This window comes from Podarcis erhardii (assembly GCF_964252035.2).
Source record: "Podarcis erhardii genome assembly, chromosome: 3".
NCBI lineage: Eukaryota > Metazoa > Chordata > Lepidosauria > Squamata > Lacertidae > Podarcis > Podarcis erhardii.
The window spans coordinates 104,758,516-104,812,107 of NC_138507.1; the positions used below are offsets into that span (position 1 = coordinate 104,758,516).

General features: G+C 42.3%; 1 protein-coding gene and 1 long non-coding RNA gene across 3 annotated transcripts; one reads left to right on the top strand and one right to left on the bottom strand.

Annotated features, from left to right (window-relative positions):
* Positions 1-22,257: 22,257 nt before the first annotated feature.
* On the top strand, positions 22,258-29,744 carry SOCS5 (suppressor of cytokine signaling 5; the record flags this gene model as incomplete). The annotated part of the gene is made up of 2 exons (XM_081854790.1): positions 22,258-24,857; positions 25,080-29,744. One exon carries the CDS (start codon positions 22,258-22,260, stop codon positions 23,854-23,856), a length of 1,599 nt encoding a protein of 532 aa, XP_081710916.1. The 3' UTR covers positions 23,857-24,857; positions 25,080-29,744.
* Positions 29,745-34,622: 4,878 nt separating this feature from the next.
* Positions 34,623-46,073, bottom strand: LOC309338103. Of its 2 annotated transcripts, XR_014154709.1 has the most exons (5): positions 45,905-46,073; positions 44,865-44,948; positions 40,004-40,086; positions 38,419-38,599; positions 34,623-34,677 (listed from the first exon to the last, which is right to left on the bottom strand). It is a non-coding gene; the product is annotated as an uncharacterized lncRNA (long non-coding RNA). The 2 variants fall into 2 exon arrangements; XR_014154708.1 differs by lacking the exon at positions 44,865-44,948.
* Positions 46,074-53,592: the final 7,519 nt, after the last annotated feature.

Here is a 53,592-nt window from a genome sequence, read left to right on the forward strand (position 1 = left end):
TGCAGGTCATTATTACCCTCCAATCGGTTTATTTCTAATGCATATTTTAATAATGCAGCAATACTTTTTTATTCACCCACCGAGGCTGCGCTTCGTCCGCTGCCAGAAAGGGCCTTCGAGGACCGGTCCTCTTTTGCCAGCAGAACCCGCGATGGCCACCAATTTGGATGGCTTTAAAAGAGGATTAGTCTAATTCATGGAGGAGAGAGGGATGCTAGACGGCCATTGGAAGCACTTCTTACGTAGCCGTGGGGGAGAGGGCGCTTGTTCTTTCAGGGATCCCTCATTAAAAGTGCTTAGCTTCCTCACTGTGTCCTTGTTACAATTTTTGTGTTTCCAGGAGCACGGATTGATACCGCCGCTTTCTTACTACATGTTAATAAACTTATAGCTGTCAACGTTTCCTTTTTTTAAAGGGAAATTCCCTTATTCCGAATAGGATTCCTAGCAAGAAAAGGGAAAAGTTGACAGCTATGCTTATATTTCATGTTAGAACAAGGCATGGCCCACTCTCTGGCTTCCAAAAACTGGGGAAGTCCTAGAAAGGAATGTTCTCCATCCCATTTGTCAACTACCCCAGTAGATTTTTGCAGGTGTCTCCTAAGAATGAGGGTCGCTTGTGCAGCGTTTCCCGAGCTTGGCTAGCCAGAATTTTTTTGGACTACAATTCCCATCATCCCTGAGCACTGGTCCTGCTAGCGAGGGATGATGAGAGTTGTAGTCCGAAAACTGCTGGAGACCCAAGTTTGGGGCACACTGCATTATGGCAGTTTCCCCACGGTAACTGCTCGTTTACCACGTAGCCGCGCCCTTAATAAAGCAAGACCCCGTTCCCACAAAGCGCGGTCTTCCCGCTGGCAAGAACGCAAAAAACTAGCGCCGGAATAGTTTCATTTCACTTTCCCCGTCGCAGAGCATCATGGGATATGCAAACGATTACTGTGCAAGACTTTCCGGGCCCCTCCGAGAGGGCAGTATTTCGCATAAAGGTTTACATTTACGAGGCTTACTCCTTCGTAACTATGGATAGGGAGCCGTTTCTTCTTTAAAAAAAATATCCCCCCCAAAAATCGCCGTACTTCCTGTCAGCCGTGCCCCATTCCAAAATGGGCGCGGAAGCGACACCTTCCTACTGCCCTGGCAATCTGCCCTCAGCCAAGATGGTCGCCGGGGGGCGGAGAAGAGCGCGATTAAGAGAGAGAAAAGGGGAGGGAGGGGTGGGCGTGGTTTGCATATTACTTATCCCCACAATCGGGGATTGGCTGCCCCGCTTCTAATCAGGGGGACGTCGAAGAAGGCCGCGTTGCTACGTTTCTCTCCAGGCCTGCTCTCCGCCTCAGCCGAGCTTAACGGTTGGCCGGAGGACGCGAGGCTGCCCTTTCGTCGCGATTGGCTTCGGCGCCGTCACTCCACCCTTTCGCCCGCCCCCTGTCTCCCCGCCCCATCCTCCTCCTCCTCTACAGCGTCTCTCGGCTCGCTCGCTGGCTGGGCCTGAGGCAAGAGCCGTTTCGCAGGCCGCGTGAGGGGAGGGGGCTCCGCGCTGCTGCTGCTGCCGCCGCCGCCGCCGCCTCTGCGACAGGCCGGGGTGATGCTGGGACCGAGGAGGGAGCCGGCGCGGCGCTGAGGAGGAGGCAGAGAGATGCGCCGGCCTTCCAGCACCGCCAGCCTCCGCGGCCGCCTCCAAGGGCCCTGAGCCGCCGCTTAGTAGGTGAGCTCGGCTGGGCGGACTAGACCGAGGGGGGGTCGCCGTGAGGGGAAAAGCGGGAGCGGGGAGGCCTGGCCGGCCTGCCCAACAACCCACCCTTCCCCCCAGGAAGGCCCCGTCGTGGGAAGGGCGACCTGCCTGGGCTGCCACTTCCCGCCCCCGCGCAGGGAAATGTTAACGGGACGGGAGGGAGGGAGGGAGGGAGGCGGGCAACGCCGCCCCCCCTCCAAAAAATAAAATAAAAAATGCAAAGGCTTTGCAGCTTTAAGGGGCATAATGCTCCTGACTGTACCGGGGCCATGGAAGATAAACTTTATACTGCAGAACGCCGCCTCTCATTCATTCATTTTGCAAGTTGGAAAGGTGAGGAGGGGGCTTAATGTGCAATTGCCGCCTTGCTGCCTCTGGTCTTGAGCACGAAGGGGCTGGAGGAAGACGTAAGCTGAAATAATGTCAGCGGGGTGGGCGGAACTGCACAAATACCCTTTCCTCCGTTTTGCTGACGGGGAGTCCGTTTTTGTATTATATTTATTGGTGGTAAGTGGGGGGGGGCGTTATTTTTGTGGCCCCTGAAGCCTTGATCTGACATCTGAAGGCAGCCCTGTTTAGGGAAGTTTTTAATATTTAATGCTGTATTATTTTTAACACTTGATGGGGAGACTCAGCAGATGGGCGGGGTATAAATAAATAAATAAATAAATAATTGATCGATCTGCGCGGTCGGTGTGGGAGTGAGTTGCAATCAGATGCATGTCAAGATTTTAGTAGGACTCGTTAGTAGGGTTTTCTTAGGGTTCTCCTATAAATGTCCAGGTTTTCTTTGCTTTGAAATTCAATATCGGCAGGTGTACTCCAGCCAGTTTCTTCAGAGCTGGTAGCATGCTTTCCCCAGAGGTGGTTATGGTTATTCCAGGGGTGGGTCCAGCAGTGGATAGGTGCCCATTCCATCCTTAATAGTAGCCTGCTCTTTCCTTAAAATCACCCCAAGCCTTATTGACCTGTTCAGATACTGCATTTGATGAGTTAACAATCATTGCAACTGATAACTCAATATGTAGTATTGTTACCAAGTAGGGTATGTAAGAAATGGTTGCAATGAGTAGATAGTACAAAGGAATGAAAAATCCATCCGAATGTAAGAAGCTGCTTTATGCTGGTTAAAGCTATTACCCTGTCAAGCCCAGATTTCTTATTCAGTCTAGCAGCAGCTTAGAGAATTTGTCCCTTTCCCAGGTTTGCTGAGATTATTTAGCCAGCACTTTAGTACTATACACACAAAGCATGGGCTTTGGCACCGAGATCTAGTTTCCCCCTATTGTGGTTCTGTGCTTGACAGGATTGTATTCTTCTCAGCCATGGATAAACTGAAGGTGACTTCAAATGTGATGGATTTTGTGCCCCTAAGCCCTGCGCTGTAGGGAGAAATGTGCATATAGCATGCATATTTTTTAATACAGTGATTAGATATAACAAACTGGATGTGTATGAACTTGAATCGGGAGGCTGCAGCCATTTTCAATGGCACGGGTCTGTGATTGTTGCACACCACTACATGCAGTTTGTATTATAGTACTGCCTGTACAAAATTTGTCCTGCTAGAAGCAGTCTTGGATAAGTCACTTTGTTCAGTCTGTCCCATTATCTGTAAGACTGATATCACACCATATCTCAGAGTAGGGTAGTATCATGAGAATGACAGAGTTGTTGTGTTCAAGTTCTCTGTACATGGTGCTGTATTAAAGACTGCTATATTAATGCTTATGGGACGCGGGTGGCGCTGTGGGTAAAAGCCTCATTGCCTAGGGCTTGCCAATCGAAAGGTCGGCGGTTCGAATCCCCGCGGCGGGGTGCGCTCCCGCTGCTCGGTCCCAGCGCCTGCCAACCTAGCAGTTCGAAAGCACCCCCGGGTGCAAGTAGATAAATAGGAACCGCTTACTGGCGGGAAGGTAAACGGCGTTTCCGTGTGCTGCGCTGGCTCGCCAGATGCAGCTTTGTCACGCTGGCCATGTGACCCGGAAGTGTCTCCGGACAGCGCTGGCCCCCGGCCTCTTGAGTGAGATGGGCGCACCAACCCCAGAGTCTGTCAAGACTGGCCCATATATTAATGCTTAATGCAACTTTTTTTGTACTATGCCCTTTTAAAATGTGTTTTTTTTTTTTGTAGGGGGATTACTGGGCTGTTGCTGTTTTTATTATGTATTTCGTGGTTTTCTATTTTGATTTTATTCTGTAAACTGCCTGGGACCTCCGTGTATAGGGTGGTATAGAAATTAAAACATAAATAAATAATCCTACCCAGTATAATGTGAACTTTTAAAGTGAGTTAGCACATAATTTCACTTTAACATGAGCCTTAAAGTGTGATGAAATACAAATTTATAACCAGTTTACTAACTATGTGATAGGAGAATCTAATTCTTCTGTTTAATTATGACTTCTAAAAGCCACAGTACTTGCAGCATAAATAAATGTTTAATCTGAAGTACTGCTATATTCTCTTGGTCATGCTGCCAGGTATGTGTATTGGATAGCAGTCTTATTTTTTAATAAAAATAAACCTTCTGAAGTAGGTGTGTTCTCTCTCCCCCCATTTAATCAGTCAGTTAATTTTTTTATTTATAGGCCTTCTTCCAAGGTATTTCAGAATGCATTAAAATGACAAAATATTGCAAACATAAAATAATGATGTAAAACACAACACAACTGAAAATAGAATTGCAGCCTTGGGTTTGGAAACCATATGATTATGCCTGATGTCTAGATCCAATTGCTCAGAGCCTTACAAGCCAATATATTTAATCAGAAGCAGGTTCATTGATTTCATTGTGACACACTTGCATATGAACACGTGAACCTGCCTTAAACTATCAGAGCATTGGTCCACCTCACTGACTATTGTCTGCTGCTGACTAGCAGTGACTTTCTAGGGTTTAAGTGTACATTGGCCTTAGAAAGAAATAAGTAAAAATGTTGTGTCAGGAAATATGTTCCATTATAAAACTTTTGCCTTAAGACACAGTGCTTAGTCAAGCAAAATAGCTTTCCTAGTTCAATTTTATCTTTGTAGTGCATATGCATACAATACTGACTTGGTTTTGGGTCTCTTTCACACAAGATGGCTTCACAGGCATAACCAGGAGGGAACATGATGCATGATATTTCTGGGATAAAAATATCCAGGAAATGCTTTAACCCCAAGACAACCTGAACTCTTAATGAGGAGCATGATGATTGCTTTTCTTGCAGATTACCATGCAAAATAAATTGTTCATTCTGGGTCACCTGTAGGACAGTGAAATAGAGCAATGTGGAAGTGCCCGGAGGAAATACCCGTTTGTGCGAAAACACATCCGGCTTTTTAGTCACTAAGACTTCAGCCAGGAAATTCTTCATGTGAGTGCTGGAATGTTTTACAAAATTGCAAAAATTGCAAACGAAAGTTGTTCATAGACAGTAATATCTGTAGATTTGTGGAACACTTCTAAATATCCTTAAATTTTTATATACACAAGTGTGTCACAATAAATTTAGGACATTAAATATTCTTGAATGAAGACCCCCTGAAGAAGAGGAGGAATCTTTCACTGTGGATCTGTCATAGTGAAATATGTTGTAGATCACCTTCCTGTGAATATATTTCAGTTTGTGAGAGTATAGTATTGACATAGTTTTTCATTAAAGCTGCCAAAGGGGAACAGAGCAGGGCATTCTCTAAATTAACTAGGTTGCTGGGAGCCTTATGAATACTTAACACAGTAGAAATTGCATTGTTTCCCTTTGTTCTCTCTGTTTACCGCATGTATGTAGTTGGAGACTAGTACTGAATTAGTCCTAGAAATATTGTAGAGAATTCAGTGCAGCCATGAGCTAAGATTACTGACTTGTATTATATAACATTGTACAAGTTGTATGCAAAGTGTTTCAGATTATTTTCCTTTCAGAATTAAAAAGAGTATTTCCTAGAAGGCCGGGTAATTCTGAGGAAGAGATGTGTTCAGTGGCTTGGCACTTGATATACTATATTTAAATTTATTGAGGTCAGGCAAGTAAGTCTACACTGCTGTCCTTTTATGGTCATGTAACAGATTTTCACTCCAAATACTAAAACTATTGTGTTAATACTTAGTTTTTGGTAGAGACCCTAACTATGCTAGCTGGATAGAAACTTAAAGGACATGGGTTGTTAGTGTTTGGCTGTTCTCATCAAAACATTCTGACTGAAAGTTTCAGGCTTAGTTCAGCTGTAACATTGAAACTTGGCTATTAAATCCTTTCTATAGCCCACATAATATTTTAAGCCTAGTCAGCCTTGTAACAACATTTTATCAGTATGTGGCAAGCTAAGTTCATGTCTCTTCATGGCTGAGAAGGGATTTGAACCCAAAGCCAACACACTAGCCACTGATTGGGCACAAAATGTGATCCTGAGAGTAGTTATAGACTTTGATAATAGTGCTTAAAGCCAGTGTGGGATTTACATTTACCTGGTAATATTGGTCAGCAGTTTGTCATTAGCAGACGTTTGGCTTTCAGAAGTTGCACCGACAGCTGACTTGGGTGTACTTGCTACATTTCTACTTTGCTCATTCCTAAGTCCTTCACTGCTGAATTGTCATATTTCATGATCCTTAGTTTGTCAGAAGTAGACTGTGTATTTTAAAAGAAGCAGAATCAATGCTGATTCTCTAAATCACCCTTCTCCAATGCGGTGTCTTCCAAATGTTCCAGGCTCAATTCCAGCCAGTGTGGCCAATGGCCAGAGATGATGGAAACTGTAGTTCAGAATATCTGAATGGCACTGTGTTGAGAAAGGCTTCTCTAAACTATTTACTCTGCATTGTTACTTTAAATTCTGTGTGAGTTTGTGGCTTCTAACCATGCTTCTTCCTAGAAAGTTAGGCTGCAATGCTAACCCCATTTATCTGGGAGTTAGTCCTGTGGATTTCAGTAGGACTTACTTCTGAGTAGATATGACTAGAACTATTCTGTTAAAGTCCTATTAAAGACAGATGTTTAGAAAACAATTTCATATTAGGTTCTAAAACATTTGTACTCATTGAGCAGGACATATACCACACATTATCCTCTTGAGCTGCAGCATAAATTTCCAAACCAAGATGTTAATTTTGAAGTCCTAAGGCCAGTATTTCTGTTCATGCTCATTCTGACTTTGCATTTGGATCAAGCTGTAAGGCCTTCTAAAAAGTAAAGTGCTGATAGTTTACAGTCACAAATCCAGTGTACACTTTGAAGCAAATTCCATTGAGTAAAGCATTTCCCTCTAAAACAGGTATGTGGATTTTGTGTTAATTTACCTAAAATGCCTGTTTTACAGGGCCAGATAACATGACACCATATATGCTCATATTTTTGTCACTTGCCATGAAGCAAAGGTTCAAACCACTGCTTGTTGTCTTTTTTCATTTCTATTCTGGATTCTTTCCTCCATTTCCTTTTTTGTCTTTGGAAATGGCCCTGCAACTTTCTCTCTTCCTACCTTTTTAAAACAAACTTTCACTATTACTTGTCCTACTTGTTTAGTTGGCCTCTGTTGGCAATTCAAATAGTGTTTTATACTTTTTGGTTTGACTTACGCTACTGTGTAACCAGAAGTTTGGATTATCGAAAATTCTGCATAAAGGCAGGAACACCCAGTCATGCTTGGTTAGTGGCATTGAAATTGATATGCCTAAATAGGTGCAACATGGCAAACCTGCATATTTAAATTGTATTTTCCTTATTTAAAAAAAGATGCTTGAAACTAATAAACATTTAGACTGCCTTGGTAATACATTTAACTAAATGAAGCAGGCAGCTTTTCCAGTGACTGTTGGACAACCCAAGTAGATGGATTCATTAGGACTAGTTGTTACAGTTCTTTCTTCCAGGTTATTCCACACCAAATCACCTGGTGCCATGTGCTCTCACAACTCAGATTTTCCTCAAATTTTTAAATGTGTAGATACCTATAAGATAAGCTCAAAATAATATTTTAAGATTTTTTTTGTCCATATTAAATATCTTTTGGATGATAGGTCTAATGATATTACACTGGCCGTGGCAAAGTTTCTTTCGGAAGTTATAAGAATCAAAGATCATCATGTTTGAGACAAAACAAAATGACCGCCTCGGTTTCTCTCTCTTGTGTGGTTGGCTTTCTCAATTGTATTTTGTTCTGAAATTGTTCTACGGGTCTTTGGACGGCAATAAAGATTTATATATATAGAATATGCAGAAATGGCGAAACTCATGGGAAGACTCAGAGACATTGATAATGAAGACTTTAAAAAAGACTGGGAACCGTTTATGATGTATCTATAGAAATATTGTAAAGAAATGGACTCACTAGCAGGGTTTGATTAAACACTTAAAAGTTAGAAAATAAGTTTAAAGGTCAAGAAATAATAATATGGAATGTAATTCAGTGCAAGATATAATTATGAAAGAAAATTTGGTATAAAAATGATAAGAATTTAAGTATATTGAGAGGTATAAGGTCGTAAAAATAAGACAAAAATTAAGCAGAAGTAATAAATATTTAAAGAACCAGAAGGGGAAGTTGAGGGAAGTCATGGTTTTTATTTCTTTTTTGTTTATATGACAAATGTTACATTGTGTTATTTGGTTGAATATTAAATTATAAAATCCAATATATATCCATCCAGCATCATTGACCATATTACATGTATGGGAAACAAAATAGCTTTGATCATATCATTGCAGGAGTGTTTTACACAATAAAATGAATAAGGGCTCTGAGACGTATTTTGTTTTTATTAAATAATCAATAAAACTTACTTTTTAAAATATATTAGATGACATTGTAACATAAGAGGGTACAATTTTAACTATTCTCATGAATGTGTGAGTTATTTCAGGCTCAGAGAGACATTAAACCTGTACAAAAATAAATAAAAATTGTAAAAAATTATAACTGCAAAAAACACCCTCCTTATTTTTAAAACATAACAAGTACATGGTTAGCCCATTCTACAACAAAGGTATGAAACATATGTTAGTTGTGGTTTGCGTGCTATGGCTTATTGAACCTACCGGGAATAAAATGACAAAAATTCACTTTGAATGGTTGGTGACCCTTTTCTGTGGCACTTAAGATCATTTTTATACCTTATTTTGAAAGAGACCACAATTAGCTTTATTTTAATACCAAAATAAGCCAAATTGGTTGAAAAATAAGTGAAACAGGAGGTTTTTTCTACACTGACACAGAAATTCCATTAGCCTAAATCGCACGAAAATTGAAATTTTTTTAAAAAAAATCCTGCGCCCAATTTTGGACCAAAAAAATCTTAAAATATTATTTTGAGTTTATCTCATAGGTATCTACATTTTTTTAAACAATGGAGAAAATCTGAGTCGTGAGAGCACAGTTGACTATTAAAATCAGGTGATTTGGCATGGAATGACCCTTCCAATAAAAATGGAAGAGCTGGTCCAGTATTGTTGACATCTATGGGATAGTTCTTCAGTTTATTTACCCGAGTCTCTCTTTCTTTGTTGGTAACTGTTATGTCATCCATAGCAGCCAAGTAACACCAATTAATATTTTATGTACAGGCTTCGTTTTGGTAGTAATGGTTATTAACTATTAAATTATGCCACTTATAGAAAATGTAAGTTCTTTAAAAAGTGATTTATTTTGAATTGAATACATATTAATTTTAGTAATGCAGTGACTGCAGCAGTAGTCTGGAGGGTAGTATTCAACTTAAGTTTTGCTCAGAATAGACCATTGAAATTAATGAACATTACTAAGTTAGGTCCATTAGGTTTACTCTGATTAAAACTCAGGGTGACAAATGCTGTATTTTGGGTCAACCTGGAATTCTGGTGTGCCAAGCCCACTGCAGTTTTTAATATATATATTATGTGCCGATGCCAAAAAGAGGCTGTGCCACTCTATAACCTTTGGGCAATTTAGAAATTTTTGGCTCCGGCATGACCGAGAAATCTGCTCAAGCAGCAAATGTGAAAAGCTGAAAAGAAAGAAAAGGGGTGGGGAAAAAGAAGTAAAGGGACTGAGGGGATGAGAACATAGAAGGGGAACTGAGGGAATGGAAAAATGAAACTTAAACATCCAGCTTTAATATAAGGTTTTCATTTAAGTTGCTCAGCACTTTCAAATATATTGAAATTAACTAACAATAGTGTGTACTATTACTGGTCCCAGTGTTCAAGTAAACTAGACCATTTCTAGCTACATAAGAAAACTACTCTACTTAATTGAACATCAGCTTCAGTATTTGAATGAAACCATATAAAACTCCATCTTTCCAGGTCATCTGTTCAACTCTTTGCAATAAGAATGGAGGTTTAAGCCATACTTTAACAGATTAAAACCCAATATGCTCTTAGAAACCTCCAGAGAAAGGGCGTCTATAACTTCTCAAGGCAAATTGCTCTGGTTTGCTTGGTTTTAAATTTCCATAATGCTCCTTAGCAAAGCTTTATTATCTGCATTCTGGGCATAGATTTTTATTTTCATGTGATTATTTTTGTTACAAGCTGCCCAGAAAGTTTTGTTATAGGGAACCATATAAACAATAAATCAGTAACAAAAATATGTATGTCTGAGCTTTAAAAAAGAAACTTTAGGTAAATAACTCTAGTTTGATTATATTAAGAAGTCCAGCATCTCTTTCTATACACTGAGTATGAGAGAATCAGTAGCAAGTTCTAATGTAATCTTAGCTGGTTTAATCAAGTAAACTACTGTATACGGGTATTCTCCCAGCAGGTGAGTTCTTCCAGCAATCTTGTCTCCATGTAGATGCTGTTGATTCACTACAGTGCCAGAATATATTCTTAAGAAGAAAATTTATCTCCTGTCAAAGTAAAATAATACAGTTTTTGATGAGGATCCCCTCCTCGAAAACTATGATTTTTTTCATGATAGGGTAGTGGGTTTTTTAAAAATGAAAGTGGTTGACTGATTTGGAAGTAGCTGTTTGAAAGCTTTTCACATTTATGTGTTTGAAAAATACTTATAAGCACCAGCCTGGGAGTGGGATCCTGTCAGATTTCTCTGTAAACTTGTGTAGGATGGGGGTGCAAGGCTTAAACTATAAATTAGGCTTCTAAATAGGCAGTAGTCTGGCCATCATGCTGTGATAAGTAAGAATTAAGCTTTATAAAAACATAATATTTTTGCTTTCAGCCCACAAATGACTAATACAGGTAAACCGTGGGCAGGCAGGCTAGTAAAAATAGTGGGCTAATATTTTTTTCCACAAGTCTACAGTTTGTTTCAATCCACAAAAGCTGCTAGTCTAAAAATTGTAGGCTAATTTTTCACAAGTCTTCCATATGATCACAAAAGCTGCTGGATCACCAAGTTTTACTAGCAAGCCTGTCTTTGAATACCCATACTCATTTTTTGCATATCTAGCATCATGAAAGAGAAAATCAACTTTACAAAACCTTTCTGATTGGGTAGAAATTTTCTGTTTACTGGTGGTTATTTATATGACTTACAGCATACAATATACAATATGTAAAACATATATTAAAACATCAGTAAATAGAAACATTGGGACACGGGTGGTGCTGTGGGTTAAACCACAGAGCCTAGGGCTTGCCGATCAGAAGGTCGGCAGTTCGAATCCCCGCGACGGGGTGCGCTCCCATTGCTTGGTCCCTGCTCCTGCCAAAGGAAAGCACGTCAAAAGTGCAAGTAGATAAATAGGTACCGCTTCGGCGGGGATGGTAAACGGTGTTTCCGTGCTTTGCTCTGGTTCGCCAGAAGCAGCATAGTCATGCTGGCCACATATACGCCAGCTCCCTTGGCCAATAAAGCAAGATGAGTGCCGCAACCCCAGAGTCGGTCACGAAGGTCAGCCATTCGAATTTGTGTGACAATGGTGAGCTCCCGATGCTCTGTCCCAGCTTCTGCCAACCCAGCAGTTCGAAAGCATGCCAGTGCAAGTAGATAAATAGGTACCACTGCAGCGGGAAGGTAAAGAGCGTTTCCGTGCTCTCTGGTACTCGCCATGGACCCGGAGAGCTGTCTGTGGACAAACGCCGGCTCCCTTGGTCTACAAAGTGAGCCTTTGACTGGACTTAACCGTCCAGGGTTCCTTTACCTTTACCTATTGGATAGAGGAACCCTTTTTAGAGAGAGAGAGAGAAGCAGAATGTTGAAAGTTGAAGGTGATAAGACTGTTTAATACTTTCCATTGCAAGTGTTTTTCTTCTCAGAATTAGCTCCATAGCCCCTGTTCTCCCTGTGAGCAAAAATATTAGGGGTGTCTGTATTCACTCCTCCTTGAAAGTGAGGCAGAAGCCAGAAGGGTAGTAATTTCTTAAAACAGCAAGTAAAAAAGAACTTCACAGCTCCTCCCCATCCGTACTCTGCTCCTAATTCCAACCTCCTCTTGCTGCTTTTTGCTTATAAAATAAATAAGTCATGAAGATGGATGTGGGGCTGCTCATCACTTGTAGTCTCAGGGCCATTTTTCAGATTGGTTGGAAAGTTATCTTAGATGGTATCTTTCCAGCTATACTCTGTCATGAAGCCACTGTGTTTTAAGTAGTTGACCTTTTCAGTAGTTAATTGATAGCTCCTTGATTTCTCCCCTGCCAGGCACTAGGAGACAATGTGAGTCTGCTGCCTAAGGCAATTGGAGCAAATTTCATGCTGTTGTTTTGCCTTGATTATAAGCGTTCCCATTTTCTACTGATGTGGATGTGACCATTTTATTTGTTTGTTTTTAAACTACAGTAGTTGGTGAATTGTATGTTATGAAGCTAGCGGACGCACTATAGGTATTTGGGAGGCTTTTTTTTTTTTTTTTTAACAAAGAACTCGGATTCTTGCGGTGCAATCCTATACTTGTTTCTCAGCAGTTCAGCTACTCTCAGTGGGGCTTGCTCCCAGTTAAGCATGCATAGGATTGCAGCCTGATTGCACTTTATTGTCAAGTAGTAGGTGAGTGAACTAGAACATACTTGCTCTCAAATTATTGCTCTCAATAAAGAGGTCATCAAGAGTTCTGCTATGCTTTGCTTGTAGGCTGAATGACCTTCTTGGCTCTGCCCACCTGTTTTTTATTTTAACCATAGCAGATTACAAGCTAGGAAACTTAAATATAGCAGTACAAAAAACATTATTTCAGTGACTCATGCACAGCTTTCTCGTCCAGAGCAGAATATAACTTGAGGTGTATGCACTTCCATGGAAGCAGAAAACCTTCAAGTGGGGGAGGGGGCAGACTGAATATAGTTGTGTTTCTTTCAGCTGCTTTTTGAATTCTTGGACTAACAGTCTGGCTTTAAATCTTATAGATAGATAGATAGATAGATAGATAGATAGATAGATAGATAGATAGATTCATTTGTCCTGATAGCTTTTGGGAAGAGGTCACATAGGCACTAAAAAACTATTCACAGTTGTCAGGTTTCTATCTTGGTTGATAGAATTCAAGCCCTTGCATAGAATTCTGAAACATTGCTTTGAATGCACATAGCATTTATTGAGTTCTCATTCTTATAGATCGAAACAAGAGCTGTAGCTATTTCTCACTTCTGTGACATCATTGCAGCTCATCCAGTAGATACAGGCTGATAATCACTTTTATTTAGTAGTGGAATTCAAGGAAAACTTTCCTTATATAAATAAAAACATCACTTTTTGGAAAAGGTCCTAGAAATAATCATTTTATTATTTTCTGAAATTACATCACAGGTGAGGAACTTCGTTGAAAGATGGTATCTGGCAAAGAATTAGAACATTGTCATATTGGTGCTTACAGCTCTGATCACAGTAGACTGTGTGTGGAAAATACTGTTTTCAAAAAAAAAGTTATGCTAAATTGAAGTAAGAATATTATTGTCTGAGAGAGTTCCTCACCTCATCCTGTGCTGGTTGCCCTTTCCTTCCCTGCTTATTCTTCATATAATAGTTGTTATGTCTCTGCAATGGTGTAATCTCAGTTATCACACATCTAGAACATTGATCATTTTAGAAAAATGGCCACCTGTTGACTGACAGTAAACAAAGTGCTAAACTTTCAGTGGCCAAATTCTTGCCTCTTTTTTTTTTTTTTAAAGCCAATATTTGGTCTAAATTTCTTTTCTGATGAACATGCAGTGTCAATACTTTGTGGGACAGCAGAAGCCAGGTTGCATCTGTTCCCAGAACTGTCATTGCTGGGGACAATTGATGCCTATGCATCAGGCTGATAAGATGCATATCCTTATTTACACTGCTATAGCCAATTTTATCAGGTAAGGATAGCATGTTGTAGGGTTTATATGTGCTCGCCATGATCCCTGTCTCCGTGTAGGAGACAGCTATAGGGCACTTATTGGAGGGAGGTGATGAGCAGTTCTTCCCTTACCTTGTGTGGGTGTGAGTGTGTGCTTATATAAATGTGTGCATATGAGGGTGTACTTGCAGGAGAGTGGCAAAAGAAAATAACTTTTCCCACTCTCTGCCCCTGTGCCTCCTTCAAATTCAGCAAGCACATTCTGTGCCAACTTTTAAAAGTCTGCTGAAAACTTTTATATTCTGTTATGCCCGTGCAGGCAGTTAAGAGTACACCTCCTCCCATACACAATGGCCCATTTATGTTTGTTTTCAATTTCTTTTTGCTTTTCACTTGTTTTTAATTTTTAATGATTTTATTATTTGGCTTTGTGTTTTTATATTGTTGCAAACTACTGTGATATATTATTATGATACAACGGTATATAAACTTTTTTTATAAATAAATGTGGGGCCCTGTGTGTGTGTGTGTGTGTGTATATATGTAATCTAAACACAGACAATTGGGAAACACTGGACAGCGAGTGCTCCAATTGGAGAACAGCCTTTACCAAAGGTGTCATGGATTTTGAAGACGCTCAAACTCAGGACAAAAGGGAGAAATGTGCTAAGAGGAAGGTACGTTTGGCAAACCCTCACCATGATCAACTCCCGCCCCGGAACCAATGCCCTCACTGTGGAAGGATGTGTGGATTCAGAATTGGCCTCCACAGTCACTTATGGACTCACTGTTCATGGAATTGTTCACGGTCTTGTGTTCATGGAAGACAATCTTACTCGACTATGAGTGATCACCAAAGAAGAAGATATATAATAGCGAATTCATTCTTTTGAGTGTGAATCCTTGTGTAGCAGCATCCACATACAAGGAAGTTATCAGCAGATTTGGGAGGGACCTGTGTTTTTTCAGAAGTAAAAAATACCGTATTTTTCGCCCCATAGGACGCACCTAGTTTTTTGGGGGGTAAATGGGGGGTGCTCTGCGCTAATCCCGAAGCTTGGGGCGTGCGGAGCTCAGTGCGCCCCAAGCTTCTGACTGCCGGCAAGGTCTCCGCTAGCCGTCGGAGAGCCGTGCGGCTCTCCCACGGCTAGCAGAGCGCTGCACTAATCCCGAAGCTTGGGGCGTGCGGAGCTCAGCGCGCCCCAAGCTTCTGGGTGCAGGCAAGCTCTCCGCTAGCCCTGGGAGAGCTGGGTCTCCCACGGCTATCGGATAGCTTCCTGAAGCCTGGAGAGCGAGAGGGGTCAGTGTGCACCGACCCCCCTCACTCTCCAGGCTTCAGCGAAAGCCTGCATTCGCCCCATAGGACGCACACACATTTCCCCTTCATTTTTGGAGGGGAAAAAGTGCGTCCTATAGGGCGAAAAATACGGTAAACTATAGGGGGGAAAGACATGGAGGAGAATCCAGTGAAGACTTGAGTATGTTCATTTGCAACACAATACTGAGTGTCTGGGGAGGAAGGGAAAATGGAAAATCTGTGTGGGTGGGGATTCAATGGAGTATTCTGGAAAATGACATGACTGATTAAAATCCTGCAAAGGTACCTTCCGCACTGCAACATTAATTGAAGGTCCCACATGCACAGTTATGTTAGTGAAAGTCACAGCTGTGAGGTCAGGACAAATGCTTTTGTGAGAGGAATGAAAGTTGTGTTTTATTTTCCCAGTTCAGATATTTATTGATTGCATTCACATAAGCGATACTAGACATTATGTTACTTTTATTTTTGTTATATTAAATGTTATTATTCCAACCACTAAATCACACTGGCTTCTAGGGTTCTTCTGCTATGGGGCAGCTGTATAAATTAAGTAGCTAAATAAAGATGAGGAAAGCAAAATGCCACTTAGACAAGGATCTGAAATATTTTCCTTGCAGTTTGCATTTGTTTTATTATGGATTGTTTTATTTGATGTTCAAATGTTTTGTAAACCACTTAAAGCAGTACAGTAAGTAAATAAATAAATAAATAAATAAATAAATAAATAAATAAATAAATAATAAATGCCACTGCAAAAAAGGGTGCCTAGATATACCATTGTGGCAAACATAATATGGGTTTAAGGTGCCATTTGGCGATTAGCTTATATATCTGAGTTTCTAACAGTGCTTGAAATTATGAAATATAATGAGTGAATTGGTTTACTACTGAACTACTAGTGTAGTGGCAAAGAAACTGAGCTTGAATCAAGACTCATACTTGAATTTTGCTTTTGCCATGAACTTACTAGGTGGCCATAGGCACATTCTCAGCCTTATTTCCCCCATATACAGTGGGGGCAGGGGGTGTTTCATAATATTGAAAGCCAAAGTGTCTGCTCTAGAGTCCTTTAGGGTAGAGGTTAACATTTTATATCTAAACCAAAAATACTGTGACTTTGGAAACAAAAACTCTAAAATGCAAGCCAATCAGATTTTTTAAAAAAGGTTGCCCATAGAAGAGTGCTGCGCAAATATTTTGGCATTTTTCAATACAAAGAAAAAGACTAATGTGAATTATTTAAGACATCTTATTTGGAATTATACAGTTCACTGTCAATGTCTTTGTTTGCTATCAATGAATATTAAAATAAACTTTGTTTACTACAGTTAGAAATGCAGTCTTTGAATAAATCAATTGAATTGGAGGAAGTGCAAATGACTATTTAAAAAAACTAAAAGGATACAAAAGTACTGGGTGGTGACGGTTTTACAGGAGCATTCTTTAAACATTTTTACAATGAATTCTATCCCCATCTAGCCAGTTGTTGAATGAAGTTCTTTCAGGGAAACTTCCAGGCATCAATATAAAATAACAGTACTACTGAAAGTTGAAGAAAAACCTTGACCTAGTGGAATCATATTGTCCAATTAGCCTGTTAAACCAGGATGCTAAGCTATATACAGTGGTACCTCAGGTTAAGTACTTAATTCGTTCCGGAGGTCCATTCTTAACCTGAAACTGTTCTTAACCTGAAGCACCACTTTAGCTAATGAGGCCTCCTGCTGTCGCCACACCGCCAGAGCACGATTTCTGTTCTCATCCTGAAGCAAAGTTCTTAACCTGAAGCACTATTTCTGGGTTAGCAGAGTCTGTAACCTGAAGCGTATGTAACCTGAGGTACCACTGTACAGGCATTTTAACAAACTGGTTAAATACGTTTATTACAGGTTATATCTCCCCAGACCAGATGAGCTTTATGCCTTGCTGGCAGATAGTGGTTCCAATGTGACACCTATTGAATGTCATTCATTATAGTAAAAAGAAAGGTAACACGCTTGCGGTAACCTCATTAGCTGTTTACAAGGCCTTTGGAAAGGCCGAGTTCGACATTTTTAAAAGCACTGATACATAGACTTAACATGGGAGAGTGATTTATTAATTCAATTTTTGAAGTATACATTTTTTGAAGTTCTTATGCTGCTGTCAGTGTAATTTTTCTCAACTCAGAAACCCCTATAAAAAGAGGAGTAAAACAAGGGTGCCCTTTGTCCCCACTTTCATTTGCCTTGTCTATTGAACCATTGGTAACAGTAATTAGAAACAATGTGAATGTAGAAAGTGTAGAAAAAATAAAAGTAAAATGCATACTATTATCCTTTTTTTGCCAGTGACATAGCTCTCATGTTATCAAAACCAGAATTGGCATTACCTGAAATTATCTAAGAATTGAATAATTTTGACAGTGGCAGGCCTACACATAATGAAACCAGATATGAAATTATGTATATTGGGGGCCTCACACAGTCTCAAGTTTTCATATGAAGCACTGTGGGAGCTCAAAAGCTGAAATAACTGGGAATATTCATAACAGAAAACTTGTACACTTTAAGTAAAGCAAATTTTGAGCCCTTGTTAGGCAAGGAACTGAAATCCTGGGAGGGTCTAAACCTTTCTTGGTTGGGCCACATTGTGGCTGTGAAGATTTTAATCCTCCCACGTTTCACTATTTCAGGTCCTGCAAATAACTATAATAGGAACGCGGGTGGCACTGTGGTCTAAACCAGTGTTCCCCAACCTTGGGCCTCCAGGTGTTTTTGGACTACAACTCCCATCATCCCTCGCTAGCAAGACCAGTGGTCAAGGATTATGGGAATTGTAGTCCAAAACAGCTGGAGGCCCAAGGTTGGGGAACACTGGTCTAAACCACTGAGCCTTTTGGGCTTGCTGATCGGAAGGTCAGCAGTTCAGATCCGCACAATGGGGTGAGCTTCCACTGCTCTGTCCCACCTTTTGCCAATCTAGCAGTTCAAAAGCACGCCAGTGCAAGTAGATAAATAGGTACCATTGCGGCGGGAAGGTAAATGGTGTTTCTGTGAGCTCTGGCACTTGTCACCGTGTCCCATTACACCAGAAGCTGTTTAGACATGCTGGCCACATGATCTGGAAAGCTGTTTGTGGGCAAACGTTGGCTCCCTCAGCCTGAAAATGAGATGAATGCCGCATCCCCATAGTCGCCTTAGACTGGACTTAACCGTCCAGGGGTCCTTTACCTTTCACCTTTCACCTTAATAAGTATAATGCTTTAACAACAAGTTTGGCAGAGATTATGGGGTAAATTCATTCATAGTGGAAAGAAAGCTTAGTTATGGGTAGTGGCTTGTTTCTGTGCTTTGCTTCATAGACTCTTAGAGCTCCTTAGAAACAGAAGAGAAATTCCAGGGTCCTGCAGGACCTTTCTTTTTAACTTTGGAGTAAGACAGTTTGGCTCCATAATGACTGTGCTGTACTTCCAATGCACAGTACAGTTATGTGAATAACCCCTAGCTCCAAGGTTAGGTGGAAGACTAGGGCTTACGTTTGTGGTTGGTGGCTAGTGGCCCCTGTGAATTGTGGACCCCTGCCAGTTGACATAGCATATTGGGCACCAATATCTCTTTTCAAGCCGTGGTCTGTCAAAGTATATTACGCCTTTACAGTTTCACATTTATTTCAAATTCATTGTTTCTAAGCTGAACCCATAATATCCATTTTCTTCCTGTGTTTTCCTATTGGGCTGAATTCTCTGAACTTGGGAAATCTATGTTCACTTTACAGCCATCATTATCTCAGTCATCAAATAACTACTCTTAGTGTGCTGTCAAAGCCTAATGTGGTTGGGTTGTAGTGGGGAACCATTTTTGTCTGTCTGTGTGTGTATTCTAGATGTTTGTATGATAATCTTAATCTATTATATACTTTTTTAAATAGTTTAATGTATTTATAATTATTGTTTTAAATTTAAGTTGCTTGGAGACCTTTTAGGGAACAGGCATCTAATAAATCACAATGTATGCACTACTCACAATTAACAAGGAAAAACTGACTAAGTGCTGGGGAGGGAGGATGAATGGTGAATCACACAATGGTATTGATTAGACTGACTCAATAAAGAGTTTGTCTTTGAAATGGCCCTGTTGCTAGGGGGAAGCTGCCTGCTCAGCCAATACCTTAATGGAAGGTTGATCACAATTTACAGTTGCAGAAACTAGAAACATTCAGCTCTAGTTTTCATTTTAAGAGCAAGTATTGGGGTAGATAGAAAACCCTGTCAAAGCAGAGCAAGTTTGTGCCATCTCCCCATCCGTTGTGGCTCCCCAGTTAATTTGTGCTCTGTGGGCCTCAACCACACAAAAATGGCATGCATGATACACAGAGGCAGATATCTGGCTGACACCCTGTGCTCCTCCACCTTCTGTAAGCAACTTTGACATGTTGGCAGGGCTGCCTACCTGTGAATTCCCTGACATCACCACCATCATTTTGTGTATCCTGCCTTTCCATAGTTATAACAACGCCCAAGGCTGCTTACAACATGAAAAGATTTACATAATCACAAACACAACAAAAGTCATTTATAAATAAAACACATCAAAAAGTATACAACCAGGCAATTTTCACATAAATCATAAAAGATCTGAAGATAAAGATACAAAGAATTAATACTCATAATAGTGACACAAGCCCCCAAGCAATACCCCAAACCAAGAGTCTGTTCAGCAGCCTCAGCTTTTGTGACTGGAATCAGTCAGGGCCCCACCCTGTCAGGCTAGGTGGGAGAAGTCCAGCAAGACAGGGAGCAGGAATCCCAGGACTGGCAAGGCACCAGGTGATCAATTTTACCTTTGCAGTGCAGCTTGCATTCAAGCAGCTTTGCAAAGGAAGGTCCCAGCCAATAGAAGCGGTGCTTGGAAGTTACAGCTGATCAGCACTGTCCTTCAAGCTCCATTTTTGGCAAGGCATGGCTGCACTCAAAATCAGGAACCCTGAAGTATAGCCAATCACAGTGGGACATGAAGTCACTAGTGATCAGCCTGCGATTAGTACTGACTTCAAGTCCCCCTTTCAACATGGCTCTAATTGGGGGCTTCCGAGTGGAACCAATGCCACCCAAAAGGGGTTTGCATTTGGTGGCAAATCTTAAAAGTACCAAATACAAAACTTGCTTGCCAAGGAGCAATTGGGAGCACATTTTCAGGCTCCCCGTGGTTCCTTTACACCACCCGTGTCTTTATCTTTACATATATTATGTCATGTGGGGTTGATGGATGTGACTTAGGGAAAATAGGATTGTGGCCCAAATTAGGATGCCTGCTGGGCCTAATTAGGCTGAAGGCTCCCCACTACTGCTCTAATGCATAAAGTGACTATAAACAGATACTAGATGAGCATCTGTCAAATAACAGTGTTAAGCGTGGGACAACCTGATGGTGTAGTGGGTTGAGAACAAAATCTGCTGTATTACAATGTTATATCATTTTAATGGCAACTACAAAAATTGCTTACCTGGAAAACTAATCTTAGAAAAGGGATGTATATTTAGTAGTATTTTGATGTTGAGCAGCAGCTGGGGGAGAAGCAGGCAGCCAGCTCAAATGAACAGCCAACTCAGATCACCAACTGCTTTGTGGGTCATCGTTCAGAATTGTTGCTTCAATGTACTTGCAGATTGACAGGAATCTTTTCGCAGAGTTTGCTAATACTTTCAAGAATATTATGGATCCTGTTGTTTTTAGCTCTGCCATTGCATTCTCCTAGCTTTGATATTTTCTACTCAAAAGTCCAGTGTTGCAGAAAGACTATCATTTTTTAAAACATATTTTTTTGTGGTACATTAGTATGAAACTTTCTGCTAGTGAACACCTAAAAAGCTAGTAAGCTGAATTTTAAAAAGTACTAGTCACAGATGATCCAAAATCTCTTGTTCTATAACTTTATCCTTTACTAAAGATGGGAAATCTTTTTTTTTTTTTTTTTATAAATATTTATTAAGGTTTTTAAATATAAAACATAATAAACAATCTTACTTCTTTCACAACAATTTCATCACTTCTTTGGGCTCCCTCACGTCTCCCGCTCCCATTTACATCGTTAAAAAAAAATTTTCCAAACAAATTATCAACTTGTTTACAATCTCATGTCCACTCACACATATAATCTAGCGCTTCTTCCAAAAAGTTTTATATTTTCTTTAGTCTCACTTATCATCAAATTTAAATCTAGTTTAGTGGTGACCAGTTTTTTATAATCTAGCATCCTTCTTAACATTCAACCAAATTACAATGTTTTTGTAAATACATCTTGAATTTCTCCCAGTCTTCCTCCAACTTCTCTTCTCCCAGATCACGGATTCTGCCGGTCATCTCGGCCAGTTGCATATAGTCCATCAGCTGCATCTGCCACTCTTCCAGTGTGGGTAGATCTTGAGTTTTCCAGTTTTTTGCGATGAGAATCCTTGCTGTCGTTGTTGCATACTAAAGATGGGAAATCTAAATGAATATGAATGCTCAGTTTAATTGGGAACAGTAGCTGAATAACATCACCATGGAGGTTATATGAGCATGCATGTTATCCTACATTTTGTAGTATTTCTATCTATTTGCAGAAAAGAAGGCCTATGAAATGAATATTTTAATAAGGAAAGGGTGACACTAATGTTTCTTTCTCAGTTTCAACCTTATACATACACCTGTCCAAAGCCTATCTTATTTCTAAAATTATAACTGAAACCTCTGCACTCCATTGCATAGAATATCATAAAAACTGAAATGTTCATTATAAATAGAAAATCCTAAATATTTTGGGTGTAGAGTATTTAAACAATTTGTTTTATTGTAAGCTACCATGAGGGCTCCATTGGGGTATATAAGGGGGAACGATAAAAATATAAACTTTCCCCCTTAGCTTCTCATTTTGTTAATGAGTTGTCTTAATAAGTTTTCAGAAGCTCATTTTGAGTCTCTATTCATCAGGTGACTTGACTAAAATATTGTCTTCCTGTGTTTGAAATTTAGGTAACCTAATCCATGGGTAAAGTTGGGAACATGTGGAACAGCTTCAAGTACAGATGCCAGAATCTCTTCAACTCTGAAGGTGGAAACAGAAGTGAAAATGTAGATGTAAACTCTAATTGTTCTTCTGTTAGAGATAAAAGTGTGTTTGTTCCTGATCCAGCTGCGCAACGACCCAGCAGCCCTTTAAGGGATGTTTCTTTACAACTGAGTCTAAACCCTTCAAAAAGCTCTGCAAGGAAAAATCAAAACTGTGCCGCAGAGATCCCGCAAATTGTGGAAATAAGCATTGAGAGGGAGAGTGACTTGGGTGTTGGCACAGGAGCTCGACTTGCCCGAAGAGATTCCTACTCAAGGCATGCACCATGGGGTGGGAAAAAGAAACATTCCTGCTCTACAAAAACCCAGACCTCTTTGGATAGTGATAAAAGATTTGGCCGTTCTCGCTTGCAAAGGAGAGAGAGAAGATACGGCGTGAGCTCTGTTCATGACACGGACAGTGTCTCAAGCAGGACCATTGGGAGTCGCTCTCTGCGACAAAGACTTCAGGATACCGTTGGCTTGTGTTTTCCTATGAGAACGTACTGCAGACCATCCAAACCTCTCTTTTCTAACAAAAGGAAGATCCATCTCTCTGAACTAATGCTAGAGAAATGTCCTTTCCCTCCTGGGTCAGATCTGGCTCAAAAATGGCATCTAATTAAGCAGCACACAGCCCCAGTGAGCCCCCACTCAACTCTCTTTGATGCATTTGATCCTTCTGTGGCTTCTACAGAAGATGAAGAGGACAGGCTCAGAGAAAGACGAAGGCTCAGTATTGAAGAAGGGGTTGACCCTCCTCCCAATGCTCAGATACATACTTTTGAAGCTACTGCACAAGTTAACCCGCTATATAAACTGGGACCAAAGTTGGCCCCTGGCATGTCTGAGCTGACTGGAGACGGTAGTTCAACGCCACAGGGAAGTTGCGACCTGGAGGAAGACACAACTACTCTCTGCTTGCAGTCGCGTAGGCAAAAGCAGCGCCAGGTATCTGGAGAGAGCCATAGCCACACCAGCAGACAAGGAGCTTGGAAAGTACATACTCAGATTGATTATATACACTGCCTTGTCCCAGACTTACTGCAAATTACTGGCAATCCTTGTTACTGGGGAGTGATGGACCGCTACGAAGCAGAAGCACTTCTGGAAGGAAAACCCGAAGGCACTTTTTTGCTCAGGGATTCTGCTCAAGAAGACTACCTCTTCTCTGTGAGCTTCCGCCGTTACAACCGGTCTCTGCATGCACGCATTGAACAATGGAACCACAACTTTAGTTTTGATGCTCATGACCCCTGTGTGTTTCACTCCTCCACTGTTACAGGGCTTCTAGAACACTACAAAGATCCTAGTTCTTGCATGTTTTTTGAACCTTTGCTGACAGTCTCCCTAAACAGAACTTTCCCTTTCAGCTTGCAATATATCTGCCGGGCAGTAATCTGTAGGTACACTTCGTATGATGGGATTGATTGTCTCCCTTTGCCATCAATGTTGCAGGACTTTCTGAAGGAATATCACTATAAGCAAAAGGTCCGAGTGCGATGGTTGGAGCGGGAACCAATAAAGGCAAAGTGAACAGAGTTCAGAATCCCCAGTAAGCTCACTAGAAATATGTGCGTTTTTGTGCAAATACAGTATAACTGTGGTTAGCACATCAGTGTTCAGCTGCTGCTTCATCTTCTTTTGCAATATGTACTTTAAGCTTAATGTGTTTCTGAGTGTGTTCAGATGCTGCCTGCTATTAATCAAGCTTAGTTGTGAATATCTCTTGAAACAATATGTTGAACACAAATTCACACATTTTTAAATGCGGGCTTGCAGATTATAATTGTATGGTTCTGAAATACACTATTTTCTTTCCGCAATTCCTATAGTTATTACGCAAAGCAGCCATTGAGTATTTTCTAAGTTCCATTCAATTTCAAGAGTCAGAACAAAGTGAGTTGCTGACTTTTTTCCATTTTTGAACATTTGAACACCAGCAGTTGTGTTCCAGTGTAGTTGCTTTCTTAGTACATTTTAAAGTTCAGTTTTCCCCCCATGACAATTTTCACATTAAAGCTATTCTAAAATGAAAAATCATGAGCAACTAGGGAAACTGCTGTCACCTAGCACTTCTAAGAATTGATCACGTACATTAATGAGCACTTATATGCATCTACTCGGCACCAAACTCTGGTTTTTAAAAGGGCTGTATCCTAATTAAGTATACTTTAGTGTATGATTGTTTGAGTGCTAATAGATTAATCAGCCAACTAAGTTTGCATAAATTTGCATATCACTAAAATAGTAATCATATGCAGGAAAAGGAAACACATACTTTATTTATTTTATAATGATGCTTACATGTGCCTGCTGTGATACCTTGAAAGAGGCATCTCTTATAGCAGTGGTCACCAACCTTTTTGGATCTGGGGGCACATTCTGAATTTTGAGAAGATACCAAAGGTACCAGTTAGAAAATGGCTGCCACCGGGGGGTGTAGCCTAACACATAATGGCTGCCACCTTCAAAAGAGAAGAAAAAGAAAAGAAACGGGAACATAAAATAATTCAAATATGGGAAAATCAGTTCAGGTTTTAAATATATATATATATATATATATATATATATATATATATATATATATGCAGGTTTTGGTGTCCTCGGGTGTCTTCCCGTGTAAAAGTTGGGGTGTCTAGGCGACGTTTCGACGAGGTCTCTCGTCGAAACGTCGCCTAGACACCCCAACTTTTACACGGGAAGACACCCGAGGACACCAAAACCTGCATTCCTGTACCCGTGAAAATCTACGAAAGCAAATATATATATATATATATATATATGTAATCAGAGATAAAAAGACATAAAGCTGACTCATAAGTATTTTTCCCTATCTTTATGGAGAAGAAAATAATAGAAAAACACAGAAAATACAGAAAGGACTCACCAGAGAAGTAGCTGAACAATACTGTTGCAGAGTAGTATGATTTTAAGGCTGACTCATCTACAAGCATCTCAAAACTAGGGGTGTATGAGGAAACAATGATAATGATTTTTCTGCCTTTGCACTAAGCCCTCTTCTCTCCGGACAACCTGGGAGCAATCCCTGTGGGCCAGGCGGGGGGGGGGGGAGGAGTGATAACACTGATGCCTCTGAAATGACTCCATCCCCAATCAGGAATAAGATGGTGATGTTGATAATAACGATGCCTCTGCATTACCCCACCCCTCAAGAATGTAGCATCTTGGAAACAACCAGGAAAATTCTTATCATCATTATGATGTCTCTGTACTGGGCTCCCCCCTTCAAACAACTTTGGGACAATCCTTGCTGTAGGGCATGTAGCAGAGAGAAAAAGGGTTGCCATATCCTTACCCCCTCCCCGAGTTCAACAGAGGCTTCTCTCAAGCAGCTGTGTGGTCCACATGCCGGCAGGCAGCAAACAAGTATGGCAACAATGGGAGGCTTGCCATCTTGCTCCCCCCACCCCACATTTTCAAAAAGTTTCTTAAGCAACTATCTGCAGACTGTTTCACGTGGCCAGCAGGCAGCAAAACTATTCATTCCTGGGCTGCTTCCCCTACTCCAAACGTATTTTTAAAAGCCTCTCAAGTAGCAGCCTGTCAACTGCTCTAGGTGGCTGGCAGGCAGCAAAGTAAATGTAGCTGCAAACCTTCCAAGGACTAGGAAACAAGACAGTAACAGGAAAAGTGCAGGAAGCAGGAAACGGCACCTCTTTGGGACCCTTTGCCTGCTGCCCAAACAACTCATTTATCAGGCACTGCTCTGACTACACTCATTGACTAAAAACACTGCCAGGTGGGAGCAGCCGGGCTGGTTCATTTCACGTCGGCTGCTTAGAAGAGCACCTGCACTTTCTGCTTCATAACTTCTTTTCTAGGATGGCTAGAGTCCTGTGAAAGAAAGAAAGACTTGTGGGTAAAGGCAGCCTGGAGGCACCAGTGAAGGCCGTCTCAGGCACCCAGTTGGCAACACCCCTCCCCCAAAAATCCTACAATATGACTCAGAAGGATGAGTTCCTCTTCTGAGATGTTGCACAGTTTGTGGAAGTGCTTAAAACTTGCACATTTTCTAAAAATCTGCTATACAGTTAATCGGGGTCACCTTAATCAGATGGCTTGTAGTCAGTTGTCTTAAGCATTGCAGCCCTAGTTTTAAAAAAGTAAAGTTTAGTATACACAGTGTTTCAGTAACTTCTGTCTAACGCTGCAAGCCTTCACAGAAGTAAGATTCATTAAATTCATTGGGACTAAACTCCTAGATAAGCGTGTGTAGGATTGCAGTTTAAGTCAACCGCTGCTGGTAAGTCGTGATGATGAACTTGACTCAGCTATAAGAAACCTGACAAGTAGTAATTGGAGCTTTGCATTAACTGATTTTTGAAGGGTTCAAAACAGTATTTTTAACTGTCTGCTAAAAACTAATGGCCATCTAGCTTAGTTATGACTTAAAAGCTGATCCAGAAAAGATAATGTTCTGTTCTGCTTCTTTCCCTCCACCCTACTCAACGCATCATACGTAAAGTTTCAGGCTTCATATAGGTACTGTTGTATTTGTGAATGGTGTAGCACCTTCTTTTGGTAAGTTGTAGATTGTGTTCTCCTTGAGCAAAAAACTTTTGAAACTTGCTCTTTTGCTTCTGGTTCTCTCTCCCCCCCCCCCCCTTTGTGGACAGAACATAACCTGTTTTGTCCTAGTTGTGTTTGCACTAAAATATATGTTGGAGTACAGAGTCCCTTGTTTTTTGCTTGTGTATCTTGTACCAATGACTAGTGCTCCCTAGGTTCTTAACCAGTTGACAGTGACTGTGAGGTAGGAAAACTTCAAAGCTGCGTATACAAGAAGAGTTATACTTGTATGCCAACACTAACCAGTTTATCAATGTGTGTTTTTCCTCTGCTTGCTGTGCCTTGTTACAGCTTTTTTGTGCTAATAAAGTACAGTATTTTCAGTGTTATACTTGTATATTTGCTCTTTTATATTTGCAGAGCTTCTCTTGTAGCAGTTAACCTTTTTTTAAAAAAAAAGCTTTATCTTACGTTTAGTTTAGCTTGCACAAATGTACAATTGAATGATTACTTGACATGTCACCAAATTTAAGCATAAATGAAATTCTCTAGAACACCCAAATACAGATGTTTCCAAGCATTTGGGGCCATTTCACACATTGCATGGAGGCAACTGTGGGTTTTCCGTGGGATACGCTTGACAACTGGAGCAAATCCCAGCTCTCTAGTGTGGATCTGAATGGGGTGTGCTTTTTACACCCACGCATTTGATTTTTCGATGTGTGCTTCTATTGAAGGTGTGTATCTTAAAAACAACAATGTAATGCTTGAAGTGGCCTTTGGTTTTCATTGCAAAACCATAGAATAGTGGGTCTGCAGCCTGCAGTATCTGGCCACTTCAAAAAGGCAATTATATATGGAAAACCCTTCTAGGTAAGAAGTATAAACACTATGTGTACATCATCTCTTGTACACAAGCACAGGTTTTGCCTGTTACACTTGTGTTTGTCCGTACATTTCTTAAGCTAAATATAGATTCTTCACAAGATGCATTCATTCAAAGGCTTTTTGGCACCTTGGAATGAAATGCAATTCATTTTTTATTTTTGCTTTCTTTTATTATATAAAAGAGTCATAAGTTATTGTGCATTATATTTGAAGTTTGACATAATAGCTTATCATTTTTGAAGTGGACCTAAGATCAGGTGATGTTTCTGGATATAATTGGTTAGCTGTTTGCTATGTGTGGCGGTGGTAAAGGGCATTATTTATACCCTTCCTCAGCGCCTGGCAAAACAATTGCATTTTTATTTTTGCACTAATGAGTTTGCAAGGAATGGATTGAATAGATGCTACAGAATCAGTGGTTAAAAAAAGGTTTTGAAATGCTGTTCCAGACATCTTTTATGGTAGATGGCTAGGCTACAATTCTCTAACGTCCTTCCTGGGAGTCCAACAAAACTTGGTGAGTTTTACTTTTGAGGGATCATATATAGGATTGCACTGTAAATTGAGTTAATTTTTCAGTATTGTCCACCTGCGAGACAAGTAATCCATATAGAAACATTTGCCTGGTATCCTATTTTGTGTAATTTTTCTTTCAGAGAAGAACAGAGAGGAAAGAAAGCGTGCATCAGGCCGCTGCATAGATAAGATTCGCATGTCGAGTGCCCCCTGTATTTTAGATATTGGGATGGCGAAACGTGTGTAGCTCACAAGGATTGCTGCTTGTAAGTGTCTGAACCTGGCCAGATTCTTTTTACCAAAGAGGTTGAAGGAACATGTTGCTGCTTATAATCCAAACTAAAACAATTGAACCAAAGTATCTTCAGCATAAGCTATTTGGGTATAATATGCAATGCCAGAGATCATGAAAATGTATATAATTTAGCAGCAGTTACTCATAATATTTTTAATACAGTGTAGTTTCAATATACAGAATTGTCCAAAGTCTGTCTACTTCAACACCAGAAGATCTATATACACCAGAAAGCTATTGAAAGGAGTTTATTTAGACTCGCAGAGAGCACTTTAAAAGGGTTAGTTTGGAAAAATCTCATTGGGCTAGGGCTGAGGAGAACACATAAATGTATAGGAGCCAGCATCAAATCTGAGGTTTCCGGGCATTTAGGATTATCCAACTTTGCATTAATTGTATCAAATGTGCTTTCAAATGTCAGATTTCCAATGTGGAATTTCTTTTTGCTCTGAACATGTAAGTACTTTTCACTAATGTTAAATGTAAGCATGTTATAACTGTTGGGTTTGTGTGTGGGTCTGTATTACTGAATATGCAAACTTTTGGTTTATGAACTGCTCTAAAACTAGCTGCTTACATTAAAATGGAAAAAAAGTAACCAGCATGAAATTGTGCCCAAGTGTACTTTCCCTGCTTTTTCACGCTCCGTCAATTTATGTTAAATTCTACAATGGTTGGGTTTTTTCCCCTGTTGGTGAATGTGTGTTTAGTGTGAATTCCTTCAAAACGATTCAAATCAGGGACTTGGTTTTTGTACTACAAGAAACATGTTAAAAGTGTCATTCACATTCAGTGGAAATAATTGCACTTAATTTGTGTAGGAATTTGTTGCTATTTTACTTGCTGCAGTACCCTTCTTGTGCTTAGCCCAGTGGCTCACAAACTGTGGGGAGAGGGGCCCCTGGTGGTGGGAGGGCAGAATTCATGGCGGGGGGAGGTTCTTGCAGAATGCAGAGCAACAGACAGAGGCCTTCTTCCAGGCAACAGGTTTTAGCATCTCAGCTGCTGCCAAAACTGTCATGCAAACTCTGGAAGCTACAGAGAGATTGGAAACATAGGAATGCTTATGACCATAGCAACTGCTCTGCCTCCTTTCCTGGCTAGCTAACTTTTATTTGTGAGTCTTGAGATGCCTTGTTTAGTTCTCTAATAATGGACCAGTGCCCTGACCAAAAATCCTTTTTATTTTATTTTATTGAAAATACTCATGCACCACCTCTCTGCTATCTCCAACTCTCCGCACCCCCCAGGTAGCTTTCAGTCACACTTAAAAACAGCTGTCATAATAAACAAAATGGACGCGGGTGGCGCTGTGGTCTAAACCACAGAGCCCAGGACTTGCTGATCAGAAGGTTGGCGGTTTGAATCCCCACGACGGGGTGAGCTCCCGTTGCTCGGTCCCTGCTCCTGCCAAGCTAGCAGTTCGAAAGCATGTCAAAGTGCAAGTAGATAAATAGGTACTGCTCCGGCAGGAAGGTAAACGGTGTTTCCGTGCGCTGCTCTGGTTCGCCAGAAGCGGCTTAGTCATGCTGGCCACATGACCTGGAAGCTGTCTGTGGACAAACACTGGTTCCCTCGGCCAGTAAAGTGAGATGAGCATCGCAACCCCAGAGTCATCTGCGACTGGACTTAACAGTCAGGGGTCCCTTTACCTTTAAGAAACATAAAACAGTGAATATAAAGCTAAAAAGTCCAAACAGCCAATAAAATTAATAAATAATGTCACCAAACATCTCAAATGGTGCCAAAAGCCCTGGTGAATCAAAAGAGTTTTAACAAGCACCCGAACATCAGTTGTGTGGGTACCTGACAGATTTTTCTGGAGAGAGAAACCTGACTGACGCATGAAATCAGACATTGGTAGGTGAAAGGAAAAGAGCTCAGCAGTTGCAGCTGTATGCAAAGATAGCATTTGCTTTGCTGTGGGATGTGTGTGTGCACTCAAAGGTCAGGATTTAGAAGGGGGGGGGCATGTCCAGAAAGTTTGAGAAACACTGGCTTAGCTGTATACAAGCCCAGTTGCATTTTGATTGACTTTATTTCTGGTGCTACACTGTAAATTTTGAATAACAAGAAAACGATTAAGGCAGTGCTCAGAAGGCTGTCCATCTTGTGAGAAGGAATCTAAAGTCGAGGCCTCTTCTGTACATGCAGTGCTTCAAAGTTGGTTTTGGTCTGCTATGTACACTTTTTTCCCTACAAGTAGTTAATGTTTTCTTCTGTGGTCTTGAAGCAGATCACACCTCACCTTGTTAATCAGGGCAAATTGGGCATTACTATTTAGTCTCCAGTAAATTAGGGGCCAGGATGAATGTGTTCCTTCTGGAACAATAAACCATTAGCAAAACTTTTCCTCGGATTTTTGGAAGGAGGTTTTCTGCTCCCGCTCTCTGCGCCATGTCAGAAAGAGGTAGAAACAAGTGTGACCTAACTCCTGAGAAGTCTTTAAGAATACCATAAAGTAGGATGTCTCACTGAACTGCAGATACCGTATTTAAAAAACAAAACACAATTTGAGGCTAATGTCACATTCTGTTGATTCTTTTTGATAAATATGTACAATATGCACAATGGTGGTTTTTTAAAAAAATGCAGACCTACTTTGGCTTCTTGCTGCAGGTAAGAATTTGGGCTCAGTTTAATAGAAACCCCTTCATTTTTGTAGAGATCTGATTCCTTCCCCTATAAGGTTATGTTGCTCTAGAGGTGTGGAATCATTATTCCTTCAGATAAGTTAATTATGGATAATACAGCTGGCAAAAGATGACTTCCCTGCCCCACTTCTTTCTGTTGGTAGTTCCCCCTCCCATCAATAATTTTGGGGAGCTTGGGGGGGGGGTGCTGCCAGCAGAGGGTGGCAGGAAGTTCTGCCAGTCTGCTTATGCAAGTTTAACTCTGTTTATAGCATGATGGGTTTTTAACAGCATCGTGCCTGGTGTTTGAACTAGATTGGTACGGTTTTACCACATGGGATTTGCAGTCTCAGGCTGGTTTTGAGGTGTGTAAGATGTGCATTATTGTGGAAGAACTGTGATCTTTATTGTACATGATGTCAGAAAAGGAGATTTTACACTGTTGCATTGGAATGCTAGCCTTATGAAAGCATAATTGCTAAAGGACAATGCATATTTTTTTCTATCTATAAAAGCAAAACTTCAGAAAATACACACACTCACCCACCCAGACTATGCAGTTCTATTGTGAAGTTCTGGCAATAACGTCGTTATGAAATCGTCAGCAGCTCTGATAAGCTACTTATGCATTGAAACTCATTTCCTAATAAACAAATAAATGAAAATAATTAAAGTTGTTTGAACCTCTATCACAACGACAATTTTACTATCGGTATGCTTTATTCAATTGTTCAGGTAGATGCAGTAATTGTGGTTTTTATATTGCTGCTGTATTTATTTATTTATTTTTCTTTTGGTCAAAGGTAAATTTTGAATGGTGACATTTTCCTCTTTCTCCATTTCATAGCTACAGCTTGTATTAAGTCTAAATTTTTGCCAGACATGGCATTGGCCTCCAAGCAATATCACGGATTGCATTGCTCTTTATTCTTGAATACGTAGTTCCATCTAGCACATTTTTAAAAGTCTATGCAAACCACACATACATTGTGTTATTTCCGTAGTGCAGATTTAGGAAAGGATGGCATGGAGGGATTTCCAAAGACTACCAAGTTCATGATGTTGGATGGATTCCAAACTTAATTCCTAGTTCATCGCTCTCTGAGACAGTATACTGTACTAGCACAGTATGGGAGCTAGGCTCTAGGATGGGGAAGTATTTTGCGGGAGGAGATCTCCATTCCATGAATTGTAGAATTGTGGGCAAGGCCACCTAATGATTTGGTGACTGAGCTTCAAGCTAAGGCCTTTTCGGCTCACATTCTCAGTCGCTCCTTTCTGGCAGTGTTTTATGCCAAAATGACATTGGTAGAGAGAGAGCCACTTTATTGTGTACGGTATAAACAATAAAAATATCAAAACACAACTTTGGAGAGAGAATTCTTACCGCGTTGTAGTAATTGTCCAAGATTACATTGGTGTGAAGACCTTAACACAGTAGCAAAGTGGCTTGAGAGTTCACGGTATTACTTAATAGGGTAATTAAAAGTTGGATAATCGCATGGTTGTGGGTAGAGAGGGCATTTTGCTCTGCTACCGCTACCATCGGCAGCAGCTGAACTTTACAATTGGTAGGTGATACTTAGTGATTCCATCTGAACACAGGAACTTCTTGGCAATAAGCAACTGGTCCTTCGTTCAGCATCTTTCTGTTTATTTCATGTCGTTTTTAACAAGTTTGTTCAATCAACTTTTGTTGCCTGGATGTATTAAGGTGCATAACAAGTTTTAAAACAAAGTGTTTCTCTAGCCCTTAAAAATTTGGGATCTGATTGTAAAACACCGTATTTCCTGAAAATTAATCAAGTTATTACTAACAGGTTTTCTGAATAGTAGAGCTGCTGCTGCTGCTGCTGCTGCTGTCCCTTTTAAGTTAAGCTGAGCCTGCAATCCTCATGAAAAAGCCCCACTGAACCCAATAAAACTATTTTGCAGCGAACATACAAAGGATTTCATTGCAAAATAAGTGTGAGGTGATGCACTGTTTGAGCCCGCTATTTCTGTTTGGAAGAATTAACTTTAGTAGCTGGCCTACTTTGATTGCCAAAGTGATCTAGGAAAAAATAATATCTTGCTTTATCATCAACAACCGATTATGAGCCCTACTCATAAAAATAAACTATGGGGCAGCAGATGCATTAACTGCTTTGCTCAGTACGAGATGACGGAAGAGCTGGTGACTGGTGTACATGGCTGCCAAGTTGGTAGAGCCAACTTAAAAGATGCTGGAAAATGAACCTAAGAATAGCACTGCAGGATCAGGCCAAAGGCCTGTCTGTTCTCACAGTGGCCAACCATAGATCCCTGTGGAAAGCTCACAAGCAGGACTCGAGGGCAACGGTGCTCCCTGCAGTTTCCAGCAACTGGTATTATTTATTAAATTTACATTTCAGGATCACAGGACGCTTTACAGTAAAAACAGAAAACAAACCCACAAAATACATAACATCCTCCCATCATTCCTCTTCCATGAATTCCTCTAATCCCCGCTTCAAAGCCAACTGAACTTTGCCACAAGCCGACTGGGATGGCTTTAAAAGGGACCGAGCATATTTATGGAGGAAAATAGGGCTATCGATCTTGGCTAGCCGTGAATGCCAGTTTCTGGGAGAGTGCTGTTGTGTTCGTGGCAGCAGCAGCTGCCAATTGGTACTAGTAGGGCAAGTGGCATTTGACCCTTGAGATGGAGCACAAAGCATTGTGGCATGTAGCCATTAATTTCTCTTAATTCTCAAGTTGGGAGCAACCATTACATCTTGTGGAAGCCATTTCCTTGAGCTATGTAAAAAAAAGATACTTCTCCCCAATCTCCCAACAGTCAGCTTTGCTGCATGGCCCTGAATTCTCATATTAATGAGGGAAATAGAAAAACTTTCTATCTACTGTTCCCCATGCCATGCTTCAGCCTTTGCATAAATGCACTTACAAGTGCACTTACAATCACTTCCTGATTGGTTTATCTGCAAGTGCTTCAGTTTGATATTATATATAGTGCGAGCTGGACCATAAAGAAGGCTGATCGCCGAAGAATTGATTCTTTTGAATTATGGTGCTGGAGGAGACTCTTGAGAGTCCCATGGACTGCAAGAAGATCAAACCTATTCATTCTTAAGGAAATCAGCCCTGAGCACTCACTGGAAGGACAGATCGTGAAGCCGAGGCTCCAATATTTTGGCCACCTCATGAGAAGAGAAGACTCCCTGGAAAAGACCCTGATGTTGGGAAAGATGGAGGGCACAAGGAGAAGGAGACAGCAGAGGACGAGATGGTTGGACAGTGTTCTCGAAGCTACCAGCATGAATTTGACCAAACTGCGGGAGGCAGTGGAAGACAGGAGTGCCTGGCGTGCTCTGGTCCATGGGGTCACAAAGAGTCAGACATGACTAAATGACTAAAAAACAACACAGACACACACCCCTATCATAGTTTGCAACATACCTCCTGTCTTTCTGGTAATGGTGTATATTCCACCTTCATTTTTCTCCCCCAGGACTGCTGCTTTAAAAAAAATAAAATTCCTCACTGTACACCATCTTTGGGAAAGGAATATATATTTCACCCCAAGGTCAAGATTAGCTAGCAATCAGTGGGTGGGTTGGCCTTAATTATGAAATATATTCCTGAGTAATGTGCTTTGCAGCACATTCACTATGGCACAAATCTGTCGCTTCTGCTTTCTGTGGCCTGAAGTGTCGACTCAATTTAGGGAGAGATATGAATTATGCACTTTGCAGAAGCAAGGAGATGCAGGCTTGGATCTTTTTAGCTTTCTCATGCAAAACCATTTGAACTTCGATTTTGTACTTTTGTAATTTAGATAGTAGTTATAAACTCATTTTGCTAATGGCTGCTTCAAGTCCTAGATTATGTAAGTAAGCATTACTTTTACTTCTTCACAAAACAATGTGTTTGTGATTGTTATTTTTAAGGGGGGATTGGTAATGCCAGGGAAAATTCAGTCTGCCTTAAAGCATCCTAGTTTATTGTTTCTAGAAGGTTAACCCAGCCTTGTCTTAGTTTCCAAGTTTAAAGCTGCAAAGTATGGTATTCTGCCGATCTCACTCACGAGGGATAAATAACAACAATATAACCTCTCCTTGTGCCTAAATCCATTCCTACAAAGAGCACATTCCAGCAAGGCAAAAACGGGGGTTGAAGCAGGCGCCAGTGACATTGTGGCCTTGGGAAGGAAATGTTTCCTGGAGATAATTCTGAAGGCCAGACAGAGAAATCTGCAGGCTTGGGGTTCCCCATCCCTGAAGTCCAGAATATCTACACATTTCATACGAGATCATCTGCTGAAGCTACACATGCTTTTGTAGCCTCTATGTAGTTTGGTTTTTTAGTTTGCTTCATTTCAAAAAGAAGAAGCTTTCATCTTTGGTCTCTCCCCCGCACCCCAACCCAGCCTTAGACAAAGATTGCAGTGTTCCTTCAAAGTCTGAACATGAACCTACATCTGGAAACACTTAACTGCAGTTTTTTTAAAAAAAGAAAGCCTTATTCCAGAGAGTCAACATTGAAAATGTGCTTGGTGCTTAAAATGCAAACTAATAAACTGAGATTTCCAGTTAGCCTCCTTGAGCAGAGCTGCAAGCCAGGAGCTTTCTAGGGAGGTGGGTACAAAGTCTGCCTTGAAAGCCAAACCACTCCAAGCTACTTCCTCAGGAGACTAATAACCCACCGTTGATTAAAACTGAATGTCTGGCAATAACTTTATTCTTGTCCTTATAGAAAGCAAATAATGTGCTGTTTTAAGCTGGCTTGAGAGATATGTCTATCATCAGAAAGTAAACTTTGGCCTTTAGGATACACAGTGACTTTTGTGCCCTAGTGGTCAGTTTCTGCCCTGGTCACCGACACCGTATAACATTTGCACAGTGCAGAAACAGGCATTTGAGTTGAACCAAATAGGGTGCTGATTACAAGAGATTACTAGTTTCATCCCAGCAGGCTTGCAGCTGTATGACCCGAGTTCAAATCCTGACACGTCCCGTAAGCGAGTGGACAGTGTGCAGGTTGTCAGCTTTCAGTCTCTCCTTCCACTTGACACCATTCTCCAAGGAACTTGGCAAGCTTTTCCCTAGATGGCTGAGACTAATAATAATAATAATAATAATAATAATAATAATAATAATATTTATTTATATCCCACCCTCCCCAGCCAAAGTCGGGCTCAGAGCGGCTAGCAACAGTAAAATAATACAGCATTCTAAAATCAATTCATTTTAAAATCAGTTCAAATCAAAATAATGGCAACCACTGAGCTAGAGTTCTGTGAAGAATTACCAAAGTAGGGGGTCAGGCTGTGCCTTGGCTAAAGGTCTGATGGAACAGCTCCATCTTGCAGGCTCTGCGGAAAGATGTCAGGTCCTGCAGGGCCCTAGTCTCTTGTGGCAAAGCGTTCCACCAGATCGGAGCCACAGCCGAAAAAGCCCTGGCTCTGGTTGAGGCCAGCCTAACCTCCCTGTGGCCCGGGACCTCCAAGATGTTTTTGTTTGAAGACCATAAGGCTTCTGCACTCTCATTTAGCCAAGCGCTGCTCAGGAACCCTGGGAGGCAAGTTATAAAAGTCTCTGCCAAGTCACTGTGTTCAGGCAGCAGTGACGATGCAAGTAAGCCCATTGCAAGAATGACAAAGGCCCACACTGAAGTCTCGAGGGTCTGAAAGGGCCGGTCAGATTGTATTAGGTTCAAGAGGCTTGGTAAAGGGTAAGATCACGAGGGAGGTGCAGGCATTTCTTGGAGACTATTTACATTTTAAAATAAGGCTTCGGATACTTTTAATGGGGGGTGGGGTATATGGAGCTGCTTTGGGAAACTATTCAGAAGTGGCAACTGGTGGGAAATGCAGTATCAGACCTTCTGTAGAATATTGGGCCAAGAAAGCAAGCTGGGCAGGCACAGTGTGTTGCCAATCTCTGTCCCCCCTCGCCCTACCCTTTCTCCATTTATTTGCCTTTAGCCGCGCTGGGATTTGCAGTCATTTGCAAAAGTTACAGCTTATCTCTGCGCTGTTGGGAAACTTCCTGTGCCGGTTTTGCAGACCTCTGGACGAGCTGTGAAAGGCAGAGGAATGGGTCGAGCTGTTCTTCCACACCCGACAGCTCTCCTGTTTTTGCTTTGGATTAATTTCAAGAAGGCTAGGCATGTCAGTCTGTTGCAGTAGAAGAAACAAAGGGGCTCACTGGTGTCTTTTCGTGAGTTCAGCTGTGGTGGGCAGGGGAGATTGGGTTGGATGAGCTTTCAGAGTCCCTAAAGGTAAAAGTAAAGGGACCCCTGATCATTAGGTCCAGTTGTGACCGACTCTGGGGTTGCGGTGCTCATCTCGCTTTATTGGCTGAGGGAGCCGGCATACAGCTTCCGGGTTATGTGGCCAGCATGATTAAGCCGCTTCTGGCGAGCCAGAGCAGCACACAGAAACGCCATTTACCTTCCCACCAGAGCGGTACCTATTTATCTACTGGCACTGGTGTGCTTTCGAACTGCTAGATTGGCAGGAGCTGGGACTGAGCAACAGGAGCTCACCCCGTCGCGGGGATTTGAACCGCCAACCTTCTGATTGGCAAGCCCTAGGCTCTGTGGTTTAACCCACAGCACCACCCATGTCCCTTCAGGGTCCCTACAACCATCTGATTCTTTGATTGCAATGGTGGGATTTACAAACGTGGTTGAACCAGTAGGCCTGCTGGGGGATAAGGCTTTCAGCGGCTACAAGCTATAATGGCTCCATGGTCAGAGTGACATAACACCCCAGAAGTCCACATTTCCATCAAGTGTAGACGTGAACATGGAAAAAAACCAAACTTTTACCATAGCACATTACATTGTTTTATTCAAAACTAAATATATTTTTACGCAGTGCTTTTTTTCTTTAAAAATGTTTAGTGGGTACTCTCATTTTGTCTCAAGAAAACCACCATTTTATAGTTTAAATCGGGGAAAATAAATACAGTAAATTGACAAAAGTACAAAGATTCACAAAATGTTTTGGGGCATGCGTCCCCCCAGAAAAAAACACTGTTTTTATGGCTTTTCTTCTTAAAAATTGAACGACTAATATGAAACAAAAGAAACGCTCCCTCTTCGTAACTATGACACACCACGGAATGCAGCCCTTATATAGCACATCAGAGAAAAGGGAGAATCCAGATGATCCAGCACAAGAAAAGAAAAATAACAACACAATGTCAGAAATCAAAGTAGCCAAAATATTTTATATGCTTTAGGAACCCACCTGTGGTTTGCCTGGTTCAAATGTGAAATAAAACAGTTCAGTTCCACCATAAATTTGTCCGTGGATGTATTTTGGATTCATCTTCATCTCTGGGTTCCCAAGAAGAATTCAATTTGGAGCCACCACAGTACTTTGGAGGTGGTAAAAATCCATTGGAAACTTGGTTGTTTGACAAAGCTATAAAAAACAGATTATGAAGTACTCAGAGGAAATAAAAATGGAGTACATGATTGCCTCATGTATTTTAATTTTAATTTTTTGGATGATTTCCCCTAGATTTTTGTGTGGTTAAATCTCATCTTGCCGTTTACTGGAGACAGCCGTTGCTATCTTTGTCCAGCATGTGTCTCTTGATTTGTCGGTAGCATTTAAATCAACAGCACTGATGAGCTGGACTCTTGAATTGCAATTGCTCCTTTTGGAACACCTGAGCAACCTGCTGTAACAAAAGCACCAAATACCTTAATTCATAGAATTGTAGAGATGGAAGGGTTCCCAAGAATCATTCTAGCCCAACCTCCTGCAGAGTGTGAGGTGCTCTCTTTGCTGCAAAAGGTAACAGGCAGCTCAGAGCATCTGGGATTAGCTGAGGCTGTGCCATCAGCTCTGTGCGTACCCCAAATTACAAAGGCGAATTGGGGTGATTCAGAGCAGGTTCCTGGTTTTCTAAGCCAGATCTTGCCATTAGCAAGGCATCTCAAGGCAGATCAGGGGCTTCTGCACTTTGGAGTGGCTCTGTGGCTTTAGATTTACCCAAAAATGCATGGCTGTCCTTGACCCTTTAAGCAGCAAAACCACAACTGGCGGAGGAAATGCTTCGAGGTCAGAGAGGCGGTAGTGATCTTGCATAGTTAGAGGAAGGTCTAACTTCCTTAATCGCTGTAAATTACTTTCCGATACCACTCCAGTTGCTGCAATTAGGGGCAGGGATGTTGAAATGAACAAACCCAAGTTGTTCTTCCCATGGGTTCACATGTGACTTTGCCAGTTTTGTACTAACCAGGGTTAAAATCACCTAGCACAATAGCTGCTGGCCTATTTGTCTGAAGTTTGGCAGGTTTCTCATCCGGGGTCCACCTCCCCTTATGTCTATGTTTCAAACTGATTGCGCACAAAGAACTAAGGGAGGGAACAAGATGCTTGCTAGGGCTGATGGGAGTTGTAGTTCAGCAACAAGGGGAGGTCCAAAACACCCACACCCACAACCTGCTCCATTGGAACATCAGATCTCCCTGCAAAAGACTTTTGGTACTGTGGCTGCATCCTCTGATAAACTGCAGGATGGGCTTTCGACGACAGGTGACTTGGCTTTCCTATTTATTTTGCAAACTCACTTTTTCTATTTTGGTATAAATATTTTGCAGACACACTTCACTAAACATACTCTTTACTGTTTGAACAAGCTAGTCTTGGAGAGGCAGCTTGTTTCTACCCAATGAGCAGGTCTCATCCCTCCTCCTGTTAAGGTTACCAGACGTCCCTATTTCCCGGGGACAGTCCCCGGATTTACAAATCAGTCTACATACAAAATCAATTGAAGTTGAAGAGTGTCCCCAGATTCATTGAAAAAAATCTGGTAACCTTATATTAAGTGCCCGTTTCCTCTTCTTACATATCAGGTGGATCTTATATATTTTCTCTGCTGCTGCAGTGTGGAGACCAGGCTGCATAACAAGCCAACAAACAACATGTGAGTCCGATGCACTTAGTTCTCAGCAAGACCGGGAAAGTTCCCAGAACTACCCACCCACCATCTTGGTTTTATGCTCACTGTTCTGGTTCCCTCCGTAAGTATAAGAAGAAAAGCACAGGAAACAGCCATACACTGAGTAAGACCATTGACCCTTCAAGGATTGTCTACACTTGACTAGCTCTGTTGCAGTAGATCTGATGACCCATCTGTTTTTCCCCAGTTTTTTTTTAAAGAATAGGAAATAACAATCTTTGAAAAAGACAGTCCTTATAGATTTTTTTTAAAAAAAATCTTTATTGATTTGCACTTTGCTTTGTATATCCAAGAAGATGCATATTAAAAAACAGAGAAAACAAACAACTCCTTATGAAAAAAGGAAAGCTCTGTGATATAAAAAATGGAAACCACATCCCATACAGCTTAGAGAGACAAGCAGTAGTGGTGTTAGTAGTGATACATAAATCCAGTAGCCTCCTAAAAGTTACTATTAATCCATATGTAATCAGAATTGGAATCACTGGAATTATTCATTTCAAATCCTTGCTTAATTTGATGGGAAGGGGTTTCTATTATTTTCTTTTTCTTTTATTGATGCAAGTACAGTGATACCTCGGGTTAAGAACTTAATTCATTCTGGAGGTCCGTTCTTAACCTGAAACTGTTCATGACCTGAGGTACCACTTTAGCTAATGGGGCCTCCTGCTGCCGCCGCACGATTTCTGTTCTCATCCTGTAGCAAAGTTCTTAACCCAAGGTACTATTTCTGGGTTAGCGGAGTCTGTAACCTGAAGCGTATGTAACCTGAAGCGTCTGTAACCCGAGGTACCACTGTAATAAAGCCATGCCACACATTTAAACATTTTCAGCTATCGAAAGGCTTTTTAATACCCTAAGCAAAATGTGTCTTCCACACCATGAATAATTTTATAAACTTATCAGGTCTTCTCCTTGAAGTTCTCTCCCCCCCCCCTTAAAACTATCCCTTTATTTATTACATTTTCAAAGTGGCACCCATGATTCTCCCTGTTCTCCTTTTTATCCTCACAACAGCCCTGTAAGGTAGGTTGGGCTGAGAGACAGCCTGAGGTCACCCAGTATACTTCATGGCTGAATTTGGCCTAGAACCATATAATTGTAGAGTTGGAAGGGACCCCAAGGGTCTAATAATAATAATAATAATAATAATAATAATAATAATTTTTATTTATACCCCGCCCTCCCCAGCCAAGGCCGGGCTCAGAGCGGCTTACAAGCAATAATAAAAACAAGTTATAATATAATAATAACACACACACACACACACACACACACACACACACACACACACTGCAATGCTGGAATCTTTGGCCCAACATGGGGCTCAAACCCAAAAAGTCTCATCTGGCTGCCCTTCAGATAAACTTGGAAAAGATATGCCTTCTATTTTGTGAACAGAAAGACAATAGAGGGATTGTCATCTGATAAGAATGCACATCATCTAAACTGTCTCTGAACAAGGCCTCCTTTTGGGTGATGGGCAGCAGAAGCCTGAATCTAAATTTAAGCCTCCCCCCCCCTTTCATTTCAATCTGCCCCAGAGGAGTGAAAAAATGGACACAGATTGGAGGGGGTGGGATGACCAAAGGCCTTGGCACAAAAGCAACGTGGCTTATTTATGAGAAAACAGTGAGTTGTCTTCCTGAAGGCCAAATTTTCTTGGAATTAAACCCACAAAGCAGGACTGCTTTAATGGACTACACACATGGCTGGCTCCCCACCCCCCACCCCAAGAAGGATTGATGGCTAGAAGATCATTGTCCTTGTTGCTGTGCAAAATACAGGAACTTGGAAGCCGACATTCCCTGCTGTTGGTGAAGAAATGAGCTGAGTAAAACAAGTGGAAGATGCAGTAGGGTGATGCTGTGGTCTAAACCACTGAGCCTCTTGGACTTGCCGATCAGAAGGTCAGTGGTTCGAATCCCCGTGACGGGGTGAGCTCCCGTTGCTCCATCCCAGCTCCTGCCAACCTAGCAGTTCAAAAGCACACCAGTGCAAGTAGATAAAGAGGTACCGTTGTGGTGGGAAGGTAAACGACGTTTCCATGCGCTCTGGTTTCCGTCCCGGTGTCCCGTTGCACCAGAAGTGATTTAGTCCTGCTGGCCACATGACCTGGAAAGCTGTCTATAAATGCCATCTCCCTCGGACTGAAAGTGAGATGAGCACCGCAACCCCATAGTCTCCTTTGAGTGGACTTAACCAATCAGGGGTCCTTTACCTTTACCTTTGCCTTTACCATCCTCTACTTTGAAGGGCTGTCAGAGGACTGCCTTTACTTTGAGCGTGTCCTCTTGTTTGAAGAGCTCTCCATAGAGAAAGGACTCTAAGAAAGGAGAACAAGAAGGGCTTAGAAATTGCCCATCAGCACGTAGCACCTAGGGAGCAGACTGAGCAGGTGGGCATGTCAGTGGCAGCTCAGTCTTCACCAATAAGGAGAGATGTACAGTGGTACCTCTGGTTACGTACTTAATTTGTTCCGGAGGTCCGTTCTTAACCTGAAACTGCTCTTAACCTGAAGCACCACTTTAGCTAATGGGGCCTCCTGCTGCTGCTGTGCCGCCGGAGCACAATTTCTGTTCTCATCCTGAAGCAAAGATCTTAACCTGAGGTACTATTTCTGGGTTAGCAGTGTCTGTAACCTGAAGCGTATGTAACCTGAAGTGTATGTAACCCGAGGTACCACTGTATTGTTTTGGGCATCACATGACATGTTCAAATATATAAAAGGATGTCACATAGAGGAGGGAGAAAGGTTGTTTTCAGCTGCTCCAGAGAAACGGACACGGAGCAATGGTTGCAAACTACAAGAAAAAAGATTCCACCTAAACATTAGGAAGAACTTCCTGACAGTAAGAGCTGTTCGACAGTGGAATTTGCTGCCAAGGTGTGTGGTGGAGTCTCCTTCTTTGGAGGTCTTTAAGCAGAGGCTTGACAACCATATGTCAGGAGTGCTCTGATGGTGTTTCCTGCTTGGCAGGGGGTTGGACTCGATGGCCCTTGTGGTCTCTTCCAACTCTATGATTCTATGATTCTAGGTAGAGTCTCAAACAAAGATGTGCTTTCCCAAGCCCTCATTCCTCGTGTGTTCGCACTCCTGTCTCAACGACATCTACGCTGCCTTGGTCATGTCCACAGAATGGAAGATGGCAAGATCCCCAAGGATGTGCTTTACAGAGAGCTGGCTTCAGGCACCAGGCCCCTTGGCAGACCAACTCTGCGTTACAAAGATGTCTGCAGACGTGACACGAAGGCTGGCAACATCAACCCCGTCGTGTGGGAATCCCTTGCAGACGACTGGAGTGCCTGGAGACAGGCAGTCAAGTTATGTATCCACAGCAGTGACCAAAGGAGGAATGATGGCTGCGAGGAGAGCAGAGACAAAAACACCGTGGTGCATCTATAGCAGCACAACCAGATGCCTTCATCTGCCCCAGCTGCAAGAAAGCAGCAACAGGAAGTTCCTGACTCCACCCAATGCAGCTAAGTCCAGTGCCACCTAGTGACTAAACTATATAATAAAAACAAAACAAATTCCTTCCAGTAGCACCTTAAAGACCAACTAAGTCAGTTCTTGGTATGAGCTTTCGTGTGCATGCACACTTCTTCAGATACACTGCATGCACACGAAAGCTCATACCAAGTGTGCATGCACACGAAAGCTCATACCAAGAACTGACTTAGTTGGTCTTTAAGGTGCTACTGGAAGGAATTTGTTTTGTTTTGACTATGGCAGACCAACACGGCTACCTATCTGTAACTTAAACTATATAATGTCATTATCCACACAAATTAAAGAAATTGGAGTTGATTAATCGCACAAGTTTTTCGTTGATTAATCTTGCACACAGGCAAATGAGCAAAGCATGAAACATATTTTTTAAAATATATATAATACATTATGTGTTATAACAGCCAACTTAGAAGAGGCATTCTCTGCTATATGAGAGAAGGGGTAATTCCTTTTTAATATGGTCATTACCATCTGTAGTTTTTTTTATAAGTAGCTGCATTAAAAACAGCTTTTTAATGTGAAATCTGCTGCTTTAATTAAATTGGTGTACTATTTTAATCAGTTAAAGCTTCTTTAAGACTGCACACTTATTCCCACTAAGAAAGCCTCACTGAATTCCACGACACTTGCTTCTGAGTAAATACACACAGTATATTGGCTAATATAACTTTTAATGATTATTTGCCTTGCAACAAAATTAATTTACATTTAATAGCCACGTGTGTGTATTTTATGTTTTTAGACAAATGGAATCATGGTTTCAATCACTAGTTTGCTTTTAAGTATATCTCCAGGATGATGTGAATAATTTTAACAGGGCTCCTGTCTCTTTAATTGCTAAAACCCCATCTGCTCCAAGACACACCTGTCCACCTGTGCCAAAGTGAATGAATCATGATGCATTTCAGAAGACATGCTGGGCTACATCTGCAGACTGATGCTGCTGGAAATAGTTTTGATAGCAGTTCTGAGCCTTTTGCTCTGCAAGAGAAGTGCAACAGTTATACTCCTGTGGCTATGAAACCTAAATGTAAAACTTGCTCCGCTCCTATTTATTTTATAGCAACCTGGTGTCCTGAAACCAGCACATCAAGCTCTCCAAGCGGCAGAGATAAGTGTTATGACTTGCTAGCATCTGATGATCAAGCTGCTCCTAAAGGCCCAATAATTAAGTTATTTTCAGGTGGGATTTACTCACATACCTGAAAATTCAGGTTGTGCAGTTATAGTCAGTTGGGTGGTCTTGCACTACTCCTGTTTCCCCAAAATATCAGACATTTTGTGACCTGGAAAGTGACAGGAATATGCAGTGGAAACTGTGGGATAACACTTGGGGTTTGACACAGTGTCATCTAACCTCCCCAAAAGCAAATCAGAATTACAATTAAATAGCCAACACTGTCTAATCTCCCTGCAAACGGATCAAGAAACAGGTTGTCTGGAAAGCACCCTGGATGTCCCTATAAGAACATAAGAACCCTATAGGAAGCTTGTATTGATCTTATAGGGACATCTTCCTGAAACCAAACTTTGGTTCAGACAATAAGTGGGTCTGCTCCTTCCATACAGCACCCTGAAACCCAGAAAATAAATCTTAAAAGGACACAGTGAACACATCTTCTAAACAGCCATCAGGAAAGTTACTTCAATCCAAGCAGCATTTCTGAATGCCCCTTCTGCGCTAGAAGTTAAACTAACTCCTGTTCCTACAACAGAGTGAGCTTTTCATGCAGCTGGTGTGTTTCTTTAAAGGTCAAGAGATCTCCAAATACTTGTCTCTTTTCCTTCTTGGTCTGACCCAATTTCCTCTCTACTTGACTGGCAGACTCAACAAAGAGGAAGAGTCATTTCCTTTCCAGTCACTGGTGGCGCGGTATTTTGTTTCATCACTGAAAGTGCTGGATGATTTCACACTCAGAATTTTCCACCTCCACTGCAAAAGCCCTTTGAGCACAGGTAGGCAAGCTAAGGCCCGGGAGCTGGATCCGGCCCAATCGCCTTCTAAATCCAGCCCGCAGATGGTCTGGGAATCAGCGTGTTTTTACATGAGTAGAATGTGTCCTTTTATTTAAAATGCACCTCTGGGTTATTTGTGGGGCATAGGAATTTGTTCTCCCCCCCCCCCACTGAAAAAAAGACAAGGGGACATTGGTTACATAACAGTTGCGCATGCTGAGTTATATGTCCACACGCAACCTTGTATTGTAATCTTACATGCCGTTAGAGTGGAGGAAGCTGTTACCTGGTGAGCTGTGTGGCTGCTCAGCTGGTGTCCAGTTGTGGTAATAGTAGATGTGCAGCGTAAAGGCCTCTGCTCTCCCTTTGCACTATTCTTCATCTTTAAACGGGGCTTGGACCCACCAGCCCTTCAAATGGAGAACTGGCAACCCTTCAAACAGAGGACTGTAAAGTAAGATTGTCAGGGCTGCCTCTAGGTCCCAGCTCACAGAGGACCAACGCCAGGCTGATATTATGTACAAAAGTCTTTATTGAAGTATAATTTCCATTTTAAAGCCAGAGCATGCAACCCTACGTCTAGACTCTAGATCGGCGTAGTCCTATCTGAATCACTTCCCCTTCCGCACCAGTTTAAGATCCTAGCCCTGCTCCACCTTCTGCGCTGCTCTCTCCTCCTCTGGGTCCTCCTGCCCTCTGGGGCATTGCCCTTCCTGGACTCTTCCGACGCTGAGTCGCTTAGCTCCTCCCCCTGCCTCCGGCGTGCTTTAGGACCCGGTTCCCAATCCTCACTCTCTGCTGTCCCGCGCTCCTGTACATTTGAACTTGCTTCTCGCGCCAACCCAGTGACCTTTCTCCTAACCGTTACACTACTTCTATCACTGCTTCCCTCTTCCGTGACACTGGCCGGATCTGACCTCCCCTCCGTTGTCCGACTCTCCGAGGGAGGCGTGGTCAGCTCTGCCTCGTCTTCTCTCCCTGGTGGGGGAAGTACTGGTCCCGATGCCTGGGACCCTTCCCCCCCACTCTGCTCTGGTGGGGAAGCTGGTCCTGATTTCCAACTACTACTCTGGGAGTCCCTGCTCCCCCCTTGCTCCTGGGGCGTTCCCCTTGGGACCCCCCTACCCCTGGCCACTGGCGCTCCCTTCTGTGAATCTTCCGATTCGCTGGAGAGGCTCATGGAATCCCTCGGACCACTGTCTCCTCCTACACTGCCCTCGGATTCCTCCCCCTCGCTCTCCATCTCCCATCTTCCCTGTGCCTCTGCTCCTGAGCCCCTGACAAAGATACATGACTAACCTAGTCTGGCCTGTTCCATTTCTTTCTTAGGCAAAGGCCAGTGATACGTTGCCATGGGAACCAATAGGGCCTATGAAACCCTAGTTGGTAGACGGGGCCTTGGAAACATCTGAGGGTACTGGCTGCCTCCTCGGAGATTGATGCAAGGGAAATGGACTTTGGATGCCTGTTGGCGTGTTCCAGCTGTTATGATTAATTAGAGGAATCTTAATTTTATATAGCTAGATCCTAGAAAGTTGGGTATGGATGAAAACCCCCATTCAGTTGGCAGGAGAATGCTGATTCCCTCCCCACCTTCTGCATTTGCCTGCCAAAATGAAGGATCGGTTTCATGAAAGCATAAATCTCATTTTCCTGCTTTGTATGTGTTGAACTTATTCCCAGTCATGGAAAAGATGTGGCTTCTTGTAACCCCAGCTGGTGTTTTATTTTTAAAGTGGTGCATTGATTTTTTATTTTTTGTTTTTTGTTTAATTGTGGTTTTAATTTGGTGCTGTTGTGCTTTGAGTATGTCTCGAACGTGCCTTATGTCTTTTGTAAGATGCTTTGAGATCAGATAAATAAAAAAATATCTTAACCAGCCAAATCTGTGCTTGGTTGCAATCTCCAAAAACTGTTTGTAAGTTGTGATTCATCTCAAGCATGTGTAATTATTTGTTTTGTTCCTCAGTAATAATGATCATAATGTAGCATGCTACCCCAATCCCTGACTGATGCTGTAGGTACGTGGGTCCTAGACTGCATAGGGCTTTAAATGTCAAAACCAGCACCTTAAACCTGACCCTGTACTCCACCGGGAGCCAGTGTAGTTGGTAAAGCACTGGATGAATGTGATCCCGCGGCAAGGACCCCGTAAGGAGCCTCGCCGCGGCATTCTGCACCTGCTGGAGTTTCTGGGTCAGCTTCAAGGACAGCCCAGCTTCAAGAGTGAGTTACAATAATCAAGTCTGGAGGTGACCATCACATGGATCACTGTGGCCAGATCAGGGTGAGAAAGGTAAGGGACCAACTGGTTAATACGGCAGAAGGAGCCATATTAAGCCATTTACAGAAGGAGCTCATGCTCATTCCTCCTTTCCTACCCTATGTATTCAGGGTGGTCCTCTGACTCCACAGAGTGAATAAAAGTTTGTGGGGCTTCTTTCTTGTAGCAATTAGCAAGCCTCCAGCCAATGAACAATACAACCATTGTGTCCTAATTTGGGAGTCAAACTTGACAGTGACTCATCTCCCTCTTCTTAATTGGGTGCATTTGCCAAGGAATGTAGCTCTTCATCTGCCTCAGCGCGACATTTGGGCAGGTCCCTCACAGATCCGTAATTAAAGACATTGCAGGAATAAAAGCCGCGCTTCATGCGTCAAAATCATTTACATGTATTTATGTTCTTAGACATGCATGAGTTTCGTTTTCATGTTGCTCCACACAGGACAAACAGTTCTCATGCAAAGGTTGATGATGAGCCTGATGAGTTTTGAATACCTCCTTGAACCGGCTGCCAATGTCTGATGGCCTCAGATAAAGCAGCTGCTAAATGAACGCTTGCATTTTGCTTTTTGGGTGCCTTAACCTTAACCAGAGAGTTTTCCAAGAAAATTCCTATGAATAGTAGCAGGCCAAGCTCCAAGGGTGCATGAACAGAAGAAGATTCCTGTGGCCTCGTTCATACACATAACTGGAAGCGTAGGAGGCACGGCTGCGGAAAGGGAATCAAGATGCAATCCCGCAGGGGGCGGAGATTGCTCATTCTTACAATGCGCTGCCTCATATGTTGACTGCCATTCCCATGTGCAGCCCAGGATTCTCCACAGCTGCTGTGGAGATGGGAGGGTGGATCTGAGTGGGATGTGCCACAGTGGGCCACATCTGCCACATTGTACACTTGAAGTGCTCTTCACACTGCTTTTAACAGTCATCAACAACAGATTGAGGTTGAATCCTGACAAGACAGAAGTACTGTTTTGGGGGACAGGAGGCAGGCGGGTGTGGAGGACTCCATGGTCCTGAATGGGGTAACTGTGCCCCTGAAGGACCAGGTGCGCAGCCTGGGAGTCATTTTGGACTCACAGCTGTCCATGGAGGCACAGGTCAATTCTGAGTCCAGGGCAGCTGTTTACCAGCTCCATCTGGTACGCAGGCTGAGACCCTACCTGCCCACAGACTGCCTCGCCATAGTAGTGCATGCTCTGGTTATCTCTTGCTTGGACTACTGCAATGCGCTCTATGTGGGACTACCTTTGAAGGTGACCCGGAAACTACAAGTAATCCAGAATGCGGTAGCAAGACAGGTGACTGGGAGTGGCCGCCGAGATCACATAACACTGGTCTTGAAAGACCTACATTGGCTCCCAGTATGTTTCCAAGCACAATTCAAAGTGTTGGTGCTGACCTTTAAAGCCCTAAACGGCCTCCGTCCAGTATACCTGAAGGAGCATCTCCACCCCCATCGTTTAGCCCAGACAATGAGATCCAGTGCCGAGGGCCTTCTGGCGGTTCCCTCATTGCGAGAAGCCAAATTACAGGGAACAGGGCCGGGGGCCTTCTCGGTAGTGGCACCCGCCCTGTGGAATGCCCTCCCACCAGATGTCAAAGAGAACAACAACTACCAGACTTTTAGAAGACATCTGAAGGCAGCCCTGTTTAGGGAAGCTTTTAATGTTTGATGTATTACGGTATTTTAATATTTTGTTGGAATCCGGCCAGAGTGGCTGGGGAAGCCCAGCCAGATGGGTGGGGTATAAATAATATATTATTATTATTATTATTATTATTATTATTATTATTATTACTTTCATCTCCCCTGAATCTGCCAACTTCATTGGATGACCCCAGGCTGTAGTATAACAAGAGAGGGAGAAAAACGTCTCCCTGGTCACTTTCTAAACATCATGCATAATTCTATACACCTCAATAATCACAATTTTATACACCTTACTTATCTCCACTGTCCCACCCCCTCAACTAAAATATCTCAAATGCTGTCACGTTTCCTCATAGCTAGAGTTGCTCCAGCCTCTTGATCATTTTGGTCAGTCAAGAGCTCGGGAAAAAGAGAAAGTGGGGTTTTCTTTTTTGTCCAGATCTGGTGCCTTTGTCTCAAAGGAATTAGTAGGGTACTAGACGTGAGGAAGAGAATGATTTAATTTGCCAGAGGTGACACGGGAAGGAGGTTAGCCATGTTACAGAGGACTGTCCTCTATTAGAAAGTGCTCTTTATTCTAAAGGAGTCAAGGTTCTGGAAGATGCAAGCAATTTTATCCTCAAAACGCTTTGCAAACAAGTCACAGAGAGTTACCATCGGTTCTGTCAATAACGGCACATACATTGTATGAGAATCAGTCTCCTCTCCTTTTTGGTGACATGTTTCCTCTTTGTGGGCAATGCAAAACTGACTGCCACCTAACTGGAAGTCTGATTCATCATTTCGGAAGGGAACAGTGGGTGGTGGGTTTTCCTACCCTTTAGGAAGGGGAGAGGGAGTGTCCCTGATCCCCTCTGTCGTGTTTCGAATCCCATGCAAGCAAGCTTGAGGAGAAGCTGGTTCTGCAGCTCCAGAGAAAGACAGTGTCATCTCTCTTACACTTGGAATGTGAAATTGAGTAAAGTTAGCCATCATTATGGGCATTTTTTTAATGTAAGTAATTTTATTGGGCACAAGTGACTGTGATCAGGACAGAATGGATTTCTTTCTGCGCATTCCTCACAGATGGCAGCAGTGACACTGCTGATTAAGACAAGAGATCCAGCCAGGCAGAAAAGCCGTGCTATATTTTTACATTCGTTTGCTTTAAATGTCTTAAGAGCAGACACAGCGAGGGGCTCTTCTGAGAGTCTGTGGTTGAATCCAATTTTCTTGTCTTGCTTAGCTTGACTGCGAGTGCTCCGTTCAATTTAAGGGTGGGGCACATCACGCCTCAGTATCTAATGCAAACCTCCATGGCTCCATTCACACTATGCATTTGAAGGACTATGATAGCACTTTGAACAGCCATAGCTTCCCTCAAAGAATTCTGGGGAATATAGTTTGTTAAGGGTGCAGAGAGTTGATAGGAGGCCCTATGCCCCTCACAGTGCTACAATTCCCAGAGTGGTGGGCAACAACAACAACAACAACAACAACAACAACAACAACAATATGCCACCCATCTGACTGGCTTGCCCCAACCACTCTGGGGGGCTTCCAACAAACTGAAACATCAAATGCAGTAAAACATCGCACATTTAAAACTTCCCTATCCAAGGCTGGCATCAAATGTCTTCTGAAAATCAGAAAGTTGATTGTTTCCTTGACATCTGACGGGAGAGTGTTCCATAGGGCGGGTTCCACTACCAAGAAGGCCCTTTGCCTGGTTCCCTGTAACCTCACCAGTGAGGGAACCACCAGAAGGCCCTTGGAGCTGGACCTCACTGTCCAGGCTGAACGATGGGGATGCAGACGCACCTTCAGGGCCTCTGGGGACTGTAGCTCGGGGAGGAGAATAGGGGTTTCCTAACAATGCTCAGCACTCTTCACAAACTACCGCTGCCAGAATTCCTTGGGGGAAGCCATGGCTGTTGCTTTAAATGTGCTTTAAACTCTCCCATGGCCACATGCCTCGCCGACCTAGATTCACACCTCAAGTGTTTCTGCCTGGCTGGAACATGTCCCCATACTCTGACAATGGAGAATACAGAAGTGTTTGTGCATAGAAACTAGCTTACTGTACAAAGTGCAAATGTGCATTTGTTGCTCCACCCACTTTGCCTCTGGCCCCGCCCACCAATGGCATGTGGTTGTCGGAAGCTTGCCCAGAAGGAAATGCAACTCTCCGGCTGAAAAAACGTTCCCCACCCTTGGTTTAATTGAACACACACCCAGATCCATGGCCTCTTTCCACTCTTGGTTCTCCACAAGACTCTGGGGGATTCTTGCCTTCTTGCAACGTTGCCATGGGCACGAAACAAAAGAGCTTTTAAACAACAATCAGATCATCTGAGAAAATAAAAGCCAGCTCTGGTACAGTCTCTGGAGGAGCCTCTCATGGTGCCTCAAGAATTTTCTAGAAGTTTTGCAGGGTAATGCTTGCAAGGATATGGAGAGCCGGTGTTATGTACTGAGTTGAATAGGATCCAAAAGGCAGCAGTCTGATTGGTCCTAGAACAATAGGGTCCAGAATGCAGCAGTCTGATTGGTCCTAGAACAATAGGATTCAGAATGCAGCAGTCTGATTGGTCCTAGAACAATAGGGTCCAGAATGCAGCAGTCTGATTGGTCCACAGGAGCCACCCAATCCAGCTTCAGGTGGAAGTGAATCCGCAACCTGACTGGCCTACAGGTGAATCCCGGAATTAGCCAGTCGCGTGGGGCCCATTGTGTAAATAATGTATATAAAGCAGACATTCTGGGGGAACTTCCATTCCTCCTCACCACTATGAGCTGAATAAAGAGCATGAAATCCACTCTCGACTCCGAGTATATTTCAGCCAGTGTGCTGCAGTGTTTAGAGTGCTTGACTCGAATCTGTGAGACCTGGGTTCAAATGTGAACTCAGCCACGAAGCTCACTGGGTGACCCAGAGTCAGCCATTGTCTCTCTGTCTACTTCACAGGGTTGTTGTGAGGATAAAATGGGGAGGAACAGAACCAGGCATACCACAATGAGCTCCTGGGTATAAGTGGAACAACAACAACAACAACAACAACTTATTCCCCAGCAATCACTAATGCCTCTGAACTAATTTGTTCACATGTCTATGTGGGCAAAGTTAACACAATGTGCAGGGCAGGAGGAGTTACACCTCAATGACTACTAGTTGGCTATATTCTATTCTCAATGCTGGCTATACTCTACCTACGCACTAGTCAGCTTGACACTGATACCAGGAAAGGTCCTAGAACAGATAATGAAACAGTCTGTCTGTGAGCACTTAGAAAAGGATGCAGAGATTACAAATACCCAGGATGGGTTTCCCAAAAACAAGAAATGTCAGACGAACCTCATTTCTTTTTTTTGGTAGTGACAAGCTTGGTGGATCAGGGGGATGCTGTGGGCATAGTGGATCTTGATTTCAGTAAGGCTTTTGGCAAAGTCTCCATGATATTCTTGTGGAGAAGCTGGTAAACTGTAGGCTAAATAATGTTATTAAGTGGGTTTGAAATTGGTCAACTGACCAAACTGAATGAGTGCTCACCAGTGGTTTCTCATCACTCTGGGGGAAAGTGGCAAGTGAGGTGCCACAGGCTGCAAAGAGCCAGTGTGGTGTAGTGGTTAAGAGCGGTAGTCTTGCAATCTGGGGAACCGGGTTCGCGTCTCCGCTCCTCCACCTGCAGCTGCTGGGTGACCTTGGGCCAGTCACACTTCTCTGAAGTCTCTCAGCCCCACTCACCTCACAGTGTGTTTGTTGTGGGGGAGGAAGGGAAAAGAAGAATGTTAGCTGCTTTGAGACTCCTTCGGGTAGTGATAAAGTGGGATATCAAATCCAAACTTCTTCTTCTTCTTCTTCTTCTTCTTCTTCTTCTTCTTCTTCTTCTTCTTACTGGAGAACCCTTCCAGGGCACCTCAGAGTCTTTTAGAACAGTCTGAAAACTAGTCTGAACAGTCTGAAAACTCTTCTTCTTCTATAGCAAAAGAATGAAAAATTGACAACCTTAGAATGTGTGGCAGTTGCCCACAGGAATATGACAAGGAATGCCCACAG